The sequence below is a fragment of the Hippocampus guttulatus genome, chromosome 4, assembly GCF_054856545.1.
Source record: "Hippocampus guttulatus isolate MCC_2025c chromosome 4, RoL_Hgut_1.0, whole genome shotgun sequence".
In the NCBI taxonomy this organism is placed as follows: domain Eukaryota; kingdom Metazoa; phylum Chordata; class Actinopteri; order Syngnathiformes; family Syngnathidae; genus Hippocampus; species Hippocampus guttulatus.
In genome coordinates, this window is record NC_141264.1 from 5,510,196 (window position 1) to 5,582,284 (window position 72,089).

Consider the following 72,089-nt stretch of genomic DNA (forward strand, 5'->3'; position numbering starts at 1 on the left):
GAAAGCAACATGTATGAGTGCTGCAGCTAGCTTGCACAGTCACGGGCAAAGATGGGATGTTTTGGATCAGCATCTCTATTGAATATGATGCATTTTATTGAAAGTTTTTGTAATTTTGTCAGGTCATTAGATAAATATTGATTGTGAACTGCTATACTGTAGTGTGGAGGTTTGGGTTGTATGTTGGTGATGTATTGGAATATAAAGATCACTGTTTCTTTGGTAATACAGTAATGGTGGTCATCCTCAAATACATGAAATGCCTCTGTTTAATTTCATGCATAGTTACAGGCAGAGTATATTGCATTTTCTATTTTGCAGTGTGAAAGTGTCATAAAGAGGTGGATTAGGTCACTTAAATCCCGACTAAAGAACGCCTTTATTAGTCTCGCAATGGAGAAATTCCCAATTCACAGCAGCAAAGTTATGAAAGGAAGAAGTAGAACAACAAAATATAGGAGCTGCTGGAAAGGCAGCCACTCTCGCGGCACCATTTTGAAGTCAAAATAACAAAAATAAGGCCTAGTTTCTTTCATATTATTACATATTGATGTTTAAGCATGGTATTATAAAAAAGTACACTGCATATTGGAAAACAATATACTGTATACAGTATATGAAATATGTATAAATCTGAATTTTCTTAAATATTGTTGTATGTGTGTGTTGTATGTAAAAGGGAGAAATTCATTTACTATGTTTATGTAGATTATTCCTTTTTTTGCTGATATTTACATATTAATTGTGCTTATTTTAGTTCCACGGTTACTTTATCAGAATCAGAATCATCTTTATTGGCCAAGTATGTAGAACACACAAGGAATTTGTCTCCGGTATAACACGCTGCATTAGTATCATCGTAAACAACAAATCATTGAACCATTTTAGAGTAACCAGTAGCAGTATTTGTAGTACAAGAAGAGTGACTACGTCAGTGACTGTTTAAGGAGTTAATGGCTAGAGGGAAGAAGCTGTTTAAGTGTCTACTGGATTTGGTGCGCATGGATCTGTAGCGTCTGCCTGAGGGGAGTAGCTGGAAAAGGTGGTGGGCAGGGTGCGGGGGATCCAGGAGGATTTTCCGTGCCCTTGTCTTGATTCTTGCAGTGTGCAAGTCCTCAAGAGTGGGTAGGGCGGTGCCAATGATTTTTTCCGCCGTCCTAACTGTCCGTTGAAGTCGGATTTTGTCCTTTTTTGTGGCGGCCCCAAACCAAACCGTGATGGAAGAACACAGGATTGATTCGATGACTGCCGTGTAGAACTGTCGTAGCACCTCCTGTGGCAGGCCATGCTTCCTCAGCAGCCTCAGGAAGTACATCCTCTGCCGGGCCCTTTTCAGGATGGAGATGGTGTTGACTTCCCACTTCATGTCCTGGGAGACTGTGATTCCCAGGAACTTGAAGGTCTCGACGGTTGACACAGGGCAGGTGGATAGTGTGAGGGGCAACTGTGGAGAAGAATGTTTCCTGAAGTCCACGATCATCTCTACAGTCTTGAGCGTGTTCAGCCCGAGGTTGTGTCGGCTGCACCAGAGCTCCAGCTGCTCCACTTGTTGGCGGTACGCAGACTCGTCGCCGTCTTTGATGAGACCGATGACCGTGGTGTCGTCTGCGAACTTTATGAGTTTGACAGCTGGATCTGTTGAGGTGCAATCGTTTGTGTAGAGAGAGAAGAGCAGTGGAGAGAGGACACATCCCTGTGGGGCTCCAGTGCTGGTGGTGCGTATTGATGATGTTGTTGCTCCCAGTCTCACCTGTTGTGTCCGTCCCGTCAGGAAGCTGAGGATCCACTGGCAGATCGTAGGGGACACACCGAGGTGGAGAAGTTTGGGGGTGAGGAGTTCCGGGATGATGGTGTTGAACGCAGAGCTGAAATCCACAAACAGAATCCTTGCGTAGGTCCCTGTGCTGTCGAGGTGCTCGAGGATGTAGTGCAGACCTATGTTGACTGCGTCTTCCACAGACCTGTTTGCCCGGTAGGCAAACTGGAGAGGGTCCAGCAGGGGTCCGGTGACGTTCTTTAGGTGGTTCAGCACAAGGCGTTCAAAGGACTTCATGACCACAGACGTCAGGGCGACAGGCCTATAGTCGTTCAGTTCCGATGTTGCCGATTTCTTGGGAACTGGGATGATGGTAGACTGTTTGAAGCAGGATGGGACCTCACACAGCTCCAGGGATCTGTTGAAGATTTGTGTGAAGACCGGAGCCAGCTGGTCAGCGCAGACTTTCAGGCAGGAGGGGGACACTTTGTCGGGCCCCGCAGCTTTCTTGATCTTCTGCTGCTTGAAGAGCCGTCTCACGTCCTGTTCGTGGATCTGTAGTGGAGAAAAAGAGGGTGGGGGGGGGGTAGGTAGAGTGGTTTCTGGTAGAGGTGGGTGTGTGTGGGAAATGGGGGTGACCTTTTCAAATCGGCAGAAAAACATGTTTAGTTTATTAGCAAGACCCTTATTGTTCACTGTTTGGGGGGGGGGGGGGGTGGCATTCTATAGTTAGAGATTGCTTTCAGGCCATTCCATACAGATGCAGAGTCGTTAGCAGAGAACTGGTTTTTCAGCCTCTCTGCATAGCTTCTCTTAGCGATGTTAATTTCCTTTGTCAATTGGTTTCGGGCGTGTTTGTACAGTGCCCGATCTCCACTTCTAAATGCGGCCTCTTTCTCTTTCCTGCCGTCATCATCGGGCGCCGACAGGTATGGCAGCCTCGGTCACACGCTCCCTAGTATTATCCCTGTTTTTGTCATTTTTTATTATACGTTCCCAAATATTGCGTTTATTTGATTATTATTGATTTTTATAACTGCACTGTGTATTTGTAGATTTAGAGAAGGCTTATGACAGGGTGCCAAGAGAGGAATTGTGGTTCTGTATGAGGAAGTCAGGGGTTGCAGAGAAGTACGTTAGATTGGTGCAGGACATGTATGAGAATAGTACAACAGTGGTGATGTGTGCAGTTGGACAGACAGAAGACTTCAAGGTGGAGGGAGGTAGGACTGCATCAAGGATCGGCCCTGAGCCTTGTTTGCTTCGGTGATGGATAGACTGACAGATGAGGTCAGACAGGAGTCTCCCTGGACTATGATGTTTGCAGATGACATCGTGATCTGTAGTGAGAGTAGGCAGCAGCTACAAGAAAACCTAGAAAGGTGGAGGTTTGCACGAGAGAGAAGAGGAATGATGGTCAGTCATAGTAAGACAGAGTACATGTGCATACATGAAAGGGAGACCAGTGGAACCGTGAGGTTATAGGGAGCAGAGGTGGCGAAGGTACAGGAATTTAAGGACCTAGGATCAACAGTGCAGAGCAGCGGAGACTGTGGAAGAGAAGTGAAGAATAGAGTGCAGGCAGGATGGAACAGCTGGAGAAAAGTGTCAGGAGTGATTTGTGATAGAAGAGTGTCAGCTAAGGTGAAGGGAAAAGTTTACAGAACAGTTATGAGACCAGCCATGATGTATGGTCTAGAGCAGGGGTGCCCATTACGTCGATCCTGATCTACCGGTAGATTTAAGACAGGTCCCAGGTAGATCCGAGGAGTGTCGAGGAGAAAAAAAAAACAAATAACCATCTGTGTGTCTTTGAACATGTTAGTAATATATATTTTTTGTGTTAATGTACGCTGCACCCTAATCATCCTATCAGTCTCGTTTTCACAAAAAAAAAAAATCAAAAAATAAAATAAAATAAAGCAGGTAAATCTTTAATTTATGGTGGCGCGTGATTACGTCACCGGAAGTTGTTAGCGCTCAGCAGTTTGCAATTGCAACTTCTGATCAGAGCTGTTGCGCTCTGTATTTTATCATCATTATTCTCATTCAGATTTTGCTTCGGGTACAATTCACCGAGGGCACGGAAAAAGAATAGGAATCTAGGAGGGCACAGGGAAGCACTTTAAAACGGTACGTGTGAGCTACGATAGTTAACAGGCTGCAAACGTGCATCGCATGCCTCAGTTTCAGGCTGTTTCTTATCATGGCGTGCGTGTGTGTGCGCGTGTGTGTGTGTGTGTGTGTGTGCGCGCGCGCGTGCCGGTAAGGGTAGATCCCGGGAGGTTAGTTGATCAAAAAGTAGATCTTCGGTCCAAAATGTTTGGGCACCCCTGGTCTTCTAGAGACACTAGCAATAGGCAAAAGACAGGAGGCAGAGTTAGAGGTGGCTGAGTTAAAGATGCTGAGATTCTCCTTAGGAGTGACAAGGATGGACAGGATCAGAAATGAGGTCATCAGAGGGACAACTCAGACAGGAAAGTTTGGAGAAAAAGTTAGAGAGGCCAGACTGAGATGGTTTGGACATGCACAGAGGAGGGACAGTGGATACATTGGTAGGAGAATGTTAGAGATGGAGCTACCAGGTAGGAGACAGGGAGGAAGGCCAAAGAGGAGATTCATGGATGCCGTGAGGGAAGACATGCAGGTAGTTGGAGTCAGAGTAGAGGATGCAGAGAACAGGGAAAGATGGAAATAAATGACTCGCTGTGGCAACCCCTGAAAAGCCGAAAGGAGAAGAAGAAGATTGATTTTTATAACAAATTATATTGTGTGTAAAGAGCTCAGCCCCAGCACAAATGTGATGGAGCAACATTTCAATACAGTAGCCGAAAACTATTTTCCGAGCACCAACCTATCGTGGGCCAATTATAAAGGTCCTCAATTCAAAGTTACACTTTAGGGTGGGGTTTAGGTTCAAATTTGACCAATCAACGTTCGACTCTCGTGACATACAAGGATGCATGTCCCGAGCACCAGCATGAATAAAACAATCATTAGGATGAGCGAAATTTGTGTAAAGGTAGATGGATGTTCAGCGACACCTTATATCTACTTTGTATAATAGAATGCAAAAGATATATATGAGGATTTAATTTTAAAATATTTCAGACTCGCCCATTCTTTCTCCGCCCCTGGAGACGTTTCAAATTTGTTTTTAATAAAGTTGGGCTCAACTAACAGTGACATACCGGAAGTAGGGAATACATCAGCGTTAAATCATTCACATTCTCTTCCCCCCCAAAAAATTTGAGTGAAATACCGTGTATAATTTTATCATAAAAATAAATATACATGACACACGAAAGAACTTGGTTCACCAATAGGTGGTACAGTGTTTAATAATTACAGGGTTTATTTTTCACCGGATGTTGGATTTTGAATCCTGTGTGTACGTATGACTAGTCTATAAAGCTTGATCGAGGTGATTGCATTTTCACCTCCGTCTCACAATCCGGACATCTAGCATCTTCCTGTCTCCAAGACCCCCGAAACAGGTATTCAGTCAATAAAAAAGTAATTGCTGTCTCGTCCTCATTAACACGAATATTCGGCACATATATAGTGTGTTAGGCTACTGCGTTTCAGTTAAGAGGCCGATGTGCGTTGCCTTGATCGGCCTGTTTGTGTTGGCGCCGATGGTTAGCTCGCAGAGCAGCTAAAGGCGGCTACCGTCCGCTATGAACAAAAAACGTTTTCCATGGCAGCCCCCTGGTTGGCCTATCTCGTAACGCATATTTAGTGTTTTACTTATGTTGTTTATTAAATGTAAGTGTGTAGCGCTTGTTTTTTTTTTTCAGGGGGGATGTCTTCACCCCGAATGAAGGATGTAATGCGCTAGCTTGTCAGTGTTGCTGTTGATTGTATGACGTGACTCGCTTAAAAAAATCCCAACAAACACGTTGTTCAATTTTCCGACAACCGAAGTTGTTCCATTATGCAAAGGTAACAGTCTAGTATGACATGGATAGCTGAATCCAACCGAACGAAGTGATCTTATAGGTCAGCGTAAATTCATATTTTGCACGTACATGTGCGTGTGTGAGACTTGAACTGTTTAAAACGTATTGTACTGTTGTATTGATGGTGTTGATGTTTGCCATCACGCTCAGGAAATGGTGCCCTGTGTTTTGACATGGTATTTTGGTACAATTATGTAAAATTTCTTTATTTGCAGAACTATTACTTTTTTATTTATGTAAACAAAATTCTGGGTCCACTCCAGTCAAAACTCTATAGTTACCCGAGTGTTTCTGTCGCAGTGCTGTTGTCCAAATTGTTGGGTTAATTAACATAATAGTCAGTTGTGAGAGTCGTGGAGGCTGCAGATATACAGGCCACGTATATTTAAAGAAGTCAAGTCAACAATTGTCCTTTCATCAATATGTTTTATGTCCCACTGGTGTACTCTAAACCCGGTATTTTGATTAATATTGCAAATGTGGAACATTTGCAATATTGTTTCATGACAATGCTGTCAAATGCACATTAAAATGCAATTCATACAATGTATATCAGTAGTCCCCAACCTTGCATGCACTGAAGACCGGTTCAAGCAAGTACGTGATTTTCATGGACTGGCAATTATTCATGCGGGGAGGTTTTTGGAGGGGGTGGTTGCATGATCAAAAGATGACACAATAGTTTACTGCTTTTGGTCCAGTAGCATGTCTCTCAAGTAGCGGCTAATCTGGTAATATGACGGCAGCATGTGCAAACTCATCTCGCATTATCATGCTTTTCACATGTCACCTGTTTTAGAGGACTTCCCTATGGCACACTGACTTCATTTACTCCACGTCGCTGAATTTAACTTTGCTTAAAATTGTTTGTTTTCCAGTTGAGCACCTTTGGGGAAGCCTGCCGCTGCAAGTGGCAAAATGGGGGACGACAGTGAGTGGTTGAAGCTTCCCATCGACCAGAAATGCGAACATAAGGTGCTTGTAGTCCTTTGATGTTCTGTTTGCTAATATAGTTGTGAGACAATGCAGAAATAATTTATTCTGGCAAGAAATATAATTTTCATGGGGTGGGGGGGGGGGTTCATTGGCCACCCAAAATTCAGAACTGTACTTAAGCCAGAATCAATCATTTTGACAAAACCCAGTTTGTGCGTTTACGCCATTGTTGTGAACCTTTTCATTTCCAGGTGTGGAAAGCCCGTCTAAATGGTTATGAAGAAGCTCTGCAGTTGTTCAATAGGATAACTGATGAGAAGAGTCCAGAGTGGGGGAAGTACCTTGGACTGATCAAGAAGTTTGTCACAGAGTCAAATGCGGTGGCTCAGCTTAAAGGTCTCGAAGCAGCCTTGGCCTATGTTGAGAATGCCCACATCGCTGTGAAGTAAGTAAAGAAAAGTTAAATTATCCTTACATTAAGCCATTATCTGAACCGCTTATCCTCATGAGGGTCGCAATCAGCTCAGCTCTCATCGGGCTACAGGCGTGGTACTCCCTGAACTGGTTGCCAGCTATCACAAGGAACACAAATACAAACCAGTCTCGCACACAATCACACCTAGGGACAATTTTGAGCATTCAGCCAACCTACCATGGGTGTTGTTGGCATTTGAGAAGAAATCTGAGTACCCAGAGAAAATCCATGCAGGTACAGGGAGAACATGCATACCACACAGGAGGCCGGGGCCAGAATCGAACCCCTGACCTCTGCACTGTGAGGCGGATGTGCTAAAGTTCAATTAATAAATCCTTAAATAAAATGACAAGCAAAATGAATCAATAAATAAATTGCACGGAAGGAATTCATTGAGACGTGCCAACATTGACTATAGGAATGTTTTTGAGTGTCAAACACTAAAAGGGCTAGTTCCAACCAACCATCCATCCATCCAACCAACCATCCGACCATCCAACCATCCAACCAACCAACCAACCAACCAACCAACCAACCAACCAACCAACCAACCAACCAATCACCAGAGCTGTATGTTACACATACAGTGCATTTGACAATAAAGCTTATCCAATCCAATCCAATCTCGCTGCACCAACCAATAACCGGATCTCGCTGCACTATTCTTAGTCTTATATTTTTGTGCTTCGGCCATACACGTGCTGACATGTGACAATTTTCATTTTTGCAGGACAGCAGGTGACGTGGTGTCGGGGGTGGTGACCAAAGTGTTTAACCAGCCAAAAGCCCGTGCAAAGGAACTGGGCACAGACATTTGTCTGATGTACATCGAAATGGAAAAAGCCGAGGTGGTACAGGATGAGCTTCTGAAGGGTTTGGACAACAAGAACCCCAAGATAGTTGTGGCTTGTATTGAGACTCTCAGGAAGGCTCTCAGGTCAGTGCCCCCAGAGAGAAAGTCATGGAATGTAATTTATTACTCTCAATATTTGTGAAGAAGGTAAATTGAACAAGCTTTTATCTTCTCAGAATGTGACTGCCATAGCAATATCCATTTGAAACATACATGTACAATTCACACAATTTGCAAACATGGATTCTTTTCCAATGGTTTTCATTTTTTTTAGTGAGTTTGGATCCAAAATTGTGACTTTGAAGCCAGTAGTGAAGGTATTACCTAAGCAGTTTGAGTCCAGAGAGAAGGCCGTGAGAGACGAGGCAAAGATGCTTGCTGTAGAAATTTACAAATGGATCCGAGATGCTTTGAAACCTTCACTGCAGAATATCAACTCTGTCCTGGTAGGACATGCTCATCTCTGGAAACATATACTTGCTGAAAGAACGTCAACAAGTGCATCAAATAACACAATTATTGTGCCTTCTCTGCAGCTGAAGGAACTTGAAGAAGAATGGGTGAAGTTGCCGACAAGCCCACCTAAGCAAAGCAGGTTCCTGCGCTCCCAGCAAGACCTGAAGGCGAAGTTTCAACAGCAACAAGCACAAGGAGAAGAGTCTGGTATTAAAAGCAAAAACAAACAAACAAAAAAAATGTATAGTTAATGAACGCTCGGTGAATTGTATTCATTTTTATTTAATAATGGGGCTCAATTAACCCAGTATTGCTCAAAATTTCCATTCCTACAATAATTTTACTTTGTAGGTTTTTGCTATGGCCTAAATCAGGGGTGGCCAAACTTTTTTGACTGAAGATCGACTTTTGAAGCTACCAACCTCCTGTAATCGACCCGATCATGCACGTGCAAGCAGAAAGGCATGCACGCTGGCGCCCAACTATGCACATGCCCGCACAAACGCCACGATGAGCAACTGCCGGAACGGCCCTAATATGAAAGAAACCGAAACACACAGACAAATTTTATTATATTCACCCCATTTTCTCCTCCCACCCCTCGCGATCGACTTGGGACCAGTCCGCTGGCTCATGGTTGATCGCGATTGACATATTGGGCACCCCTGGCCTAAATCATCGTCACATTTCGATTGGCACTTGGGGATAGTGTTGGTTCTCAGAATGTATGGTCCAGTAGTGTGACATGGGAGCCCAAAAATATACTTGTTCAAAACCAGGTAAAAATGAAATACAGTGATCCCTCACTTATCAAGGTTAATGGGGACCAGAACCCCCCGCGAAAGACGAAAATCCGCAAAGTAGGGTTTCTGATAACATTGTGGACAGGGGGAACTCAATTAAACGGTATTATGTGTCATTGATATTCCGTTAGTTTATTGGTATCAACTATTTTTGAAACTTATTTGAACTCATTTTAAGGACTTAAAGGGCTCCTAATTACATGGCTGTGTTGGCATGTCATGGAGACTAAGTGGTCGCGATGGCTGTTTTTCACCGTAGAAAATAAGATAAGATCTCCTTTATTTGTCCCGCAATGGGGAAATTACAATCAGAATTCAGAAAGGAAAAACGCTGGGTAGGGAGAGGGAAAAAAACCCCCACGCTCGAACTATCCTCTTCCGAGGATAATTTAAGTCCAGGATAAAAAAGACCCTAGCACATGAATAAGCATTAGACAGTTACAACAAGTCACAAGACATAACGTGTATAAGGGAGGGGGGGGGGGTGAATGGGAAGGGGGGGTAGGGTAGGGTAACCGCGACGCGGCCGACGATGACCAGCCGCACGGTCACCGTTGCGCTCCGCATCATCGAACCACGTCACGGGGGGGAAAAAGAATCGGAGCGATGAAGACGGTGATAACAAGGATGTGTATGCGCGTGTGGTTAAAATACATTCCCACATAAAGAACAGAACATGTCTCTGCAATATTGTAAGCAATGAAATCTGGTGATTGATTGCAAAAGAAAGGGAAATTAACTTGAGGTCGGTCAGCATGTGGACATCCGGCTGGACCATACAGTCTGAGAAGCACCCGTAGGCATTTTTGCTACATCTGCATTGAACTATGCAGTCATTTTCACTAACTTTGGGAGGGGGGGTTAAGTTTTATTGTTAGTCTGCCAATGTACCAAAATGGAGGTGGAATTGTTAAAAATCAAATTAATTCAACTTTGATCAAATATTTACAGATGTTTAAAGTGCCATTCAATTAAGCCTCTCAGGAAACATGCTACAAAAATGCTGAATGTGGTACTGTGCTTTTTTTTTTTTTTTTTTTTTTTGCAAGGAATAAATCCAAAGGTGTGTTTTAACCACAACATTGTTTTACATAATGTTTTTTTAAAACATTTTTGGTCAGCCCATCTGATGGGGTTTTCCCACTCTAACCTACCTGCCTTCTGCAGGAGAGGAAGAAGAGGACACGGTGACGGCAGTGGATCCTTATGAGCTAATGGAAGCTGTGGATATTCTTTCCAAGTTGCCGAAAGACTTTTATGATAAAATTGTAAGTGTAATAAGCTCAAGTGTGAACAGTGGTCACATACTACCCAAGAGTTTGTCACATAAATTGTTGAACAAAATTTTAATTGGGAACCTCAATTTCTGTATTTGCAGGAAGCTAAAAAGTGGCAAGAGAGGAAAGAAGCTCTGGAAGCTGTTGAATCTCTGTCAAAGAACCCAAAACTGGAGAGCGGGGATTATGGAGATCTCGTTAGAGCGCTCAAGAAGGTACTTGGTCATCAAGTCAATTGCACAATGTGTTGCTGGGGCTGTGCAGTAAGCTACTAAGTCCATGGGTAACCCTGGTGAATACCAGTTACTTTAAATGTCCCCCTCTGCTCCTCCTCTACCAACTTTGGCTCACTGTAGAAACAGTGGCTCAGACCAATCACCTTTTGGTTGGAGGTAAAATGCATGCGCTCAATTTATAATTTATCTCAGGCAGTTATACACACCGGTGTGATCCCTTGTCATGAATAGATGTATGATAAAGAACTGGATTATTATTGTGTGGTTAGTCACAAAAAAAGTAGGAACTTCAATGGTACGCTTCAGCCTCACTGGTGGTTTTATGACACTGGAGTATGTATGATAGTTACAGTACTGTCTGATATGTCTTAGGTTGTGGGGAAAGATGCCAATGTCATGCTGGTTTCAATGGCAGCTAAATGTCTGGCCGGACTGGCCTCTGGTCTCAGGAAGAAGTTTGGAACATATGCAGGACAGGTAAGTTGTAAGAATAATTAATTTTTCAAGCAACTATTTTGGGAACCTCTCTCAGCACACGCAATTGTATACCTGCAATTGTCTGTTTATATCAAAAGACCACCATACATTTTTCTTTTCATCCCACGCAGTCATTTTCTTTTTTTCCTTTCTTTTTTGTTGCCTTTCTTTATTGTTAATGTCACTCTGCTAGAATGTGTATTTTCTTACCAGATTTATGTTCAACTATAGACCTATGATGACCTCACCATCCAAGTCAGAATTTTTATTTTAGTTTTTTACCCAAGTTCTCTGTATGACAATCATCCAACTAAATGAGAACTGCATCAGAATGTTTTCAATGGTGAACTCTACAATTTAAAAAAAAACAGCAAGAATCGGGTGCATTTTATTGAAATTGTTATTTATCCCCAAATAAGAGGTGCAATTCTCCCCGCCCCACATCCCCAGGTTGTTCCAACTATTCTGGAAAAGTTCAAAGAGAAGAAGCTTCAGGTTGTCCAAGCCCTGCAAGAAGCCATTGATGCCATTTTTCTTACTGTAAGTATCCACAAATTCTAAGCACAGAACAATGTCTAATTACCTGATTAAAAAAACAAACAAATTAGTTGTTCAAAAAAAAGTATTTCATACAAAACTTCGGCACCAAGTACAGTAGAAGGCACCAAAAACAGCACTTGTTGGCAATTCTGCTCCTTGTGACCCTTGTTAAATTTCTTTGGCAATCGAGTTTACTATGAGTAGAAGAGACTGTGTTTATGTTGAGTGATTAGTGATTCCGAATGGCTCATGAACTTGGGAGTTTTCAGAAGAATGGTTTGTTTAAAGTCTTCCCCAAAGGAATCCCCCGCCCCCTGTATTGCATGTATTGTATAGGTTCCTGTAGACCGTGAATTATTAAAAGGCATTTACAATTTTATTTTTATAAAGGGTTTCAAAATAAATTAATATTCTTCAACTAATTTCCTGAACTGATGTAATCAAGATAGCAGAACTAACAAAACACTAATGTGGTTTTAGTCGGGACTCTTAAGAGCTGATGTACATCATGTATGAAATGTAGCAACTTTGGACAACATGGGACGTTTGAAACTTTGTGAAGTTTCTCCCTAACTATCATTAAAAATTCAAATATAGTCTTAACCCTGCATATACCTGTAGTACTTTTGCATGTATTAGTGCTTACCAATTGTACTCAATTTAACCAAATAAGGCATGAAGAGTTATTCTGAAGTGGGGAAAGAAAACTTCGCTTGGAGGACTTGCGTTGATTTGACTCCACACTGCTGCTGTTGTAAATACTCACGTTCACAGCCAGTTTAAGTGTTAATGATAATTTGTGGAGCACTTAATCTCCCATGCGTCTTTATGGTGAAATGATATTTGGTTTTGATTTATTGTTGGCTTTTTCATTTTTATTTTTGCACACAACCTCATGTAATATGTAACTGTCTCCCCTAGACTACTCTGCAAAGTCTGTCGGATGACGTCCTGGCCGTGATGGATAATAAAAACCCTTCTATAAAGCAGCAAGCCTCTTTGTTTTTGGCCCGCTCCTTTAGACACTGCACTCAGGCTACACTGCCCAAGAGTGTACTCAAACCCTTCTGTGCTGCCCTCGTAAAGGTACACGCTTTCACATTATATAAGGGAAGAAAATAAGTCTGAATCTCTCCTCATCTGTACTTGTCTTTTTCTTCATCAGCAAGTGAATGACTCTGCTCCGGAAGTGCGTGATGCTGCCTTTGAAGCTTTGGGCACAGCCATGAAAGTGGTGGGCGAGAAAGCCGTGAACCCGTACCTAGCTGATTTGGATAAACTAAAACTTGACAAGGTAAAATATGATGACCAGTCTGACTAAAAGACAGCTCTCTGTTTCCGATATTTGACCCTGTAGCCTTGTCGCTTGCTGTTGTTGATGACAGATAAAAGAGTGCGCTGATAAAGTCGAACTTCCAGGAGGGAAGAAGGGTGCAGGAGGTGGAGGAGCTGTAGAAAAGAAGGCAGCCTCTAAAGCACCTCCTGCTGCTGAAGCCCAAACTAAATCCTCTGCCCCGCCCAAGAAGACTTCTGGTGCAGCCACGAGCAAGGTAACGTCTTCACTGTTTTAAAGTTAAATAATATTCTAGTTCAGGGGTGGCCTACCCGCGGCTTGCGAGCCGCATGCGGCTCTTTGGCTGGTTCAATGCGGCTCCCGGCCTCTCACACGACAAGCGTCGAAAACGCCTCGGCAGCGGCGATGCCATTCAAACAAGGCGCCAACTTCACAGAACGTACGCCATCAACCTATCATCAAGCCCGTTACTTGATTGACATAGAGAGCAACCAATCAGATGACTGCATCACCGCTCATGCTCAAAAAAAAACGGCGCTAAACAACTAGTCAGCATATCATCAATCCCGTTACTTGATTGACATAGAGGGCAACCAATCAGATGACTGCATCACCGCTCATGCGCAAACAACGGCGCTAAGCTAGTCGGCGAATTACCTCTGATTTTAAGGCAGCGGTGTCCAATACGTCGATCAGAATCGACCGGGAGCCAGCGAACTGGTCCCAACTCGACCGCAAGGGGTGGGAGGAGGAAATGCCTGGGGAAAAAAAATATTTATCTGGTGGTATCTTGAGCTTTCATTCATTTTCGGCCCGTTCCGACTGTTGCTCATCGTGGTGTGCGTGCATATTTGCGCGAGTGCACTGGTGGGCACCCGCGTGAGTGCGTAGCGCTCTTGTGTGCGCGTGTGTGTGTATGTATGCTTGCACGGGCGTGATCGTGAGAAGTTGGTCGCTTCAAAAGTCGACCTTTGGCCAAAAAAAGTGTGTGTGTGTGAGCGCGCAAGGAAGGTTATGATGTGTCTCGTTGCAGTAACTCGGTAAAAAAATTGGCTCTTTGTCTCTGACTGGTTGGCCACCTCTGTTCTAGTTCATGAAGTACAGAAATTAAATCACTTTTACCACAGTGAGAGATTATTGACAAATTATATTACATTTGCCCATGCTGTAAATTGTGCCTTGATCTTTTGTAAATGGAATGTGTCAGGTACAGGAAGTGCGAATGAAACAGAATTTTCTGGTTCATTAATCATGGGAGATCTTGGAATTGTCAAAAAAATTCACTTTTTGAGATGGTAGTACTCAATTATGAGTATTGCTTTTTGGGGGTTAAGCAGACCACACACACACACACACACACCACAATTTGTCATGCGCTACTGTTGGCTCATAATGATGGAATATTTTTTTAATTGTAAATATGACAATTTCTTTAAAGTTAGATACATGTATGATAACTGAATCAATCTAAATTATATTCCCCACTGAGCTGGAGGAAAAGTAGCTATGGATTCTGAATCTCTTTCTGTAACAGTCTGCTGGTCCACCAAAGAAAGGCAAACCAGTTTCTGCTTCCAGTGGGAAACCCAAAAAGCACATTGAAAGTAAAGACTTCACAGAAAGTGAACTGCCGGTGAGTCAGAACTCTTTCTGGGCTTTTTGGCATTGCATGTTCACAACAGCTTTGATGTTATCCAGGAACACCCCCATAGTTCACTTTTTCAAGCACTTGACTTAAACTTGATCTTATTTTCAGTCACCGGCGGTAAGGGATGCCTTTTTGGCTTCTAGGACTCCGGAGACCGATTAGGTATGAGGGTTATTCAATAAATAAGGTGATTTATTTTTCTTTTCTCCCGGTAGAAGGACTTCTATTACAGATGGAAGCTTACTTTTTCAACATAGTCTCCCAGCACTGTCACTGACTTTTCCCAACTGTGCACAAGCTTCCATATTCCCTCAGCGTAAAAATCTTTGGACTGATGTCTCAGCCAGTCGCTCACAGCACTTTTGACTTCATCATCACTTTCAAACTGTGCCAACTACTGTGAACTGCTGAGGCAGGTCAAGAAAGACATAAAGAACAAACGCAGGGGTCATCAGTCAGAAGGAGTCATCTTGCATCATGACAACGCAAGGCCTCACACAGCAGCAAAAAAACAGGGCAGACCATCAATGAGCTGGCCTGGGAACTGCTCCCTCCTTCTCCTTACAGCCCAGACTTTGCCCCTTCAGACTTTGACCTGTTTGGTCCCTTTGAAAGCATTTACGAGAGGGACGAAGTTTGAAAGTGACGATGAAAGCAAAAGTGTGTTGAGCGACTGGCTGAAACATCAGTCCAAAGACCTTTACGCTGGGGGAATATAGAAGTGTAACCCAGACTTGTTAAGACGGTCATTGTTACAGAAGCTTGTGCACAGATGGGAAAAGTGTGTGAAAAATTAAAAAAAAGTAAGCTTCTACATGTATTAGAAGTCCTCATACTGAAAATGTACCTTATTTATTGAATGACCCTCATATTATATGTTAAAATTAAGTTTCCTAAATTCAGCCTTTTTTGGGGGGCTGGGTGTAGTTACTTTCAATCGTAAAACAGAATAAGAAAAACAATTCAAAATCTGTTGGCCAATTCGAAAAGCTTCTATGGTGATATATGTTTATGGAGCAGCCAAAAAAAAGTAAACCAGCTGTCAGAGGCAGGTGGTGAATATTGAAAAGAAGCTTTCTGTCTTAAAATTCTATCAACACCCGGGGTAACGGCGAGGAAATTCTTTTTGCAATTTTTGAAGAAAGGTTTTATTTTTGCATGTTGTGATGACTTGTGCTATTTTGTTTTTGAGACACTGTTGCTCTTTGACCCTTGCAAGTGACATGTTGGTGTTCACATTTTCATGTCAGGTTGAGGTGTGTGAAGAGCGGGCAGCCGAAGTGCTTCCTGCATCCTGTCTTGAACAGCTGGATTCAGCTAATTGGAAGGAGAGACTCGCCAGTATGGAGGAATTTCAGAGGGTAGTCTTTGTTTTATTTCGGAAATCTGACCGTTTTTCTGCATAATCAAGCACATTTACCACATATTTACACACACAAATGACTTGACGTGATCATTGTCTGTGGTTAATCACTATTAGCTTTGAAGGTTTTTGTAGTCTGGAAGAAAAGATAAGTCCCCATGGAGGAAGCAATGTTAATTGATGGATTCATATTTCCTTTTAGGCTGTCGAGACTATGGATAAGATGGCCATGCCATGTCAGGCCTTAGTCAAGATGTTGGCCAAGAAACCAGGCTGGAAGGAGACAAACTTCCAGGTAACGTTTGTATTATGTTGACCAGAATTACTTTTGAATGTAAATGAAATGAATTTACCCTGTCAAAACGATGCAGTATTTCTATTGTCGAGTATTTGTGATTCTAATTCATTCCAATGTTTTGGGCTGCTCTTTCTTCAGGTCATGCAGATGAAGCTACACATTGTGGGCCTTATTGCTCAGAGGGGGCAGTTTTCAAAGACATCAGCCTCTATCGTTTTGGATGGCTTGGTGGATAAGGTTGGCGATATCAAATGTGGTGGAAATGCCAAGGAAGGAATGACTGCAATTGGGGAGGCCTGCTCGCTACCATGGACTGCCGAACAGGTTTTTACCTTAATTAATAAATATTTTCCAACATTGAAAGTAGGGTTGAGCAATATAAATACGTAGTATGGGAAAAATGCCTCTTTTGTCAAAACATTTGAATTGTTCAACAAATGAACACAGTAAAATGAATCGTTAAATTCCATATGGCAAGTGCATATGCAAAAGAGAGAAATTCTGCACACCCTCCACCTCTCATGAGGCAAGCGACCTCCTTTGGCAGTGTTCGATGTGATGGACTCTGTGGTTGCCTTTTACCAGTCAAACACAAAACAAACTGAAAATGATTCCGCTCTTGTCTACTTCATAGGAAGTAGCTCGCCAGATCTCCCCCCCACCCCCACCCCAATTTGGGCGAAATAGTCATTAGAGTATTAGAGTTGTTAGAAAACTTGCTCAATTTATTTGACCAAATTGCTAAGTCATCAAAAATGACCGGTGTTGCCGCAGTTAAGTTTGAAAGTTAACTTATTTGATTATTTGTTTTTAAAAGTAACTACCGTAAATTCCGGGCTACAGACCGCACCTGATTAAGAGCCGCATGCTCAGATTTATGAAGAGAAATCAATTTTGTAATTATATGCGCCGCACCGTACTATAAACCGCTGGCCAATGAGTAGGCGGGGGTTTGCTTCTGCGTCCCTGCCGCCGTGGAGCGCCTCCGGGTGAGGCGGCTGACACGGTCCCCTGCAGAAAAAACCCGCAAAATTTCTTAAGGTTAAAATAATCTCCATATTTTTATGAGCATGATAAATGCATTTGCACAACGAAAATTAGTTTGCAATCACAAAATAAATGTACACCGTTCAATTAAGTGCAATATAGATATATATCTATATTTTGGCATTTCCTTGAGCATAGCGCCAACAGAAAGATCAGATGTTAGTAAAATGTAGAAAACTGGACTGTCTCAGAAGTGTTTATTTATTCCGTCGTTGTGTACTGTGTTCACAAACGAGGAAATCACTAAATAAATTCTGTAGGGGGGCTAGAGAATTTATTTTGTGATTTCCTCGCTTGATTTTCTGTTTTGGTGCATTATTTCCAATTTTCGTAGTTTCAATGAAGGAATTGTTAATTTACGTTTTTCCGAGGTGGTCATGAACGCCTCTCGAGTCGAAGGAGGAAGAAGGCAGGAGATTGACAGACGTAACTGTAATTTGTTGAGACTGTGAAAGACATTCATAAAGTGTGCGTTTCAAAAAATTAACATCACAGCTCTCCTATTTTCGGAGCTGCAACAAAAACTTATTTAATAAAGCAGCGACACAGTTCGCTGAACCAACAGCAAGTTATAACATTGGAAGCATGTCTCCAGGAAGGAGCCATCTTGGAATCGATGTATGACCGTAATGACCATACACAAGACGCACCGGATTTTAAGGCGCTCGGTGAGCTTTTAAGAAAATGGAAGACTTTTTGGTGTGCCCTATAGTGCGGAAAATACGGTAGTCTTTTCTGGAATTCATGCGACAGTTCTTGTTAAATATGTACTTTTTAATGAAATAATTAAATGGTCTTTCTAGACTTCATCTCGCATAAATGTTTTGAAATGTTTTTTAGCTGCAATGGAGAAAAAGAACACTACATTCAAATATTTTCAATTAATCATCATTTAATCACCCAGCCCTCCCAGAAAATGATCCACAGGATGTTGTCGGTTTATGAAGGCTACACTGTATTTACATTGGTTATATATTTTTACAGGTTGTGTCTTTGGCGTTTGCGCAAAAGAACCCCAAGAACCAGGCAGAGACTCTCAACTGGCTGGCTAATGCCATGAAGGAATTTGGCTTTACTGGGTAATAAACCTTTTTGTATTTGTTTCAGTCATTTTCCACTTAAACAATTCCGACTACAAAATTGACTGGAGAGTAGAGTTAAAGGAAACAACTGACATTTAACCTCTCCTTCTCAGTATAAATGTGAAAGGTTTCATCAACAATGTGAAGACAGCCCTAGGCGCGACTAACCCAGCTGTTCGGACAGCGGCAATTACCCTGCTGGGTGTTATGTATCTTTACATGGGAGCTCCACTCCGCATGTTCTTTGAAGATGAGAAACCAGCCCTCCTGTCCCAAATAGATGCAGCATTTGAGAAGGTAATCGCTTTTGTAATGCTCATAATGGTAACCATCGTTTTCTGTTCCTGTGAACAAGAGAGCCATACAAACTACCTTCGTTTCTCTTTTGTATGTCTGCATCCTAGATGCAAGGCCAGTCAGCTCCAGCTCCAACAAGATTCACCAAGAAGACTGGCAATGAGGATGAATGTGACACTGCAGAGGAGCAAGACGAAGATGTAGGAGGGCAGGACATCATGGACCTACTGCCCAGAACAGAGATTAGGTGACTTACTGAAAATTTTAAGTTTGCCGTTTGGAAGTAGTGCAAAAAAGACACCTTGTATTTTTTTCGTCCTAAAACCATATGGAAACACTTATATTACTGATATTAATAGCAACAGTGTTGGCGCAAGCAAGTTGTGTTTACTTGTCTTTAAGTTGGGATTCAATAAAAGAGACAGCCATTCTGTGCATGCTTAATACCTTGCCAATACTTTTGAAATCAGTGCCTGTGAAAAGTAAACAAACATTCTTTTTGCCCCACCTTTTTAGCGACAAAATCACTTCTGATCTGGTTTCTAAAATCGAAGATAAGAACTGGAAGACTAGAAAGGAGGGCCTTGATGAAGTTGCAGCCATCATCTCAGAAGCAAAATTCATCACAGCCAACATCGGGGAGCTCCCTTTGGCCTTGAAAGGACGACTTAGTGATTCCAACAAGATCCTGGTGGGTGGAATATGAATTAGGGAGCAAAATCCCTGCTTTTATCTATCTTGAAGGGTGACAATTTATCCACTTGATGTTGACTGAAAATGACACCACAGTGCCGAAGGTCTCAACTTGTGAATGTCACATGACCAAACACAGAAAACAGGTGAGCCGTGACCGTCGTTACGTGAGCCCTTTGGCGCTCACTGTGATGTCATTTTCAGTCAACAGCAAATGACATAATGGCCGCCCCTGAGATAGGGGGGAAAAAAACAGGTGGATTTTTTTTAAATTCATTCATAGTCCACACTAAACGCAATATTAACTAGAATGCCATGTTTAGACTAGTGTCTGGATTTTGGAAATTTTGTATTCGACTTCTTGAAGTGTATTTCAGAGCACCCAAGTGTTAATTTTGTCAGCCATTTCCATTTTTAAGATAGTTTCAGTCACACTTGTTAGTTTTCATCACATTTAGTTAACCTCATCCTGTTTTTATTTAGCCAAATTCTTTTGGGCAGTAAGTCGAGCATTTTAGTCTTTATTTTTATCCAAGAAAACTATTTTATTCGTCTACTTTGTGAACATTTTGATGTACCCGGTAGTTTGTCTTTTTACCCTTTTCCTTTTTTTTGTCAGCACATGATAAAAAACATTTCCATTTGATTTCAAATTCTTTCGCTGAACATTTTCTCTTGTCTTTTTGAAGAAAAACTAAATTTTAATGAATACATCCAGACATGGAATGTTAAGATAAAATTAGCATTCTACATTCAACAATCCATTTTAAACTCGTACTAAAAACATATCCTAACTATCCCATTTTATGCAGAAATAATTTGCATGTGTTTGTTAATATTAATCTTGATGCTAATTGAAATCATTGGGTCTGTGAAGACAGGCATTTTATTTCACCAAATACATTGGAATGCAAACTCAGATAGCTGTGGTTCCCAACCTTTTTCAGCTTGGGACCCCATTTTGGTGTCACACAACTATGGCAACCCCAGACATTCAAAGCACAGACAAATGTACCTTCTTTACTTTTATACCACATTTCGGATATTTCATGTATGAAAATGTAGGTTAAAGTTGTTTCTGAATTATTTGTGGTTCATTTTATTTTATGAAGATGAATTGCTTCAGTTCGTTCATATGACTGTCCCAACTGAGGTGAGAGTGGAACTTGTTTTGGTGCCAAGTGCACATTTAAGGGGTGTTCACACCGCTCCGGCGCTGCACCGATGTATTTTGTTGCAATATATTTTACGCCGGAGCAAATTTTGTGGAGCGTTCACACGTACAAAGCCGCTGAGCGTGTCGGCACCGGCACAGCGTCGGTGCAGCTCCACTTGCGTTCACACGGCAGTTTCTGCAGCGGAGCAAAACGACAGAACCCCCCCCCCCCCATTCTAGTTGAGATGGTATAACCCAAGAGGTGCTTGCTACTGTTACCAGCCTTGTCTTGTGTCGTTATTAAACAAACACATGACGGAAGTCCGACAGAGCACGAAAGCAACGCATTCTCGCCGTACGTAATCAACTCTCCCTCATGCGTAGCGAGGCTACTCCCCCATCGCAAACGAGCATTTGCTCCGGAGCAAATTGTAGCGTTCACACGTGCAAATTTACATCGGTGCTGCCCCTCAAACGAGCATTTGCTCTGTAGCAAATTTTTAAACCAACTCCCTGAGGTGGATCAAATTTGATCCGGTGTAAGCTGTTTTCCGGGGCTACGCCGGAGCAAATATTGCCGTGTGAACACCCCTATAGACGCTCATGTGCGGGCAAGAGAAAACCTTTTCCAATAGGATCTTTTGAGCCGTGCTTTGTCTGGTCTGTCACCATGGGTCTCTTTGCCATGGGTGACCTGGCCAGGGGTATAAAGCTCCAGATAGCTTGGCTCCTAGGCTCATTGGGACACAAAAACACCTGCGCAAGAAGAAGGAGAGATACAGACGCTCGTACCTACCAACTGCTGTCAGGCTGCTGAATAAAAAATAGCAACAATAATATTTAATAATTGAATGATGTCGAAAACAACTGTAAATAGCACTGCGATTTATCCATTTTGTATTTATATTGCACTTAATTGGACGGTGTTTGTTTGTTTTTTCTTCCTCTTTCTGCCTACATTCTTGCTGCTGGAGGCTGTAAATTTCCCCAGTGTGGGACTAATAAAGGATATCTTGTCTTATAAGATGACAGCCCCCCCCCCCCCCCCCCCCCAAATTTTAAAATCAGTTTGAATATTCAGTACAACATCTCATGTTTGTAGTGTATCAATTGAATTTGGGTTGAACTGATTTTCAAATCATTGTATTCTGTTTTGATTTACATCTTACACAATGCCATGGCTTCATTGGAATTGGGGTTTTATCACTAGCCATGAGTAACATCATGGCTAGTGCAGTACAAATTTATGAATACTGTACATTCAAGGTGGCACGTGATGTAGTTTAAACAAGTGGCCTTTCAAATTTGAAATTAAGATATTTATTAAATGACATTGTGTATGTCCAGGTGCAACAGAGCCTGACTATCCTGCAGCAGCTTGCCTCAGCTATGGGACCTGGACTCAAACAGCATGTTAAAACACTAGGGTTCCCCATCATCACTGTGCTTGGAGACAGTAAGGTACATAAGATGAGTGCACAAGATATTCATGTGCATCATTTAATAATTTTCTGCATTAGTCATGTTTAAGATTGCATTGACTGTGCATGTATGTGCTCTTAGTAAACAATGTTTATCTGTAGCCCAATGTCAGGGCAGCTGCAATGGCCACTCTGCAAGCCTGGGTGGAGCAGACTGGGATGAAAGAATGGCTGGAAGGCGAGGAGCTATCAGAGGAGTTAAAGAAGGAAAATCCCTTCCTACGCCAGGAGGTACATAGAAAGTAACGTACATAATGGACAAGGGGAGAAAAACTAATCATCTCATTCCAAATATGTGTTCCCCTCTGTAATAATTCCTGATAGAAAATTAGGGCTATATGGTTCTTTAAAAGTTATTATTAGTTGTGTGTAATTATCTTCCAAAACATAACAATTTACTTTCTCTCAAAGTTGTTAGGCTGGTTAGCCGACAAGTTACCCACCCTGAGATCCGTGCCGGGGGATCTGATGGGTTGCATACCCAATCTATATGCATGCCTAGAAGACAGAAATGGTGACGTGAGGAAGAAAGCTCAGGATGCTCTCCCCACATTCATGATGCACCTTGGATATGACAAAATGAACAAGGCTACAGGCAAACTCAAGGTACAGGAAAAAAATGTCTTTGAATTGCAAAATTTTATGAAATAGTTTTAACAGTTTCCAAACGTTACATTACAGTGCTTCCTATCATACTCTGTGTTTATGCTTGCCTCCTATTAGACGTCTTCCAAAGACCAGGTCTTAGCCATGTTAGAAAAGGCCAGAGCAGTGATGCCAGCTAAACCTGCACCTCCTGCCAAAACTGGAGGAGCTAAAGGCCCATCAGAGACAAGTAGAGGAGGTTTGTCCCACTCCGTAACTATATCGCTGCGCATTATCTGGGGACGAAACAGTGTAAACATTTGAAATTTACTAGCTGCTGTAAATTCCGTGGATAGGTCATTCCAGAGCACTGGAGCCTGGATATAAAACACTCTAGAACCTGCGCAGGTCGGGTCAACCCTAGAAATAGGGCCAGTTATCGACAAATGTGTTCACTACAAATGCTAAGGCACTGGTTAAGTGAGAATAATATGCTAAACCTCTCATCATTGCCTCTCGCAAGCAAGGGGTCAGAAACAATTACTCGATGCTGACTCATCTTTCTGGCGAGATCACAAGTCCTAGCCATGTTTGTCTTTGTGGTCTCGAGTGTCATTGGAGCCAACGTGTATCATAATGTCCGAGTAGCTAGTGTTGTTAGCCTTTCGCTAAGGTTAGCTTCAATGTCAGGCGCTCTGGCACATTACGGTGGCTGGGTTTTTAAGCTTTATGTTACAGGTGATGGAGTCACCTGGAACTAAGGTTACATTTTTGTTCAAAGTTAAGATGTTTTTGAGGTGTTTGTCTTTCCGAAATGCGTTTCCATGTTCACACTTAAAAGTCAGATCGACATTTATGTTGGCATATGACAAAAATCCCACATGGTCTGCTCTGTAATTTACAAGTGTTTTCATATTTTCTGCAGCCTCCAGGTCTCAGGCAGTCAGTGAGGATACTACCGATAATAAACCTGAAGCTAAAAAGGTCAGAGGGGGAGTAGCTGCCAAGAAGGTACTGTATGTCTGTGTCACTACCCGTTTCAAACATAGTATCAGTTATCATTTTACTGCAATTTATGCGCATTTGGAATTTTTCTTTGTCGTAATCGTAGGGCTGTGCAATATGGTGGTATAAATATTTCTTATTGAGCAATCATTTATTTTAACTACCCAAAATAAGGACCTGGAGAGAGAAAAAAGTCAGAATTTTACATTTTTGTAATATTCACCTTTTAATGAATAAGAGGTCAATATCACTATGATAAAGTCAAATATTGTATTGTATAAATAATCTGATATATACAGTATATATTTATGAAAGATTAAATAAACGTCTTTTTAAAAATTACGTTTTTCGTGGTGCTGGGTGACGTGGCAGGAAAAAAATTCACAATGTATCATATCAGTAAATATGAATCATTATAATTTGCTATTTAAAATAAGAAAAACAGTTACATTGATTCAAGATAAAATTCAGAATATTTCAATCAAAGATTAAATAATGCAAAATTAAGCGGACAAATGCAATTTTAAAGATCTGGTGAAATTTTCGAGGACATAACACTGTATTTGCATACATTGTAAGGTAATGTGAAAGGTTGTGCATAGTAAATGCTCATTTGCGGAAGACGCTGCCCCAAAACAGTATCGTCGATTGTTACGTTAACCTTCATGCAATGTCGGTGGAGCGAACTAATATTCTCTTGGAGTGGACCAACCGTCTTAGGGCTACTTTGTTTTGTTTTTTTGCGGGCTCAGTCGTGCCAGGAGTGACAGTCCATTCATGTTTTACTTGCCTGATTGTGACTTGAGTGTGAAACTGAAGCTCCGAGCTGACTAACACCGGAGCCACAGTATGTCAAAGACAGTGAACTCTTTTACTTCTACACTACGTATCTATCCGGAGCTGTTTAATCGGGTTAGTGTGCACAGTATAATGTTATTGCACGAGTTGGACTCAGTTGACTGTTTTCTATTTGAATGAAGTTGAGCCATACTGCGTGCGTACGCCACATGCATGGCACACGCACACTTCTTTGTTGGTTCAGCTTCTTCGTGTCTGCAGTCAGCAGACGAGCAGCTTGACGATTCTGCTGCACTCAAAACTCGCATTTTATATTAATATTGATCACGTGTTTATCATTATACATATTGGTATTGAATTATCGCTAAATCCTAAATGGACATGTGTTTGCTGTTGAAATATGAGCATGAAGTACATCTGCTTTTGAGATGTACTCAACCACATCGTTTTTTTAAAATTCAATCTGTATTACGCCCCATTTGTGTGCAGTCAGGATTAAGAGCAAAGTTTTCAGTCTGAGAGTAAACTCAGTACTGCGTTTTTAATTTTAACATTGATCCTGTTTGTATATCAGTTGTCAAATCTGTTTTAACCAGGCACAACGGTATTGGAAACTGAGTGCTAGCGTATACACTACCAAGAATTTGGGTGTGGATTTAATGCGATGGGCTACCAATTTGATAAACACTTGAGGGGGGGAAAAAAGCTCTATTCTCATTGTCATTGTGCCCGCTTGCCTGTCACCATGAACTCTATGGTTTTGTCATGTGCTACAATGCTGACCTGAGTACTGTACTTGTTTTTTCCCCCCTCAAAGACTGTCCATTCCAAATCTGCACCAAATCCAAGTGTTCTTTCGACAAAAAAGATAGTAATAAAAACAGCTCACTGGTAAATTGCTCTATTTTTATTGTATTTTTTTACAATAGCTACACTCCCAAAAAAATTTGAACCATCTCCTTGGTAAGCTATTTTTAGAACTCTCTGGCAGACTGCTCGTGTGGTCCTTGAGGGGCTACCTGTCCACAGGCCCCATGTTGATGACCCCTGTTTTAGACATTTGGTAGTGTTATATGTCTGTGTAAATCATTTGTCAACATTATTTGGTTTTTCTGTCCGTTCAGCAACCTTCTCCCCCTGAGGAACCCGACCCTACCCCTCCCTCAAAGGACAAGGACAGTAATGCTAATAAAAAGCCCCTCAACAAAGGGAAGACTGCTGCTGGCAGTCAACAGGTAGATGTGGAACAGATGTGCTCCTGATGAGACAATTGTTGCACAACTACCACTAATCAAATGTTTCTGTGAGCTCTTGTTGTCAACGAGCAATGGTCCAGCAAACCTAGAAAGGTTTAGATCGACTAATAAGTGTGCACTAAGCTTTAACGTTCGTCATGACCCTTGCCCTGGTGTTTACACTGTCCAATCCTGAGATTGTAGTCACTAATGGTGGCGTTACTATTTAAATGTATGATCGAACTAATACAGTCTTCTCTCTGATGTAAAAGCTTACTAACTCATCCACACAGCACTTTTAAAGAAATAAATCCTTCTGACAGAGTATGATTCAAATTGCAGTACCTGCATGCTTCAAAAATCGAAACACAAATGAGCGACGGATGTTTTCATATCACTCCACTGCATGCATGAAGTTGTTGCATGTTTCGGAACTAATCATAGTCATTTTCCACTTGTTTTGACTGTCACATACGTATTTCTTTTCAGTGTGATGTACATGTTTTGTCATAGAATAAATGTTTTGTAATGTTAAACTCATAGTGTTAAAAATGTCTGACATTTTGACCTCGCCTCACTGTTATTTCAGAGTGCAACTACCAAGAAGCCTGCAGCCAAAGGAATGAAAGACGATGAGGACAGGTCTGGGCCCCTCTTCATCCTTGTCCCCAATTCTAAGGAGCAGAGGATCAAAGAGGAGAAGCAACTGAAGGTGCCTGACTGTCTGCTGTGATCTCTAAACAAGAGAGCAGAGAACATTTAGCTGTTAGTCATGCACTCATTATTGAGGGAGTATACAATTGAGTGAATGGCAAAGCACACACAACGTAATACTCTTACTTGCTGTACAGAGTGTTGTGAAATATAATGGTACGCCGTATCACTGAAGCAGGGAGAAGTAAAATATCACACCTGCATTCAGCTTTGAACTTGGTTGTTCTCTCCAAATAGATTTTGAAGTGGAACTTCATCACTCCTCGCGATGAATATTTGGAGCAGCTTAAAACTCAGATGTCTACCTGCTTTACCAAGTGGCTCCAGGACGAACTCTTCCATCTTGACTTCCAGAGACACGTCAAGGCCATTAGTGTCATGATTGAGGTGAAGACGCATGTGTTGACTTTTCCTTTTTCCGAAGAAATTTCAGGCATATGCACAGCTCCTTGTCTGTTTGGATCCATAGATTGTGCTGTGAATTATCTCAAGCAGTCACTGCACTTGTCTTATTTGGCAGAGGTTGGAGAGTGAGAGTGATGCAACCATAAGCTGTCTGGACTTAATTCTGAAGTGGTTCACTCTGCGCTTTTTTGACACCAACACCACGGTCCTTATGAAAGTGATGGAGTATTTGAAGCTGCTTTTTACCATGCTGGACAGGGAGAACTATCATCTCACCGAGTATGAGGCCAACTCATTTGTCCCCTACCTTCTACTCAAGGTAAGCACACGCTACACCTGGCGAGACAAGCCATTTTTCAGTGTATAAACTAAGCCTTGGTTCTTCTTTCTTTGTTTTCAAAGGTTGGGGAATCTAAGGATGTGGTTCGCAAAGATGTCCGGGCAATACTGGCCATGCTATGTAAGGTTTACCCTGCTTCAAAGGTCTTTCCTTACCTCATGGATGGTACCAAGTCCAAAAACTCCAAACAAAGAGCTGGTGAGTCATGATAATAAATCAAGCTGTCATTGCTTTACATTATTGAAATATTATTGCTCGCTGTGATTGCAAGCATTCTTACAATGTGTCTTTGGATTGATGTCTACAGAATGTCTTGAGGAGTTGGGTTGTTTGATAGAAGGCTATGGAATGAATGTATGCCAACCAGCTCCAGCCAAGTCTCTGAAAGAGATCGCAGTTCACATTGGTGACAGAGACACTTCTGTCCGAAATGCTGCTCTAAACACGGTAGTGGCCGTCTACAACGTCTGTGGAGACCAAGTCTATAAACTAATTGGGAATGTAAGTTTGACGATTGCAGTCGTCCAGGCTTTCAAATTTATCCCCAAAATTGACATTGCGCTACCCGCTTCACTCATTTCCAGTTGTCAGACAAAGATATGAGCATGTTGGAAGAGAGGATCAAACGTTCGTCAGCGAGGAAGACAGCTGCCGCTCCAGCCAAGCAGAGTGCAAATGAGCGGTCTCCAAGAGATCATTCAGCAAACCCCAATGGCACTTTCCTTCGCAAGTCTGCACAGGAAGAACCCAACAAACTCAAGTAGGTTACCCTAAGGAACATTTGCACCACCAATGTTAGTTAAATGAAACCATGTTTGGCATTTGAGTGCAAATTTATGAAGGATCATATACGTATCGCTGGTGTCAGGCGGAATCCTCGTATCTCCAAAGTCTTCAGGAGACCCAAAAAATGTCATATTTGTTCAGCCGTTAACGTTGCATCGTCAAAGAGACGAACTAATTTGCAGCATATGATCAGTAATTTGTAAAAATAACACATTCATGTGAACTGACCAACTGTAAGTTTTGATTTTAACACTAAAATAGTAAGTTATGGAGCTAATACATTAGGGTAGAAGGCCTTAGTAAAAAATGTGATAAAGGTTAATGTCCTACCTTGCTAACATAAAGAGAAGTTTAAAATTAAAAAAAAAAGATTAAACGTGTAGAATGTATTGTAACAAAAAGTTGAAACTGAACAGTGATTGGCGTACCACCAGATGGATGCCACCATCCACTAGTGATACTAGTTCCACACTGCACTAATCTATTTCATCTCAGGATATGTTTCAAGATGACTCTTTTCCTCTTTTACCCTCCTCCCCCCCTCACAGTCTTGCATGCTGGGTTGCTCTTAAAAGATGTACTATAGACAGATGCATTAATTAACAAGAGTAAACATCGGGGCCCGAGCATGACCCATTACTTACCATATTTTCACGACCATTCGGCGCACCGTATTGTTGGGTGCAGTCTCATTAACGGGTGCTATTTCTGTATTTGACACATAGACAAAACACACTGTATTATTGGGCGCAGTTCTACAGTGGTAAAACATACGCCAGCTTAAACATACGGCATGCATGCGCGCACGCTAAAAACACGTTAGCTTGAAGCATACGGTAGCATGCCAAGATATACGGATACATGCTAAAAACACGTTTTTAAAAAGGCAACGGAAGCAAAACTGAGTTCGGTTGTATTTTATTTAGCCATCGTACAATGTACTCACGTTTTTTGATCAATCATCACCCAGAAATCCATCAAAGTCCTCATCTTCTGTATCAGAACTGAACAATTGTGCAAGTACCGGTAATCCATCAAAAACGCCGGGTTCCCTCTCGTTGTCAGAGTCACTCTCATTGCCATGTGGCTCCACAGAAATGATGCCGGCTTTGCCAAAAGCTCAAACAACAGTGCAAGCAGACACGTTCGTCCAAGCAGCCACAATCCATTCGCAAATTGTGGCGATCATCCATTGTTCCCATGCCGCTCGCAACTTTACTTTGAACGCCCGGTTGATGCCGATGTCCAGCGGTTGGAGTTATTTAGTCAAGCCTCCGGGAATGACGGCAAGCTCAGAGTTCATTTGCTTGACTTGGTTTTTCACCGCTGCTGTGAGATGGGCACGCATGCCAAAAGCATAACCGATGGCTTGAAGTTTGAACTGAGCTTCGTAGGCGTGTCTCTTTGTAGAATTTATTTTCGGGGGTTCTTAGAAACCAAAACAAAGTTGTTTTGCAATAATGCACATAGCCACACTTTATACAGGTGTTGGTACCTGCTAGGGGCGTCCCTTTAGCGTCCACTTACACGCCCATCCTTCACTGATTGGCCGACTTCTTTGCCGCATGCCTGTCCACACTCACTTCCGCCTTTTCTCTATATAAACAGCGTGTCGGCTGTCAGTCAGGTTTTGGAACTCGGTGCATACACAAGACGCTCTGCATTATAAGGCGTCCTGTCCATTTTGGAGAAAATTTAAGACTTTTAATGGCGCCTTATAGTCGTGAAAATACGGTATTTGAATTTTCTATCTTACGACAATTTTGAATGGTCCCATTGCTCAGTGAAATATCCTTCAAGGTGTTGTTAAGTGAAATGAGAATTGACTCAACCGTCCTGAATTTAAACATGTCAAACACTTTTCAGATGAATAAGAATGGAAGTTGTGAGCCAGTGTGACTTGACAAATGCACTTCTGAATCAATGGGCAAAGATTCTCCCGACACATTCTAAACTCCTGTAGGAATGAAATGGGAGACAAATTCCTAATTTTCTCTTTGCGTTCCCATAGCTGTCATGGCCCAGTACAGTACTTTCTTTCCCCATGTATGGCACTTACTTGACAGGATCTGACAGTGAAAGCAAATGTGTGTCTTTTGGCTGGAAGGTGGGCCTGCTGCCTGCATGTCTCTTAACTCCTCATCTTTTCTCCTGTGATTTCCTCCTATTCTGTACTCTTCTTGCCTTCCTTTCCGGAGCAGACTTATGTATCGCACTTATAGGATGTGAGTACATCTTCCTCCTCGTCCTCCTCCTCCTGTGTCTGTGTCCCTTGCTAAGAACGTAAAATCAAATTTTATCATCTTAATAGAAATGGACACCATCTTTTGGATTAGCCTCATTCACAAGAGAGTGCGGTACGAATGATCATCCAATGTTCCTTTTGGAATTCTTTTCTTCAATACTCATCCATTTTTTTAATTGCACTGCATAACATCAAAAGGTCAAAATTGTTTCAAACAGAAGTTCATTTTAGCTATTCATGCTTAAACATGTGTAACATTTGTTTTATCTCGATCTCCTAGTAAGTGGAACCTAAAATCTAGGAGTTGATGATGTGGCTGATTTCTTAAATTATGTGCAACTAGGGGCTATGTTTATGTTGACATAAAAGCAAGGGTTCAGGAACTTCATGTAGGTGAGTCACTTATTGGCAGCATTGAACATGTTGGCCCTCTGATGGCCCTTTTCGACCGCGCGAGTGCTGAATCCGGGCCATTGTCCAAGTTAGTAGAAGTTCTTTCTTTTTCCACCACTGAAATGAGCTCTAGCTCTGGTGCTTAAACTGGCCCCAATTATTTGATCGGCCAGACTCTGGCACCAACTACATCGGGGGCGGGGTTATCATGACGATTGCAGATGTAGAGGAATGACTCTCTGGACAACCTCCCGCGATCAACCCGTTATTGCACATGCACGCATACACAGTCACTTACACCCACTCGCATGCCACAGTGAGCAACAGCCACAACGGGCCCAAAAATGAACGAATTAGAAAAATAAAGTAGACATAAGATTTTGTGAAAATCACTGCCTACTTTCGTCGAGACCTGATGCGGAGGGATGGGACGTACTTTTGTGGCGCGTTAACTATCGTAGCTCACATGTAACATCTTAAAATATTTCTCTCGGCCCTTCAGATACACATACTTTGCCAGTACCCTCGGTGAATTGTACATGAAACGCTGTTTCTTTTACAAAGGTCACCTGCCCGGTATCCTGCCCTGCTAGTAGAAAAGTTTGTGGAAAACGGTTATGAGAATATGGTAACGTCTTTGTCAAATTTAAGTCATTTTAAGTGTTGGCTAGTTGAAGATTAGCAACATGTGAATTTGACAAAATGAATTTGACACCTGGGCTCATTTTTGAACAGACTTTACAAACCATTCTATATCTAGAACAAATTTAGCTTTGTTTTTCTCCCCCCTTCTAGAATTTGCTACATTTCTCCTACTCCAAAAAGCCACCCCCCATTAACTCCCCCCAACTTGCCTCCACCTCCACAGAAATATTAGGCATAATAAACCAGCACTAATATGAAAGTGCTCTTATCCCGTTATAGGACGGTGGTGTGCACACTTTATCAACTTGAATTGTATTTTATTTTTTGAGTTGTATAGGTTATAAGCAGGGGTGCACATAATAATTTTGGTGTCAAATGAGCACCAGATGTTTGGTGCTTATTTTTTTTCTCCCTTCCGACCACCTGACCTAATTGATGAGCTTAAAGGTGTCATCACGTATTCTGGAACTTCTCCAATCAGGCTGATGAATTGCGCCAACTGTGGTCCTCATGTTAGCAGTACACTACTCTTAAAGTATTTTCTGCACAAAAAAGTTGGGGCAATGAAGGCATGATTTATTTTTTGGGGTAATTGTTGATGCATTCAACATTCACTATTTAAATCATTTTAATGTAACAACTTTTTTGCTGTAGAGGACCCTGTGATCAGCTAAGCTAATTCAGGAGCGTTCTCTGGGGCAGCGGTCCAGTGGCCAATCTTTTTGCACTACGGACAGAGATGATAGTCTCATCGGCGGCAGTCCCGCCAGTCCTTTACGAGGAGCCAGCTTTCTCAAGCCAGCCACTATAACGGTTGTTAATAAGCTGCTATGCAACGCGCCGTGAGGGGCGTCATCAAAATAAAAGCTTAACAACAGGGATGGCAATTTTCCGCGGATACGCGGAAGTCCGCCGTTTTATTTCTTAAATTGATCATTTTTGTGAACAGACTAAATCCGTTGAGAACATTTTAGGGGGGGTCAGGTACCTTATCGTCGAGTTTTCACGAGCTCTCCTGATCAGTCTTTCCATCTTCCGATTGTAAACAGCCCCGTGATTGGACGTGTATGATGTCTTACCTGTTTTGATTGGTCGCTATATCGGCAAATGCAAATCACAACCATTCCGTGTTCGCCTTCCTAAAACCCTTTCTCGCGAATGCCGAATGTTATCGAGACTTGCGATGAAGCTAAAGTGCGTCAGATAGATGCGGATCTGAAAAACACGTTTCGATGGGACTGGTTGGATAGAAAGCTGACGGTGTCCCCAGTAGAAACAGTAAAGAGGAACCGTTGTGCTTGTGTCGGATTTCGTGAAAAAGCTCGTTGTCGCCGGTAAAGCTTTGTGTACATTGCGTGATGATGTCATTCTATACGGATCGAGAGGATGGAAAGCTTTACAGAGTCACGCAACCTCCGTGAAACACCGAAAACAGACATTTCTACTGAAAAGTAACTACTCGATCTCAAGCGCTTTTCGACAGCCTGGAGCATGTGTAAAAACAAGAGGAGTTGGCTAAAAAGAGTGGAAAAAGACGGAGAGGATCAAAAAGCTTTTAGCCCTTGCTAAAAAGCTTAAAATGAAGAGAAAATAAAGTATTCTACTTCATGAAACTGTATATTGTTGTATATACTGTAAATAGACATCCACTTTATATAATAAAATACATTCATAACCCATATATAGTAAACAGTGTGGGACTATCACTATATGAGGTAAGAATCAACAGCTTTTTATCACATTTACACAACACTTTATGAATACAAGTAATGATCAAATCTTAAATATGGCAGGGAATGTGTTTCCTTTTTTAGTTTTTGATTTTGAGCAGCAAATTTGAAGTTACATATTGGTGCTCACAGGAATGCATAAGCAAAATTGCACAAATTTTCACTTGAAAGAATAGTGAACAATCTTGGGATTTTTTTTCTGTTAAAGTTTCAAATAGTGTGTAAATTGAATACACTTCATCTTCAGCATGTTTAGTGCCACTTTTGTAAGTGGCCACGCCAACCGCGACGGCCCGTCCAGGCCACGCCCCTTTCCGTTTTTTTTTTCCATCACTAGCCATTGCCATCCCTGTAACAAGTAATACAGTGCATGGATAACAATGCCTTACTTGGCTTTTAAGTTTACTCTTGGAAGTAATCATGGCGGCTCACTTGAATTTGACTTGAGCCAACCTTGAGCTGACGGAGACGCAATCAAGCTTACCGTGCAAAAGCGCTCTGACATTCTGGTGTGCACATTATTTTCTGTACTCTTGCGTACCAGCACCCCACTTATGTGCACCCCTGGATATATAAGACATATTGGTGGGAAAAAGGTCTTTTATCTTTGACCTTTTTTTTTTTTTTTTTTTTACATCACAATAACCTGGAATGTCAACAGGGGTGTGGACCGTTTAAAGCCACTCTATGTAGGCATGATCTGTAACATTTACATGTTCAATGATTTAACATCCTAAAGCTGATAAAACTGCATTGTGAGCTAGTCCATTTTTGCTGTGAAAGAGTGACACGTCACCTCCAGCTCTCTCACTGGCTTCAACCAAACTCTAGAATTGTGAGGTCAACTTTGGCATAATATTTAGACGTGTATGCCTTGGGTCAAAAGTTTCAAACCTCGACACATCCCTGATTTATTTTTATTTATTACTATTATTATTTTTGGAATGTATTAATAGGCATTACGTCTTTGGTAATGTTCAGGGCAATTGATTCAGTCAATCTATAAAATATCATTTAAAAGTCCTGCTCAATATACTCATATAAAAAAAGAAATCACCGTGCCCAGCTTATTAGTTTACACTTAACTTGACATACGTTTGTCTTCCCCAGTCAAGCCCGTCAAAATGCCCATCACAGTGAGTCCTCTCACATGCCAATCCCCAAGGAGTTCCAATTAGACCTGGACATGATTGAGATGGACCAGAGCAGAGTAAACGAGCTGCCGGATCTTGTCCAGCACAAGCTTGATGAGCTGCTGGAACCCATTGTGATCCCTGAGCCCAAGTATGTCTAACCCAGGCGCATAAGAGATACCTTGAACCGATCTTGCACGTGGAAGTTAATGTTCATATTAATGCTGCTGTTGTGTGTGTGTCACTCTCTCTCGCTCTCTTTAGGATGCGTACCATTTCTCCACACTTGGATGACCTCCACAACAGTACTGCGTCCACCATAAACTTTGTCATCTCTCAGGTGGCCAGTGGAGACATTAACACCAGCATACAGGCACTTGCACAGGTAAAGATCACCGCTTGGCCTTTACTGTGTTGATTATCTCGACAGCTCTAAGGCTTCTATTTAATATGCAGATTTCTTTTTATGAATCACTCGTCACGTCACCTGCGGCAAGTGTTTGGTCCTGTATGGATCACTGATTTTTTTTTAATCAAAATGGATTCTCTGAACAGCAACTCCATGCAGAAGAGGTTCAGTAACCAGAACACAGTCGGGTCTCTCCTTTTCTACTAGTCACATTTTAGCAAACATTGGACATTTGAGCCTTGTAATTTATCAAAATGTTGTATATCACCAGATGTATTACTTGTTAACTTGGTGCAAGTAGACCACCATCCAAGTTTTTTATTTATTTATTAATTTTTTCATGCACACCTTGTTCGAAGTAATGTTAACAATTTGCATGTTTGATTACAAATGTGTGTAGAAGACAATGTTTGCCCTCTTGCGCAATTTATTTTTTTTTTCCTCTTGCATGCTTGGAATAAAATTTAAAAAAGAATACACTTGCTGTTTCACCACATTTACTACAGTAGTATTGAAAATCTTGCCCCAGCAAGCATTATTAATTGTCATCGCAAGTGCAAAATGAAGCAGAAATAACCAAATGGCTTAAAAAATACGAAGAAAGCGACATATCTGTTGTGACCCTTACTTTTGACTTTTTGGTGAAAAGCCCTATAGCCTATAGCTTTTGCTTGTCTTCTCTGAAAGGCAAACGGATGCAGTTCTTCCTGATAACCAGTGTCTTCAAAAACTAAGATGCAAAAACCTGAGAAAATTGCCAAGTATTACATCAGTATGTGTGATATATCTATATTCATGGGGAAAAAATGCTTTGTCCTCATAGATTGATGAAGTATTGTGGCAGGAGAACAAGGCAGAGGTCATGTCAGGACACATTGACCAGTTCCTCATTGCCACCATCATGCAGCTGAGGCTCATCAATAATACCCACATGGCAGATGACAGGCTGGACAAGAAGGTTATATTTAAACTATATAGCTGCATCCTTGGCAACATGCTGTCTGTAAGTATCTTCCACAAATGAATGTTATTGGATGAGCCCGAGGTGGAAAGACAGGTGGATTCCTTATTCTTGTCCTCAGTTATTTTCTTTGGAGTCTTTGGCGAGAGAGGCATCCATGGGTGTGTTGAAGGACTTGATTCATGGCCTGATAACATTGATCCTGGACAGCAGAGTGGAGGACACAGAGGAGGGGCAGCAGGTCATCAGATCTGTAAACATTCTCGTCGTCAAAGTGCTGGAGAAGTCTGACCAGACCAACATAATTAGGTAAATGAGCCCTCGGTAACAAACAGGACACATGAAAATATCAGGTTGAACTTCAGTCTTGATTGAATTATTGAGAAATCATTTATGGGGTTGCATCTGTCTTCAATATGAAGAGGAACAAAACCAAGACTAACTACAGCAACAATAATTGCAAAACATTGAAAAACAATTACAGTCAAATAGGGGACATTGTGCCGGTTTTGAAATGTATTATGGAATGCGAGTTGTGAAAAGTGGGAGTTATCAAGCAGTCCATTTGAATTTTTTGTAGGGCTGGACGATAATTCAGTATGTATCTTGATAGACGCACAATCAATATCAGTTGAAATTGCACTTGATATAATATAGATTTTAAAAATGTGTTTGTGTATTTTTATTTTTTTCATGTAATGGCAATCTTTCAATCTGTTGAATCTGTGCAGTGCCCTATTGGTGATGCTTCAAGACACTATGGGCCCAACAGCCGGGTCCCCCATGTTCTCTGAACTGGTGATGAAGGCAAGTCTCTCAGCTAAGAACACAAAACTGCAAGTGTGTAGACGGTGTGTTTAAACAGAAATCAAAGTTCATGTGACGTGTGTTTGTTTACTCAGTGCCTCTGGAGGCTCATCCGCCACCTCCCGGAGACCATCAACAGCATCAACCTAGATCGGATTTTATTCGATGTTCACAACATCATGAAGGCTTTCCCCAAAGAGAAACTAAAGCAGCCAAACGTTACACACAGAACCCTCAAGACTCTACTACACACACTTTGCAAGCTTACTGGGGCTAAGGTAACAAATCTTAATGTTCTGTAACAGGCAATGTTTTGTTTTCCTTCTTCCCGACTCATTTGCCATTGAAGTAAAATCTCATTTTAGGAACATGCACTAAATACTAATATCAGTGAACATGAACCATGATAGCGGAGGTACATTGAATCGTAAATGCCACTCTAAGTACACGAGAGTGAACAAACATTTTAAAACGTCAAAATTGGATGTTTTTTTTGCTTTTGTTATACTGTATTGTAAAAATGTAGTTACTCAGCTCTTTCTTGATCAACAGATCCTGGACCACTTTTCAATGATTGAGAATCGAAATGAATCTGAATTGGAGACCTATTTAAGGCGGGCTGTCAAACACTCTGGTAACCTGTTTGGTAGCAAGAGTGACCGAGGTAACGAAAAGGGTGGTCTGCACATGGTGAGTAACACGATTAATGTAAATTAATGTGTATCTAATCAGTGTTATATTGCATTTAAGTAATAAATGTATGCAAATGGTATTACCATTTGAGGTTAGTTAAATAGAGTAGACTTCGACAGTATACAGTATTATGATTGCATGAATCTCCAATATATTCTAGTTTTAGATATTCATCCATCCATTAATCTATTTTGTAATCTGTTTATCATCACGAGGGTCGCGGGTGTGCGAGAGCCTATCCCTCTCTTCGGGCTGTAGGCGGGGGACATTGTAAACTGGTTGCCAGCCAATCCCAGGGCACACAGAGAGGAACAACCATTCGTGCTCACACTCACACCAAGGGACAATTTAGAGTGTTCAATCAGCCTGCCATGCATGTTTTTGGAATGTGGGAGGAAACCGGAGAAAACCCACGTGGACACAGGGGGAACTTGCGAACTCCACAGAGGAAGGCTAGAGCAACTTGAGTGGCGTCACCACAACAGTAATACCCTCGCCTCGCATTCTCATGGCCTCGCCATATCTCAGAGATTTCGAAATTTCGGCGAGAACGTAAGCCACAAAGGGTACACGTGTGCACACAAAAGGAAGATTAATCATTGAATGTCGAGTATTTGAATAGCGTTTTGTGTAAACTAATTATGCGTGATCGGCCAGGTGTGTGTGTGTGTGTGTGTGTGTGGGCATTTATTTTTTTCTCCAGAATTTTCAGAAAAGTCCACTTTCATCTCTGATTAGTGTTAAGCAGCATTGTGCAATGTTTCAAGCAGTGCTCCAATACCTCAGTCGCCACAGCAAAAATGTGTTTTATTGTTTTGGAAAGATTAGTTTTTTCATTCCACAAGACGTACTTGTACGTCTTTTTAAAATTGGGCCCTGCCTACCAAGGACGTACTTGTACATCTAAGTCTTTTTTTTTTATTTTTTTTTTTTTTTTGAGTCATAGTGAGGAGGAGGGTCTGATGCAATCTGTGAATGAGAATAAGCCGTTTGCATTGTAAATCATGTAAAAAAGCGACCAGTAGGTGTCAGTGGTGCCTCACGTGATTGAAATGCATGCTTTTACAAAAAGCTCTTTTTCTCAGTTTTTTGCCCAGGAATCGCCATTTTCATGAAACTTAGCGATTTTGTAATGCCGATTGCTGTAGAATGGAAAAAGAGTCCAAATTTTATTTTGGTAGGCTCCATGTTTATATAGCATTAGAACGAGAGCTGTCAAACGATTAAAATATTTAATCGCGATTAAAACACAACTGTCATAATTAACTCAAAATTAATCGTGATTACGCACACATTTATCGTTTCTGAATTTCCTTTGATATTTTTTGTCCTATTTTTTTCCCGTTTTAATGCTCTCATCAACATGGAATCATGGATCAGTTTTCTATGTGCAAAATGCAAATATTTACTGAAACAGCAATTTCACTTGGAGCAGTTATTCACACATAATCTCTCACACAATATTACTGTCAATCAACTAATAGTTCCAAACAAGTAACAATCGTGTCAGTGGCATACATCGCACTCTCCTCTTTCATCTAAAACTACTTCAGACAGCAAGGCATATTAGGGTCCATGTTTTATATTATGTTCAGTTCTATTATTTAATGTTACAGGGTTCTTGGGTTCTCCAGGGTTGAAAATAGATTAAAAAAAATACCACAGCATTGTTGGAGGTAAAATAAAGTTAAAGGTGACATTCAAGTTTGAAAATTGAACTGAAAAAAAATTTGTCCCCAGGAGGATGGCATGCCAAAGGCAAAGGTCCATGACATTCTGAGTGAAATCTTCAAGAAGATCGGCTCCAAGGAGAACACTAAAGAGGTCCGTTTGAGCGTTCTTCGGCTTTGTTTTGTAAAATATTCAGATCTTGGGGCATCGTTCGAAGAATTTCATTAAATATTTGTACCTGAATATCCCCAGGGTTTGACAGAGCTGTACGAGTACAAACAAAAGTGTACCGATGTGGACCTTGAGCCCTTCCTCAAAAGCACAAGCCCATTCTTCCAGAGTTACGTGGAGCGAGGGCTTCGGATGATCGAGTCCGAGCGAGAGGGCAAACCTCGCATTCAGAACCCAGCAGGTAAGGGAATGGACAAAAACTGCTATTGAGCTTTGTCGACAAATAGCAAAGTCAAGTGTCATTCTGCAGTGATTGCACAGCATGCTGCTGACAACAGTCTGAGCAGTAATGATGAAGATCTAAAGCCAGCGGTCTACTACGAGAGACTCAAGATCTTACGCCAGAGGCAAGGCCTAGAAAACACCAGGGTGAGTTGTTTATTTTTATTTTTTTTTCATGCACTGTCACCCGTTCAAACCTTGATTTTGTAACACTGTTACATGACCATGGAGTTATTAATCATCACCATTGTTTTCCCTCTTGGCTGAAGGAAACACTCTAATTTATTATGGAGTTGCTCCAAAATTTCTTGTGCAGTTGTTTTGATTGTGGGTTACAGAAATTCAAGTCTTTTGCATTGTCATTCTGTATTTTTATGCATTACCCTAATATCTTAATTATTTTATCATATATTATTGTCTTGGGACTTACTGGGCTAACCTGGGATCTCAGGGATTGTATTTTGTGCCATGTCATGTGGAAATATGTGTTGGTATGAGCTCCTTGGATTTGGGCGAAAGAAAAATTCCTTGAATCCTTAAACCCATCTTGAAGCAATTTTTAAAGGACAAGAAAATAAATATGTAAGAAAGTAAAATATGAATAAACCAAATCAATAGCAATTTAAAAAATAAACAAATACTGATATGTGTTATGTTCACCCTGTGTTTTGCCCTCCTAGGGGCAGCTCGAAACCTGAAAGGTTTTTAAGTTGGGGCACTTGTAAGCCCAGGTACCACTTTATTTTGTGCATGATGTGTTTTCAATGCAGGAAGCACCCTTCTGGAACCCCGGCCTGTAATTTAGTATTTGGACTGATATACAGTAAATATTCTCGAGTACGGACTCGTGTTTGTGCTGTCCAATTTGTCCTGTGTCAGAGATTTTCTCGGACAAAGTTAAAGAAATGACTCGGCACACAGGAAAATTGTCTTCAATATCGGCGGGAGCGGATCTCTGAGAGCGAACGACGGTTAGTTGCTCCGATGATACACACTCTGCTCCCTCTCCGCCGGTTCGAACTTTTATTGCAAAGTACAAGAAAGACACTGCCCCAGAGATTTGCATACCGCGCCCCCCGGTCCGGCCCCTCTGTAGTGATCTGATCTACCCGAATACACAAGTCACAGACTTTGCTGATGACTAATGTCCACCTGGGCGCGTCAGCTGTTCCCAAACTGTCTTTTGGTATTCAACAACTCTTTGTTCCCAATTTGTTTATTCCCACTCTGTGATTGAATCTAGCCTTCGCCCCCCTTGCTTTGACGTGATTACTCAAGAAAAGGCCCTCCGCCCAAACGGCCGACACCTCTGCGCTGAGCATGTCCAGACATGCCCAAATTAACCGAAACTTTAAACATGATACAATTTTGTTCATAGATTTCTCTATCATCCTCATAACAGAAATTCCTCATTTGGGAAATGAGCATGGTACATGTCCTTTATGAACCTGCAAGTATGTTGACAAAATGCACGTGTAACAACACAATCAATAAAATACAAAAATATACTGTCCAAAAACTGCAATACAGGTGTATCCCAAAAAAATCACAACAGTAAAATACGTACAGTATTTTAATGTTTATTTTTTTCTGTCTTGGGGAAAAAAATGTGTATTTTGGATTGTTTTGTTGGATGCATTCTTTGGTTTATGACAATGTTTGCCTGCGTGTCATACAGTTTTCTTGCTAGTTGCAAGTAACTGTCCCGTTGATCACCGATGTCTGGTAATTCTTGTGCATACTGAAGGATTTTTGTTGCCATTTGCATTGCTTCCTTGCTGGATGGTGGCTTGTCATCAGGGGTTGAATCGATGCCTTGTTTTTTAAAGTTTCGTAGATTTGCGTCTTTCCGACTCCAAGTGTCTGCTGGATCTTTTTAACTTTGTGTCTAGCCTCGCTCAAACGCATGCATTTCACTCGCTCCGCTCCAGTCGTTACAGTTCTTCTACGTTTCGATGCGATGATCTACACGACGTAAGTGAATAAAGTTAAAATCTTTCGCAATTACAGCAAAACGCACGCCAATAAAAAGTCGCTTACACGTCTTCGTTTCGAATCTGATGAATGAAAACGGCGAAGCGAACACGTTTCTTCGGTCATGTCGAGTGGGTGCTGCTTTTAAGATAGTGCCGCGTTCTACAGGACGTAAGTGAATAAAGTTAAAATCATTCACAATTACAGTAAAACGCACGGCAATAAAAACTCGTCATTTAGAATCTGATGATCGAAAAACGCGAAGTGAAAACTTGTTTCAGCGTTGTCTTTTCCGTCGCATCGGGTGGGCGTTGCGTGTATTTAAGCTCCCGCGGCATTACACCTCCATCCGGGTTACGGATAGTGGAATTTCCGCTTACGCAAGTTCCGGTAACACGTAATATCGTAGTCAAAATGTTAATGCATAGGTTTTTATTCCGGGTGAAGTATATTCCTTTCCATAGAATTCCGGGGATGGGAATATTTACTGTACTTGTCTTTGCCCGTGTGTTGCAGAGCATCGGTGGAGGTGATGATGAGCCCCAACAGCGAGCCCCCGTCTCCTCGCTACTGTCATCCAAGCCATCGGTGGCCTCCTCCACAGACATGCTCCACAGCAAGTTGTCACAGCTCAAAGAGTCCAGAGAGCTCTATCAGCAGGAACACAACACTCAGCCACGCTCGCCGTCCAATGCGCACACCCGCTCGGCCTCGCCCGCGGCTAACCTGGGGGACCTCAAAAAGCGTCTGGAACGTATAAAGAACAATCGGGAGTAGGAACTCCGCAGTCGTACCACCTGTTGGTCGTAACCGGCATCCACGTTTTATGGCACGTTCTGTTTCTCTTCCTGCGCTCATAATGGACATTTGGAACCTAAACGCCACTCTTCCTGTGTATATAAAAAAAAAAAAAAAATCCAATAGATAATTCAGCTCAAGCGTTTTTTTTTTGTTTGTTTTTTTAGATGCTCATCTGTGCTAGAGCTGCGTTGATTGAGATTGTATGCAAACTAATGCATTGCGGAATTTATGGCAGACTCAACTGAGGGGGGCAGTTCTTGTGTTTATCCTTTGATTAAAAAGTTGCCAGTCTTTACCTCACAACAGATTTCTGGTGTTTTAAGGCTGAATAACCACTGCTTTTTACTGTGGATTGACATCCACAGTAAACCCTAGTCTTGTATTGTTGCCATTCTTAATTGCGCAGAGCCATATCGGGATGTGTTGAAGTCGATTGTGCTGTGCGTGGACTAGAGATGGAACCATGTAAAAATTTCACAACGCCATTGTCGGTATTACGATATCCATCCATTTTCTCTGCCACTTGTCCTCACTAGGGTCGCTAGGGTAGGCTGTAGCCTTTTCCAGCTTATTTTGGGTGAAAGACAAAAATCTCAGATGCACGCTCCAGAAACCTTAAAAAAAAAGTTTTATTTTGAATACAAAAAACATGAAATTGGTAAACCCTGTGTACTTTCTAGCATTATAACTTGTCAACCGCTGTAACCAAAGGGAATTTTCGCACACATCCCAAAATACTTAACAATGGCTATGATGACAAATTGAATGGTGGTGGGACTCCACAATTTATTTGGAGGCTACGTTAGTTCTCTCTCTTTCAAATAGAAATATTTGATCAATGTATTACTGAACATAAACACCAAATTTATGCACACTGGCTACTCGGTACAGATTAGTCATGCCGATTTTAACAAAAGTACAATCTGAATTTCAAGCAGACAATAGTTACAAACCTATGACTCATGAATTCAAGTTGGCTCTACTTGATTGACTCTTTTAAAGGACTTTTGGTCACCTCGCGCAATTTATCCATCTGATAACTGTTTGTACTTGAGACTCCAAGACAAAGCGTTGTCTGCAACCCGAGGGCTGACTTGCATTTCAGCGATAACTCACCGTTCCCCAAACACCACCACAGGAATGAATGAATGAATGGACAGACAATGATTGTGTTTTCTCTTTTGACCCACCTTTTTATGTAAAATGTGTAGCCCGCTCTTTGTCACTCCCTTGTTCTTTCTGCCCATAGCAAGGGCCGCGCACAGATCAGCTCAGCACGTTAACGAGAACGATGAAGATAATTTAGAGTTGCAATTTTAGCCATCCACCGTAAACAGTTTCATCCCTAGCATGGGCACTGTGAGTCCCTGTAAATACTGTTTGTATGTTATGTACTAATGTAATGTCCGCGTTTAACGCAGACATTTCTTTGGAACATGTTTTCAGAGCTAATATGAGTGTAACGAAAAAGCGCTTCAAACCGACTCTTGCGTTCAGCTCTTCATCCCACTGAAGGAAAACCTTGCTGCCGAGGGTTGAAAGAGCATGGCATTACGTCTGTGATTTTTTTGTTGTTGTTTTTGTTTTTATTTTTGTCATGTAAATAAAGTTTACATTGCATAACATTGTGCTTAATTTGTTTTTCCCTCCTAGGGCTTTTTTTTTAACTACAAACGTTTGTATTGCATCTAGCTGAACATGTTTCAATGTGTGATATTTATATTATTTGAAGCTAGGCTATACATATGTGCATAGATAAATGCAAGAGCCTTAATACGCAATTCCTAACGACGCTATACTTTTAAATTGCTGTGTGGCACAATATTTAGTTTGCCACTTTAAACTTAAGATTTCATTCATCCATCTGCTTATCGAGAGTCAGGTCACAGAGCCAACAGCTTTGGCAAGGAAGCCTGCAGGCTCTCCCCAGCCTCTTCCAGTTCCTCCGTCCATTGACATAGCGTCCATTGATGAAAAAAAAAAAAGATTGGCTTAGTTCACTTTTCTTGTCCCATGTAAATCCGCTTCAATTCTGAGCGACGACTCTCAGTTCCAAACACGCATCTGCGCTATGCGCCGACGCTCCTCACTCCTCATCCTCTGCTCCAGCAGCCATCCATCAAACCTCACCAAGGCAGTGTGTCCAACATCTCCACTGAGCAAAACGGGGTTGTGAAAAACATAAGCGCCAGTGGCAACAGTCAAATAGCGCCGACATTCCTCCCCATTAAAATCCAAACCAGTGCTTGTACACGGGTGCATCCATCAAGCACGGATTCTTCTCCTTCGACGAATGTCGTGGCCAAAACGCTGAAAAACAGTTCACATCGGGTCCACGCAAAGGACAACAAACGCCATATGACAAAACAAAAGACTCAAACAACAAAAAGCAAAGCTCTCGCCGACTGCACTATTTTGAACAACTATTACAGAGCAAATGTATTTATACCGAGGCGGATTACACACAAGTGGACTCTGTTTATCATCATCGGTCGTTTCGGTCACCATGTCTGAAATGTTGGTGACTGAATTGATGGTGCCCTAAAGTCAGCCCTATAAAACCTGATGCATGAAATAGTTGACAGAGAATTCAGATTCTTTGAACATGAAGCTAATTTTATTGATCCTTTTGATCAAAGTTGAACAAATCCCTGCCACCAATGACTTTTGATTTGCATCATATTTGATACATTTACCAACATGCTTCAAATTCTTCAATAGAAGAAGAGGCAATAGAAGAGGACCATTTTATTTCTTTTTTTTAAAATTAATTTTGTGGGGCACAAACATTCTATTCATGTTGGGAGGCCTGAAATCTCCTAATAATCTCGTGTGTTGGGCATTTATACTAGCCTCTGCAATTCCAGGTCGCATTTCCTTGGTTACAAAGTCATTAAAATACATATGTGGTGTCCAATCAAGCCTTTCCCCTGAGTCCTTATTTTTCCATTGACACCAATTTACCCTTTACTTTTCGTTTGGCCCCCTGCCGGCTGCTTCTACATTAATTTTGATTCTGTTTTGTCCTCTTCTGGGTCTTTCTCATCATCACTATTATCTTTAGTTTCGTCAGTATTTACAGTAAGAGTCGATTCCTCCTCTTTATTGTCATCTTCCCAGAGCTGCTCAACATCACTTGGATTCTCTTACATCATAATTTTTGAAGGGTGTCATTTTGTTTGCTATTCAAAAAACACAGACACACACACAAAACAGGTTATTGTGTATTTTGTTCTGTAATTTGTGATCTTTATTTGTGAAAATCAGAAAGCAAAAGTAATTAATGTACTAGCAGATACACCATAGCAACACCTAACTTATAATACACAAAGTTATGCAACTTGTCTTTATTTATTTTTTGCTCTTATCGGACCTAATTATATAATTTAAACATATCATAAATTGAAAAATCAAAGATTTTATAACATTTTCATCCCCCCCAAAAAATATAAAAATAACAGTGACCTTTCTGATGCAGAGTTTCATGACTTTACGCACCTGATGTTCCAAAATTTATACACTTTTAATACGGTTTCACTTTCACACTTATTAAAAAATATTGAGTAATTTCACATTGTATCCACCCACTAACTGTATGTGATGTTGTCTCAGTAAGATCTTTCAACTTTTACTTAGCTTAAACTCTGAATAAGTAATTCTTCAAAATCAAGTGTCTCTCTTTTCTCAATTATGGCCATCTTGCAAGGTGACTAGAAAGCCATCATACATCAGGTTTTTGAGGAAAAAACAACAAACACGCGGCTAAAAATGTATTGTCGTATATGTGATACGTTTGGTGTTATAGTGTGAATATTTAGTTGCATACCCTTTGGAGTAAATCTCTGCAGTCACCCCATTTCTAGAACGGTCGATGAAGAATTCTGCAGCTGTCGAAGGGTATTATGGCTCAGTCTTCGTGAGCAAACTGCTCCAGTGGTCTCAGTGCCTTCTCTGCCTCTGTGCACATGCTCTTGGAGCTGAAATTTGGCTGTGTTCCGAATTAGCCATCCACATTCAAATTCATGGTTCAATGGGAGCCATCACACAACTGCCAGCCATCAAAGTATTTCTGAGTAAGCCTGGAAAAGTTCAGATGTTCTAATAGGGTTTTCCTGAGTTTTTTTATGCTCTTTAAGAGGCAGAGGAGTTTTTGTGCTAACACTGACTACTGTTTGAATCTGTTAATAATCCCATTGATCCTGTCCAATGTCTGCTTAGTCTGTTCTATTACACTGAAGGGGAGCTACTGCACGTCAAAGTTTGAAGGAATGTCTCTTGGGGTCAATATTTTTGCACCCTTTGCAGATCGAGATAACATCTGTATAAAACCAATGTATTACACATGACGATTTGAGTGTCCCAACCCCCTCACTTTTCACATAAATAACAAGACTGGCCAGATCGGAAATTATTGTCCTTATTCGCACTCTGATACAATGTCCACCTGTCTGATGCCCCCATAGTTTGGATTCCCGGGTTTACTGACCTCTTTACCCCCTCGGCCATCCCACATCACACCACTGACTGGAAGTCAGACGAGGTGAGTAACCACTGGGTTCATACTGTAGAGCTGCACCTATGTCAGTTGCAATTATATACAGTAGATCTCCACAAGGTGGAAGTACAGACCCAAACATCTGTGAGTTCTCTCGGGGGCTGCCCGGTGGTAGTCCAGTGATTAGCATGCCGACCTCACAGTGCAGAGGTACCAGATTCAATTCCAGCTCCAGCCTCCTTGTTTCCTCCCACATTCCAAAAACATGCATGGCAGGCTGATTGAACGCTCTAAATCGGGGGCGGGGGACAAACATACGACCCGCGGGCCGGAACCAGCCCCCAAGAAGGTTCGATCAGGTCCGCAGTATCATTTTTAAGTGGAAAAAATGCATAAAAGACTCGGAATTAATATTTTTAATAAGGTGCAATTCATGGAGTATCTGCTAGGGACGCACTGTTTTGATCAGAGTAGAAGATAACATTGTTTTGATCAGAGAAGGAGACAACCGCGGTCTCAGTCTGTCACTGAGACAGACCTAACACAGCAGACACAATCAAGGACATGTGAATACTTTAGTCTTTACACATTTAATAGCACTCTCCTTATAGTGTAAAGTGTAGGCAGGGATTAAATTGAGTCAAGTCAAGTCAAGTCAACTGTATTTATAGAGCACTTTCAAACAGCCATCGCTGCATACAAAGTGGTGGTCATGGAGCAATTTAACATATACAATAAACAGTAAAACAAATCAGTAATAAAGATAGTATAAAGCACAAACAGTAAAACCAAGAACAAGTCATGCTGAGTCGAATGCCAAAGAATACAAGTGAGTTTTGAGGAGGGTTTTGAAGATGGGCAGCGAGGAGGCTTGCCAAATGTTCCGGGAGGTCATTCCAGAGAGAGGGACCAGCAACAGAAAAGGCTCGATCCCCTCTGAGCCTTAGTTTAGTTCTTGGTACTTCTAATAATGTCTGGTCCGCAGACCTGAGGTGCCGGGCAGGTGTGTAGGGGCGGATGAGCTCAAAGAGGTAAGGTGGCGCGAGATTATTTAGAGATTTGAAAACAAATAAGAGGATCTTGAAAAGAACTCTAAAATGTATGGGGAGCCAGTGAAGGGATGCCAGAGTAGGAGTTATGTGCTCCCTCTTACGAGTACCAGTCAAGAGGCGAGCAGCGGCATTCTGGACCAGCTGAAGGCGCTTAATGGAGGACTGGCTGACTCCAAAGTAAAGGGCATTGCAGTAATCGAGCCGGGATGTGACAAAGGCATGAATTACTGTCTCAAAGTGTTCATGAGAGAGGAGAGGTTTTATTTTGGCCAGCTTTCTAAGGTGAAAGAAGCTGGATTTAACAACGACACCAATTTGCCGATCAAGTTTGAAATCACTGTCCAGTTTAAGGCCCAAGTTTGAGACTGTTGACTTAAGATAAGGAGACAGGGGGCCCAAGTCTACAGGATGGGATGTACAAGGGCCACTGGGACCAAACAGTATCACCTCTGTCTTCTTTTCATTGAATTTCAAGAAATTTTGTGCCATCCAGGTTTTGATTTCTTCCAGGCAGGATAGGAGTGGCCTTAATGAGAAGGCGTCTTTTTTGCTCAGTGGGACATAGATCTGGCAGTCATCTGCATAGCAGTCGAAGGGAATACCATGTTTCCTTAAGATGGAACGCAATGGGAGCAGATACAGTGAGAACAGCAGAGGCCCCAGAATTGAGCCCTGTAGAACACCACATGACAGGGGAGCAGTGCGTGACTCAGAGCAGCCAAGGCTGACACAAAAGGTTCTGTCAGCTAAATAGGACCTAAACCACTCAAGAGCACTACCGCCAATGCCCACCAAGTGCTGCAAATGAGTCAGCAGAATACTGTGATCCACTATATCAAATGCTGCAGTTAAGTCCAATAAAACTAGACACACGTCGTCTCCAGTGTCATTTGCCAGGAGGGTGTCATTAGAAACGCGTAACAGGGCTGACTGTGCTATGCATCGTCTTGAAACCTGACTGGAAGACCTCCAAGATGTTATGTTCATCCAAGAAACATTTCAACTGCATGTACACCACTTTTTCCAGAATTTTTGAAATGAAAGGCAGTTTGGAAATGGGTCTGAAACTTGACAGCACATCTGGATCAAGACCAGGTTTCTTGGTCAAGGGTTGGACCACAGCATGTTTAAACTGTTGGGGAACTATACCAGAAGAGAGGCTGCTGTTGATGATATCCAAGACCGATGCACCAACACTCGGGAGAACCTCCTGAAAGAAATGCGAGGGAAGAGAGTCGCAGAGGGAGCCAGATGGCTTCGTCTGGCGAACTACATCCTCCAAAAGCGTCAAGGACACAGTTTCAAAAGAATTTAGCACAGCTGAACATGGAACATGGACAGAGGGGTCAGATGCGGTATTTGAGACCGGAGTCCTAGCTGTAGAGACCTTATCAATGAAAAACTGAAGGAATCTGTTGCACATCTCGGGTAAAGAATCCGAGCAAGTAGGCAGAGGGGGCTTGAGTACAGAATCTATCATTTTAAATAGTGCGCGTGGGTTTTGACGGTTAGCTTGAATAAGGTCCGACAGATATTCTCTCTTGGCCTCTTTTACTGTGAGCTGGTAGTTACGCCAGCAGTCTTTCCAAATTTGATAAGAGACATGCAATTTGTCTTTTTTCCACTTGCGTTCGGCTTTGCGACACCCCTTCCAAGCTGCGCGATTTTTGTCATTAAACCAAGGCTCGGTTTTAGGTTTTGGGAGCACAGTTTTTGAAGGAGCCACCAAATCCAGGATGGCACGGCATGATGAGTTGAACCAAGAGGTGAGTTCCTCTGTGTGAGATTTTATATGCACATGTGTAAATGGTTTAAAAATTCCTCTCTTAATAAAGCTTGTTTAATCTTAAAATGCATTACTATATTTTTCAATACCAATTACTTGTTAAAGTTTTGTGCCTTTGTACACTCAGTGGGATCAGTTGCAATGCAAATATGTGAATGATGAAAGTAAATTGCACATTTGTCAAAGGAAATCCAAGGTGCTTCATGAAATCTTTTGTAAAAGATATGTTCATTAAATCTCAACATTAAGAAAATGTTCTTGTGCTTCTTTAGACCAAAACAAAGTAAAGACATATTATTTGGGTTATTTATAGCAGAGTATGGTAGAATTTTCATGGTCCGGCCCACTTGACATCTACTGAGGCCGTAGGTGGCCCACAATGTGAAATGAGTTTGACACCGCTGCTCTAAATTGTCCCGAGGTGTGGGTGTGAGCGTGGATGGTTGTTCGTCTGTGTGTGCCCTGCGATTGGCTGGCAACCGGTTCAGGGTGTCCCCCGCCTACTGCCTGAAGGCGGCTGGGATAGGGTCCACAGCACACCCCGCGACCCTTGTGAGGATTAAGCAGATCAGAAAATGGATGGATGGATGGATGGAGTTCTCTAGTGCCCAAGCAAGCTCGAAAATGACAGCTTGCATTTTTTCATGATGTACAGAGGACAAGGGCGATAAAATGAAATAGTAATAGTGAAACACATAAACAACAAAATAATTAAATGCAAATCGAAATAATACATAAATATTCAAACCAATAACTTTGATGTAAATAAATATGGACATGATTCAATACTTCAGGACGCATTTAATTATTGTGTTAATTTTTTTTCATTTTTCAGCCAGCCTTGCCTCAGCTTGTGCGTCTCACGAAAAGCAGGAATGAGAGAGCAATAGCGCTATCTATTGTTAAAATTACTGCACTGCTGCATAGGAGGCTATTGGCAAGTGCCCGTTCTTGCGTCACTGCTCCAATACAGTGGTGCTTTTGAAACGTGCCAAATTCGTCCCATGACCACACCCACAAATCAAAATACTCGGATTTCAAACCATCTTTCCCCACTGAAATGAATGGAAATGCATTCATCTATTCCAGACGGCCCGGCACACACAAAAGAGGAACAATAACACTCAATATCACGAGGAAAATGACATTATTGGAGTTTTTAAAGATTTATTTACGAAAGTAAAGATAACAAATATAGTCTGCTGAAAGAATTGTACTGTATCTTTAGGAGTTAAAAAAATAGAGTCTAATACACATAGTCAATCTAAAGTTGCTCAGTAAATATTTTACAATGTGTACACAAAATATTGAACTAAATATAAAAAGTCATATACAAAACACTGTACAGAAATAGAGATTAGACGCTGATACAATGCAGGCAATTCACAAAAACACCAAAAGTACTTGCGGTTTTCACCTTTCATCATCCCGCCAAACTGACACTCGAAGGCAACTGTAGTGCAAAGAATGCGTCTTTTTCAATCGTGTTCTTATGAAACAGTGATTTCTTCACTCTCTGACTCTGATTGTTTACTGGACTCTGACGGAGAGGAGTGATGGTGGTGATGATGATGACGATGATGATGATGACGATGGGGCAGATGTGACTCCTGGCTCTCCAACTGTGCCTGACTAGTAGCCGCAGTCCTCTCCAGCCCGCTATGGCAGTAGGTGCTGCCCACATCTGTGAGGTCTGGGTGAGGGTTGGTTTTGGTGGGAAGGGTCTGCTGACGGCAACCCCCTGTCGACAGGAGCTCCCTTTCTTTTGAGTTCCTCCATTTCATCCTCCGGTTCTGAAACCAGATCTTCACCTATGGGGACAAACAAGCAAAAAGCCCGGATTGTTGTTGAATCTGGCAGGCGCCATCGGTGGCCAAGGCAACGTCAACTAGTGCTGTTTTTGGTGGCCTGTTTAAGTTTTAGTCTACTCTTTGTGTCAAGCTGTCATTTTAGGTTTCATTACTTTTAATCATATTCATACTCTTTTTAGCAAAGTCAAATTTTAGTCGACTAAAAAATCTGAGCATTTTAATTTTATTCTTAACCTACCGTATTTTCCGCGCTAAAGGGCGCACCTAAAAGCCTTCCATTTTCTTAAAAGCTCACAGCGCGCCTTAAAATCCGATGTGCCTTGTGTCTGGTTATTACAGTAATATGTCGACCCCAAAATGGCTCCCTGCTAGAGACATGCTTACAACGCAGAGTTCAAACTTAAGGCGATCGGGTTCCGCAGTTGAATACAGAAAGAGAGCAGCGGCAAGAGAGTTCAGTGTTAACGAGTCAATGTTATAACTTGCTGTTGGTTCAGTGAACTGTGTCTCTGCTTTATTAAATCAGTTTTACTGACATCTGATCATTCTGTAGCAAAGCCACTCAACACTGTTGCCGTTTGTTCAAAGCTTCTTTGATCTGTGACGTGATTGCTGATTGCGTCAGCGCTGATTGGTTGAACCACGTGCATACATGCTCGCGCTCACGCGCACAGCAAAGAACAGCGCACTATGGACTGCTGAGGCACGCTTCACTCGAGTGGCATTGCTACAGTTTTGTTCGCATTTCCTTGAGCGTAGCTCTATCTAGTGGATGCATTGTAGATTGTGTCTAATAGTGCGGTGCGTCCAACATATGAAAAAAATTACAAAATTGGCCATTCATTGAAGGTGCGCCTCATAATCCAGTGCGCCTTTTAGTGTGGAAAATACGGTACTCAAAAATTCTAGTCCAAATTGTCCATGACTGTTTTAGTTAAGCTTTAGTCAAATTTGTGTATTTTTAGCAACGCAATTACATTTAACCCTGTCAATATTGTGGAAGTCCCTAATAATATTGATGAAAGCAACATTGTCCTTTCGCCAAATCCTATTATTACCTGACAGACTCAAGAATACGTCCATTTCAGACACAGAAGGCCCTCTGATTTGAATTATTGATTTCTAGAACGTATTTATTTTACAAACCAAGTATAGTATGTGAGACGTAAACGCACATCGATGTATCAACTATCTGAAACGCTTCTCCTCACAAGGGTTGCGGACGTGCTAAAGCCTATCCAAGCTGTGTTTGGGCAGTAAGAGGGGGACACCCTGAACTGGTTGCCAGCCAATCACAGGGCACACAGAGACGAACAACCATTTGCGCTCACACTCACATTTTGGAACAATTTACAGTGGTCAATTAACCTACTGTGCATGTTAATGGAATGTGGGAGGAAAACCGCAGTACCACACAGGAAGGCCGGCGCCGGAATTGAACCCTGCACTTCTCTGCGCTATCAGGCCGACGTGCTAACCAACGTGCCGCCCAACACATCCATTTAAATAAAATAGCATCACAATGCCACACACACAAAAAAAAATCCACTATTCTATTTTTTTCCCTTGCTTCCTTCTGCCTGAAAGTTACGAGTCAAGCGTTGATGTAAACTTGAGGTTTACGTTACCAACTATGGCTCCTCGCCCAATGAAACAACATCCAATTTTGTTTAATTGCAGATCCAGGCACAATTAATAAACAGATGGTGGAAAAAAATCTTCATCTGAAGTGAGAAATTACCTTATTTTATCGCCTGTTCGCATACCCAATAAAGAAAAAAAACTAGGTGAGTTCATTTTGGAATGTGTTCATCAGTGGAGCAATCTGCACGTACGCGGATGTGTAAACAAGAAATATTACTATCATAAGCACAGAGTAGCCTTTGCCACTATATGCACCTGTGAGTCTTTGAGTCCCAGTTTACTGGCCAATTTCTTCCTGTCTGGTTTGCTGATGTATTTCTGCTTCTGGAAAGTTCTCTCCAGGGCCTTTCTCTGGAGGTCTGAGAAGACGGCTCGTCGCAGCATGCCCCTTCGAGGCTTCCCTCTGGGGACCAGGGGCCAAGAAAAGGTTCCTGGGACGGGGACCACAGAGGAGGAGGAAGCTGAAGCCACAAAAATGCAACGTGTGGTAAGAATTTGAGGTAAAGCACAGCAACGATGGTAAATTCACGGGACATATGTTCATGTAAAGAGGCGTATGCCCAGAGTTATGATTTAACACTCTGTGAAAGCTCATAAAACATCCCCCCAAATTTTAAGACTATTTCGACTGATCCAAATGAATTCAACTCACAACGACTTTCATGATGACTAATTCTGCTGATCATTTTTCTATTTGCCCAAGAAGTTATGCGTTTGCCTTGGTTGATTGTTTGCTTCTGTGCAAGTGCAACATTGTCAATCCAACGCAGACAACTTTTGAAAAATAATAACATTATATATTTTAGAAACCATTTGAAACTCAACTCAGAAGCCATGAGGTCATCATTTGGATCCAGTCCAGAGTGATCATTTTGGAGCCATTTCAGAGGAAAATATTGTCTCTCCATAAATGTTCCGTACTGAGTTATTATGACTCGTGAGCAGTGACTCTTAGTGTGTTATTCAGAGGAGAAACAGTGAAGGACTGAGAAGTAGGAAATTGACAAGAGGTGATTGCAATATAACAAGATGTAGAACAAAATTCGGTCAAATGGGTACCTCTGTAAGAGGAACGTAATCCTGGAATAAGTTGCTGTGATAACTTTCCACTTTTCAAAAAAAACATGCAGCCATTAAACATCATTTCCAGACTTTCCGGTGGGCTTCTGGTCAGCAAATTTGTAGCTGTCAGTGATTTGTCTGTCCTGGTCTTTTGTCTTGTAATTGAGTACTGCAACTGTTTGTATAGTCTCTTTTATGATGTTTTCCCTATTTGGTTCTTATTTCTGTCATTGTGGTCTTAAAGTTTGATGTGTCTCACGGTGCTATTTTTGAAACCTGCCGTGGGACTACGGCTGAAAAACGGCATTTATGCTGAGTCCGGCGCATTTACGCTGTTTATTCTTGTGTTGATTAATGTGCACCGTCCCTATGAAATAACTAACTAAATAAATAAATACAATGAGGACCTCTACTGCACATGGGCTCTCGCAGATAGCATGTGAAGGAATAACTTTAAAAAAAACATGACTTACAATAAAACATTAAACTGAAGCATGTAGCTATGCATATGCCTGTTTCAAACCTTTTTTCAATCCAGTACAGTTTTTTTTTTTAAGCTTTTCAAGCTCAGTAAATGTTTCAGTCCAGTCCAGTTGTACTTTACTTTCAGGTACATTCATACATTTGCATTTACTCTTCTGTTCTAGAGGTGCCATGATTCTGTTTGTGACCAACAGGTGGCACTGTAGGGCTCCCCCGCTGCAGCTGCACACCTGTTGGTCATTATGTTGTTATTAGTTGTATAAAAGGACTTCCGCCCGACTACTCATTGTCGGGTCATTGTTTTTTGCTTCTGTCAGGTTTGTTTCAGTCATGTTTTGGTCAATGGTCACTGTTATGTTTTAGATTCAGTCATGATTTTTGTTTGATACTTTGGACTTTGTTTGTTTTGGATTTAGTTTTCTCTATGTTTTAATACAGTTGGTCAAGTACACCCTGCTCCTCCCTCCTGCCTGCTTTTTGGGGTCCACCACCACCTAGCAACGTGACAAGAGGTTACATCATAGCCCCATTAACATACAGTAAAACCGTTTATCTTGGATCGAACTACTGACGTACAAAACACAATGTTTTCCATCAAAATCCCTTTTCAAACTACAGTATTAGCGTTTTGGTTTTTTCCTTGGTTGCCTCGGCGGTTGTTGGAGCAGTCGTCCCGCTGTCAGTAGTTAGGAGCAAGTCGGGACTTTCATCGTCTTGACTCTGACTCGAATAGAATTGCCCTCCCTGAAATGTGATGTTTAAAAGTCCAATTTGTCAAGTGGCGCAAACAGAGCCAATGCTAATGAGATCGGCTCTCCAAAGCTCGGCTCACACTACCTCTAATGAAGCATGAAGGGGGATTGTATGGGCTGCAAATGCATAGAGAAAGCTGATTGTGTTTCAAAGAATTGAGTGGAGAAGGCTGTCGACATGCCAGTATATTACAGGCCCATTAAAGGCAGGTCAGTATAATGTGCTACTGTTAAAAGGCTTGAGCTGTTGGGATCTTCGAGATGTTGCCAGTTATGTACTCGCCTTGGTGAGCTAATGCAGATGTCAAATGCTTCGTGTCTCGGCGGGGCCCTCTAATAAATTGGAACATTTCTTTTGAGGGGAAACGAGGATCCGTACAGTGATGCCGAAACACACAGCATATCTGTAGAAGTAGCGGTGTGACACATACTGTAGCCATAGAATAAAATCTACAAAGTGGATGTGTGTGCGGGTGGGTGGGTGGAATGTCGTGGCTCCTATTGGTCACGGTATTGGAAGTGTTGTGAGCAGGCAGAAGAGCATGGTGGGAAAACGACAGCGCGTGAAGAGGCACTGAGTTCCCGAGCTGGGAAGATACCCGCCTCACATTTAAACCATGACAAACGGCGCTAATATATATGGAGCGTGACAAACCAGACTAATTTGTAGATAACAACAACTGGTGCTAATGTCAGCAGTCAGTTTGTCCCCTAAATAGGTCTTCAAATTGGCGGAGCTGATTCCATGCTGTCCGGGTGTATTCCCATGCGAAAAGGGCTGACAAGGTCTTGGTAAATGAGAACTTGTAATTGACACTACTTTGTAAAATGTGTATATATATATATTTTTTTATCTTCTCAAAATATGAGTTGTAACTCACAAAGTTCAGAAAATTGAATGAGAATTGCACGTTAATTTATTAAGCAAGTTCATTCATTAATCTGCTGCAGTGCAAGATTCCGCGAAAGACAATAATACTAATTTGACTCTTTTAGAGTTGCATGAATAAAAATGTTTGATTTTAGTAGCTGTAGTTTGGTTTAACACCGCCTCGCATCATGCAAAGCGTTATTTCTAATATTTGGTTACCTCATGTAGCAAGCTACAGTACATGAGAGGGCAAGAATATTAGCCACACCTCATGAGGATACGGTGGAATCCACCGCTAAAGAGGGATAAAATAATACGCATACAGTATATTGTTGTTTTCGGAGCTCTGGAGCTTAACACCTCTTCAAGTGCTGTCGTTTAGATTGTCAATCGCGTATAACAATTCACTTCCATAAAATCCCGGTCGCTATTCGTGAGGAAGTGTTTACAGTGATGGCTTCATTTAAAATGTCGATGGTTTTCTGAAGTTCCGGTTTCTGGCACAGCTACTCATTGCCCAAGTTCTATTTCATACAATGTATTGTCATGTGAGAACTGGGACATTGGATGAATCGAGCTTTAAAAAAAAATCAATGTAATGATACAAAGTACAGCAATAAAGTAATGTCATGATCATTCGGTTCTTGTCTACTTGTGTCAATTTGTAAGCCTGGGAAAGGACTCTCTCACCTGTGAAATACGAAGCCCTGATGAAAGGATGAAGACTTGTATCCAAGAATGGTAGCGGGAAGGATTTTGTCTGCAAACTGTGGACCGGAGGAGAAGAGCAACCTGGAAAACATAACAGAGACGTCTGAGTTATGCTGTCTTATGGTTTGCCTCTGAGGGTCGGTTATGATTGTGAAGCCAATATAAAGCCTTGGAAAAAAAATATTAGGAGAGAAAATTATGTTTTCTTCAATTTCTTGTTCATTTTAATATCTGGTGCCTCTAAAAGTTCATCAAGTGATGAAGTGACACAAAAGAAAACACGGAATGCCCAAACGCAATTTTTGGCAGGACAATGCCATCACTATTGATGTAGGAATTTGTAAAGTGATTTTGTTGTCATTCAGAAATCCTTTGGAAAATCTCGATCAGCTCTTAAATTCAACTCTTATGAGCTGTTTTCGTTGTCATTAATATACGGTCCATTCAAATGTACCTTTAGTTTGTACGAGTCATTTAAAACGAAGTAGAAACTGAAGGGACAAGGGTGGTTTCATTGCCCCCTCATATAGATCCCATAATAATTTTCTTACCGGTTTTCATTAAAATCACTCTTCATCATACAATTACATAATAGCCCTGAAATTGTGTTCATTTTTCCAAATAAATAGATGGATACGCATATGTTGATATTGCTCAAAATAAACCTCTGTCAACATTAATTTGAGGATGAGCTGCATTCATATATTTTTTGGGGAGGTTAAAAAAAAGTTTTGCGTTTGACACTAGTAGCATGAATAGAAATGATCACGACACGCTGTTAATTTCATGTAATATTATTAGGAGGACTTCTGACCCCTAATTATGAATTGGTGTTAATGAAACCGAATGATGTATTTTTACTTGAACGCAACATGCTCGGGTAGTCGAATTGGATTTTGAATCTGGTAATAAATATCTAATCTTATAAATAAATATATCCAACTGTGGTAGTATTAAAACATTTTAAATATACAGTATGTTGACACACTGTACTATAAATAAATGTTTTATTCCATCCCACAAAATATATACAGTATAATCATGAATAGATCCAGTCCGATACGACAATTCAATATTCGTCAGTCGAGTTGCTCACCACTCCTGGTTGACGGTGCCAGTATGGCACTGACGCCGAACTTGAGACAGTTCGAAGTCGGACACGCGGACGGTGCGGGGCCGCCGCTGTGGTTCGGCTGCCCGGTGCATTGAAAGACAGAGCGGGCGGTGCTCGGTCCCAACGCCCGGGGTGAGGCACCCTGTCCCGGACTCAGCGAGAGGACGTCCCCGGGGTTTGCGGCCGAGAACGTCCGCTGGATGTAGCTATACGCCGGTTGGCTGATTCGGAGGAGATCTTCCACGCGGTAGCCCGAGGGCGGTGACCGAGGCAAAGGGGAGGTCAGGGCGGCGGAGGGACGCAGCAGGTCCGGGTACAGAGGATGTGGCACAGCGCTGCACGGAAACATCATGGCTGGCCCCTGCTGGCAACAAGCTTGTTCACTCTTGTCTCGAATGCGGCCCAAATCACAGTCGTCGTCACCTGGGTTCCTACTTGCGGCAACGTATTGGGTGGCGAATTGGGAGCAACTTTTATACAAGCCACTTTGGATGGCAAATTGATCGCCCAGCCCGTCATCTGAATGGATGAGGCCGCGAGAAAGTCCATCACCGGGGATTGGTCAACGCGCCGCTGCTCATGGCCTGATTGGACTTGAGACGAGCTAGTAGGGGATGCCCCCCACTCTTTTTTTGCCCCTTCTCCTTCAAACTTTATGGACTCCAACAATAGTTAACCCAGGATTGTGAATGTGTGCGTGTGTGCGTGTGTTTGTGCGAGTGCGTATTCGTGTGTTTGTGCGTGTGTGCGTATTTGTGTGTGTGTGTGTGTGTGTGTGCGTGTTTGTGCGTGTGCGTATTTGTGTGTGTGTGTGTGTGTGTGTGTGCGTGTGTTTGTGCGTGTCTGTGTGTGGGCTATTCGTATTGTACAGTCACTCCACATATAGAGGGCAATTTTGGCATATATATATATACACACACACACACGCACACACACACACATCCACATATACTGAGCATAATTACCACAATTGAAATATTGTTTTATCTGTTATATTTGAAGATGGTGAAGAGGGAGGGACAAGAGAAGACAATCATTTTACGCAGTGCCCAACAGCTATCTGGGATTTTAAATAATAATAAGGAGTCATGTTTACTCCAGGTACAGTTACATTTTGACTCAGGACAACTATAATTTGCACAAGTCCTCCCTCCGCCTGTCAGTGCCCCCTGCCCGACTGAGCACCATGGGAGCTAGAGCCTTCAGTCACGCTGCTCCAAAGCTTTGGAACAACCTACCTCCGGACCTCCAAAACTGCACACCTCTTTCCACTTTCAAATCCCGTCTAAAAACACACCTGTTCAGGATTGCCTACAACACATAGCTCTTCCATTTCCTATGTTTTTATGATTTTATGTCCTGTTTTTATATAATATCTCGTTTACTAATTTTTACATTGTATTTTCTTATTGTCTGTACAGTGTCCGTGGGTGGCATGAAAGGCGCTTTTAAATAAAATGCATTATTATTATAATTATTATTAAGTGCAATGATAATTTTAATGATGGAATGGGCCAGATTGATAGATAGGAAGTCAATTTAAATCTAATTTTTTCATGAGTATATGATTACCAACACGTTTGAGGCGTAAGAGGTAATAGGTGAACAAAAGAACTCTTCCAAAGAGTTGATGTGGCACCCGAGGCATGAGTCCCAGGGGGCCTGTGACAAGATGCGTGACTAATGTCATTTCACTCCGTCTATCATCCTTAAATGTTACCATTTAAGAAAAGGGAACTCTCAATCAGTGCAAATTCTTCATTTATGCTTTTGACTGATTTATACTATTCGTGCATCCATCTATTTCCCGATCTGGTTTGTCCTCACAAGGGTCGCGGGGGGCACCAGAGCCTATCCCAGCTGTCTCCGGGCAGGAGTACACCCTGAACCGGTTGCCAGCCAATCGCAGGACACACAACAACAGGAGACAAACAACCATTCACACTCACAATCACATCGCGGGACAATTTTGAGTGTTCCATTAACTCGCCATGCATGCTTTTGGAATGTGGGAGGAAACTGGAGTACCCGGAGAAAACTCCACACAGGAAGGCCGGAATCGAACCCCGCACCTCTACTCTGTGAGGTGGACGTGCTAATTAGTCATCCACCGTGCCGCCTTCTGTTCATGCATGCCTCCCAAAATGTATTTATCTTCTATTTCTACAAAAACATCCTGCATGTTATTTCTGCAATGGCTATTACTAATTGTATTTTAATTTACGATATCAAACTACACATTGATTTACAGTATGTTCATTAAACATGTACCCAGGGTATGGGTGTTACTGGCGTAACAATAATAAATATGCATTTTAAAAATAAAATGTATACAAATGTCATACTTAATCATTACAGTGCACATCGTTCCTGTGGGCCTTTAATTTCTTTAGACAGATCAATTCATGATGTATTATAATTCTTCCTTTCATAACTTTGCTGCTGCGAATTGGGAATTTCTCCATTGCGGGACTAATAAAGGTTTTCTTATCTTTTCTTATCTTATTATGCAGTGAAAAGCATGTGCAGCACTGTACTGTATTTGCAAATTTGTGAGTTTTTTTTAAAAATTCAGTTTATTTAAAAAAATGGAACCATTAAACAATACATCATTTGTTGTTTATAGAATAAAACATTTGGTCACATATTTTTCACTGGACATTGATGACACCTTTCCACATTTACATGTATTGATCATGCGGTAGGCTATTTAGATATTCCATTTTTACGATGTATATACAGTAGGATCACTTTTTAAAGGGATATGGGGATTTGTACTGGTAATATTTCTTAAAATATTTTTTAAAAAGCATCCTTGTTCAAGTCAAATTGTCTGTTTTAATATTGAAGTCTGAGACACAAGAAAGGGAACTAATGGACAGTGATCATGTGCACTGCATTCTTTAATTATGAAAAGGTGTTTATTTTTCCAAAAATATTTCAATTATTATATTTAAATTATGGGCAGCACAGAGGTCCACTGGTTAGTCTGTCCGCCTCACAGTGCCCGAGGTTGCGGGATCGATTCCGGGTCTGGCCTTCCTGTGTGGAGTTGGCACGTTCTCCCCGGGCCTGCGCGAGTTTTCTCCGGGTACTCCGGTTCCCTCTCACATTCCAAAAACATGTTTTCTAAATTGTCCTTGGGTATGATTGTGTGCACGGATGGTTGTTTGTCTTTGCATGCCCTGCGATTGGCTTGCAACCAGTTCAGGGTGTACCCCGCCTATTTCTCGAAGACAGCTGGGATAGGCTCCGGCACCACCCGCGACCGCCCTTGTGAGGATAAAGCGGATCAGAAAATGGATGGATGAATATTTAAAAGACAGTCAAAAAGATAATTTATCATGAAAATAGCTCATAGTGAAATAAATAGAAGCAACAAAAACACTTTATGATATACAGTATAACCTTGACAATAAAAGCACATTATTGCACAGGTTTTGGACACGTTCAAAAAAAAAAAAAGATGTAGTGTAAGTTCTACACACGACTTATTATGAGGGCATTATGATGAAAGGATCCGCTCTTCAACAAAAGAACATTAAATGTGCAGCCGACTCGCTGAGCACCTGACCTGCTGCGAAATGCGACACTTTAACCAAAACTTCTTTCAAAGGGAGAGAACAAGAAATTGTTATGTTCAAAGCATTTTATTCCTTCACAAAATCCCTCTTTTGTATTGAAGTAGAGCAGATGGTTCTCCGGGAGGGAAAATGGACATCAGCAGAACTAATTTCTCCTCCTGGTTCGAAAAACAGAACAGTCTGCTCCTAGATTCTTAACAAACGTAGCAGCTGTTAGTGAATTAAACACCAGTCAACTCATTTTAAAGCTCTTTGCCCGGAGAAGTCCTCCAACATTAACCCTCCCCTATAACTGCCTCAATTGACAACACATGCAAAGAAGGTCACGCAACGGAGGCTGTTTCTGCCAGGATGTAATCGCTGTTTCATACTCATGCCAACGCATTAACTCTTGATGAACAAATGGATGGAGTGCTAGCTTAACTTGAAGGCGAAATATTTCAGGAGGCAACAAAGTGTTGTCGTATACGTTTATTCCAATTATACATGTAAATGTTTCCTCAATTAACACCTCCACCAAGCAACATTCGTGAATGAGACGGGTGTTTTTCACCACGTGGCATTTCCTACGGCATCGCTCTCAGACAGTGACCACAGTTTGTTTTGTTTGACTTCATACAATGCCAATGCGACCGCCTATCAAACCGTTGCAACAGCAAAAACTATAAGTAGATAAATAAACAACAAAATAAATAAATAACTTGGCTGGATAGAATGATCTCGAAACAAAGTAATGTGGATGGAGAAACGGGTACGGCATGCAATAAATCTCTTGAATTGATCCCACACTGTATTATTATTTATCATTGACTATTACTCTGTACATTCATTGCTCACGACTAGTCTCGAGAATTTGCAAAATCTCTGATCGGGGTTTTCTTAGAAGAGCAAAAATGACAATGTGTGTGGTTGTGTATGTGAGTGCGTGCGTGTGTGTGTGCGAGCGTGTATATATATATATATATATATACAGTATATATATATACATATACACACACACACACCAATGATCTTAATCAGTTAAAAAAAAGATCAAAGATATGTTTCCCTTTGCATACTTTTTCTTTATTCTCTCTCTCTCTCTCTCTCTCTCCCCACCAGAGCATCTGTTTTCAGGCCGTGTGGAACAGAGTGGATTAGTGGGGCCCTGGGTGTCGAAGAGCAGCGACAAGCATTAAAACCATATTAACTTTCCATTAAACATCACCTCGCTGTGTAGTGGGTGAGAGAGACAAGCCTGTGAACAAAGCTGCTTAGCGAGTGTGAGAGAGAGGCAGACAGAGATGGAATCCTCCTCAGCGCACCTGTTCTCTCAATGTAATACGCACTGAAAAAGAAAACCAAGTAAAGTCAATGTCTTTGTCAGACATTATGATTGGACATATCGAGTTGATTTAGTTCAAAAGACTTGTTTTATTGATTTTCAGGATATGCGTTTTTCGGGGTTTAAGTGTTACTTGTCATCAAACCCAAAATTTCACCACTGAGTAATTGAAGAACTTGGTGGAAGAGTGAATGGCGGTCTCCAAGTACCAATTTCACAGATCTGTGATTTTCTCTAGCCAACTTTGCGGGCTTCAACTTGCCACAGGACTCAAGCAAATCAGTGTCTTCTTCAGCATGCCTCTCGCATGGGGCATTTAAAGGGAGTGAGAGGAGCTGCTTTGAGTGGTGGTGAAACAAGTTGGCTGTGTTCACACACACACGACGGCTCAAAACACCCTTTGTAAAATTCGGCACGCTGCAGTGGCAGGTCTGTAAAAATACCAAAACTTAGTTTAACGTGCCACTGTGGAGAATTACACCACGCCTTGCGCCAGACTTACACTGGGCATGACAATTAAGTCAAGTCAAATACAACTTTATTGTCAAATGCGCTGTATGTGCAACATACAAATTAAGCCACAAAACTTTAGATTCGTTGATCTAAAGTTTGACCTGGTACGATCTAAAGCACACTCAAGCATGGCACGCTTCCTTGGATTCAGCATAGTTTGGAACATTGGACATGAACAGGCCCCTCTATTTAATAACGAGGTGAGCAATGTGCTCTTCGAAAGTAGCCAGATGCACCCAAACATAGACGCGAACCGCTGAATGCAAAAGAAGCACCGCACCCTGTTGCTAGCAATCAATTGTGGAGAGAACAAAAGTGTGGAGACGTTTTTGGATGATCGTTTTGATGAAACCAGGAAAAAGATGATAGCAACATGATAGGATTGAGATACGAGACGCAACATGTTTCCTTTCATCTGTCTGACAAATGTAAAATAACTTTGCGAACTGAAGCTGGCTAGGTTAGCTCGTCAGTTAGCTTACAAATAGCTGGTCTAATACTTCATGTCGGTTCTGCATTTGACTGAAAAGCCAATAAAGCGATAGATTAGACACCACAAAAACTGTAATCTTGAAACTGTAATGTACCGTACCATGAAAACAGCGAACGGTATTCAATGGTATTCATGCAGAGATATGTAGAGTCAAGTCAAGTCAAATCAAGTCAACAGTATTTATAGAGCACTTTCAAACAGCCATCGCTGCATACAAAGTGCTGTACATGGAGCAATATAACATGCGCAATAAACAGTAAGACTGATCGGTAATAAAGACGGTAGAAAGCACCAAACAGTAAAACCAAGAACAAATCTAACTAAGTCATGCTGAGTCGAATGCGAAAGAATACAAGTGAGTTTTGAGGAGGGTTTTGAAGATGGGCAGCGAGGAGGCTTGCCGAATGTTCAGTGGGAGGTCATTCCAGAGAGAGGGACCAGCAACAGAAAAGGCTCGATCCCCTCTGAGCCTCAGTTTAGTTCTTGGTACTTCTAATAAAGTCTGGTCCACAGACCTGAGGTGTGTAGGGGCGGATGAGCTCAGAGAGGTAAGGTGGCGCGAGATTATTTAGAGATTTGAAAACAAATAAGAGGATCTTGAAAATAACTCTAAAATGTTTTGGGAGCCAGTGAAGGGATGCCAGAGTAGGAGTTATGTGCTCCCTCTTACGAGTACCAGTCAAGAGGCGAGCAGCGGCAGCGCCCCAATAAATTAATACGCCAACTTCTCTCAACTACAAAAAGTGACAACCTACAAAATGCAGAAAGTTATTGTCTTTCATTCGCCCATTTACACACATTAATTAAATTTGGGTCACAGAGTGGCACCAAAAACCTGCATAATGTTTAAGCCTGATGATTATACGTGTTTACTCCCACCTTCAGCAAATTTAAACATTAACAGTGTACCCCTCATATAAACGTTACAATGGAAATAATATGCATTCTTCAAAATAATTTATCTGTTGACATTCATTTAATAAGTTGTTTTGCATAAAACCTGTAGCGATAATGAACATTTTGTTGTATGATCAGTGGAAAAAAAGATTTTTAGGACATGACTTTTGACTTGGTTAAACTAAGCCATGGCTTGACTTGCTTGAAATTGTTTCCACATTGACTTGGGACTTGCTTGAGATTTGAAGGTTACGACTTCACACTTACTTGCGACTTGCACGTATGTAACACATCTGTCAACAACAGCCATAAATGTCGCTGACTTCTCTGGGCTTGAGCTCATTTGAAATGGACTGACGTAAAGCTGAAAAGTACGCTGTGGTCTGATGAGTCCACATGTCAGATTGCTTTTGGAAATTATGAGTATCATGTCCAAGGAGGAAAAAGACCATCCAGATTTGTGATGATATGGTGGTGTGTTAGTGCCCATAGCGTGGGTAACTTGCACATCTATGAAGTCAATGCTGAAATGTACAGACAGGTTTTGGAGCGACATACGCTGCTTTCCAAGCAACATCTTCTTCAGGGATGGCCCTGCTTAATTCAGCAAGAAAATGCTGAATTCTTTTGAATTGAATTGAATTGAATTTGTCACATTCTGCTCGTGTTACAACAGTGTAGCTTCGTACTCTAAAAGAGTGTAAGCACTAAATTGAGTTTGATGTATTAGGATGCACAAAATATGGCAAGAGACTCCAGACTGTTGAGCAACTCAATTTGTACAAGAAGAATGGAAGATGCAAGAAAGAGAAAGAATTCCACCGACAAAGCTTCAGCAATTAGTATCCTCGGCTCTCAAACGTTTAATGAATGTTGTTAAAAGAAAAGGCGATGATGTAACACAGTGGTAAACATTCCGCTGTCACAGTTTTTTTTGTGTTTCGTGTTGCAGGCATCACAGTCAAAACGAGTGACGATTTGCAAAAAAAAAAAAAAAACGCTTATCAGTTTGAAGATTTGCCATTATAATGTATTCCATTTCATGTAGGTTGAAAACCATTAATAAATGATTGTATTCAGTTTTTTCCAGCTTTGTCGGAATCAAGGTTTGTAATTACCGTATAAGATAAGCGAACAGTTCGCCAGTGGTGGTCCAACAAGAGACATCTGGTTTGTTGGTGCAGACATTGCACATTAGAAGAGCAATAAGAACATACACAAGTCGATGCTGACTAAGAACAAAATGAACTTGGGTGCCACCATAGCAGCAGTTTTCTCAGAACTGCGCAACATGTCAACCTTAAAATAACTGAGCAACAGCACACAAAAACATGAGAGGCACAACGAATCATGGACAAAACAACAACAACAAAAAACGCACATGTTTTTTTTCTGTAGGAGTATTCACAGAGAACCCTAGTACGGTAAGCAACTGGCTTTCATACTCAGTGCTCAATAATTCAGTCCTTTGATGTCTCAGACTGTTCACTGTGAAATGTTCATTGGCCAACCCCATGAATTTTCAGCAGTGTTAGAGTGTGAGAACGTCCCTCGCCGGAATTCATGCGTGCGACAAAAGTGAAAGAGCACCAAAGCAATTAGATTGCGTTGGAGACAAATATGAGAAGTAACATGCCTCTCAGTCCCCAACATTGGGGGTACTTGTGACACATAGCATGCTCATTAGTTGCAGATTGGTCATGGGAGCTAAAAGCATCACATCGCTGTTCCACAATCTTTGCCGTTGTAAAGAGCAGCCATTCTTCAATTCAAAGGCTATTCTGCTCTAATCTCATTGGGGTCTCATAATGTTCTACGGCCTTTTATTGATGGTCTTAAAAGCACCTGGCAGGTTGTTTAGAGGGGAGCTTGTAAATGTCTGTGGTTAAAATGGGCCCTGGGGTTCAAACACAAGCCATCCACTGCACGCAGGCAGAAGGAGGGGCACCGATTTGCTTGTCAAGTTCGGTTTGTGTTTTGCTTTTTCAACAGAATGGGGATAGTGACACACTTCTCGCACCAACCTGTTGCTTGAGGTCTCTCACTCACATTGTCTTCTTGCTTTGGGAAAACCACACTCCATGCTTTGCACAACTGGTCAGCACACTTGCTGAAATATGCTAAAGGTTGTTTTTTTTAACATTTTTATTTTAGAAAGCATTTTTCTCTCTACCATTCTACAGTGGCATCATTATAAAGATGAAGCAAATAACACGTGTGAGGCTCTATATTCATGTCCAGTCTAATGTGAAGTGTAGCCCTGAGTGAGTTTTGATATTTTCGCAAATGTATGCAGTTAATAACAGGCATTTTGCGCCATTGTGGGTGTGAACAAAGCTGACTTGATTCACTGCCAATTGTAGGGCCTTCTCTCGTTCCCTTTAAAATGGTTGCATGAGAGGCGCAGTCCTTGACATAGTGGAAGAAGGAAATGATTTGCTGGAGTCAACGCAGGCGGTTGAAGCGTACAAGTACGCTTAGAAGGTAATGCAAGCAGACCTCCACAGGGGGATGATGTAAACTTGGCCAAGAAGACCACGCATCTGTGAAGTGGGCACTTGGAGACCGCTGTCCCACCCCGTTGTTCTTGTCCGCATCCATGACTGTCGTGGGTAGATGGCTGGTTTTTAAAAATAAAATAAAGATGATGATCCATCCATCCATCCATCCATCCATTTTCCGAACCGCTTGATCCTCACTAGGGTCGCGGGGGGTGCTGGAGCCTATCCCAGCTGTCCTCGGGCAGTAGGCGGGGGACACCCTGAATCGGTTGCCAGCCAATCGCAGGGCACACAGAGACGAACAACCATCCACGCTCACATTCACACCTAGGGACAATCTAGAGCGTTCAATCAGCCTGCCATGCATGTTTTTGGAATGTGGGAGGAAACCGGAGTACCCGGAGAAAACCCACGCAGGCCCGGGGAGAACATGCAAACTCCACACAGGGAGGCCGGAGCTGGAATTGAACCCGGTACCTCTGCACTGTGAAGTCGACGTGCTAACCACTGGACTACCGGGCCGCCCTAAGATGATGATGATGATCATAATAATAAGAATAATAATGCATTCAATGAATACATTTCTTCAGTGATTCTGAGGTTTTGATGCACGTCATTGTCATATTTATGAAAGAAATGCAATCACATCCAATGCGCATGTCGGCGGAGTGCAGAATATGTCAGCCTGCACCTCAATCAAATTTAGCAAACTCATCTTACATTAGGGGGTGTCACGGTGTGGACCACTGGTTTGCACGTCCACCTCACAGTGTGGAGGTCATGGGTTCAATTCTGGCCCAAGGCCTTCCTGTGTGGAGTTTGCATGTTCTCCCCGGGCCTGCGTGGGTTTTCTCCGGGTAGTCTGGTTTCCTTCCACATTCCAAAAACATGTGTGGCAGGTTAATAGAACACTCAAAATTGTCCCTAGGTGTGAGTATGAGCGCGGATGGTTGTATGAATCTGTGTGCCCTGCGATTGGCTAGCAACTGGTTCAGGGTGTCCCCCGCTGACTGCCCGAAGACAGCTTGGATCGGCTCCAGCGACCGTCGTGAAAAGAAGTGGATTCGAAAATGGATCGATGGGTGTTACATTACAACTACCTAGACATGGTTCCAGCAGGAGAAAAGTTTAGTTTATTTTCAGTTCCCAAATTGTCAAGTGCGCCGGACGCATGTCAAAGGACACACCTTCGGAATGCTTAAATGCCCACCATGGTGCATTGGTCTGCCAAATTCCCAAACAAGCAAAAGGAGGCTTGCGTCGGCATGAAAAATAGTGGGGTCATTTGACATCTTGCAGGAGAACCGTTTAAAATATTTTGGCCTCCAATGGCCAACGACCAGTCAAATGTTCTTAAAAATGCATGGATGATAGATAACATTGATATTGTACCTCGAAGAAATGTTGAATTGAACAACTTAATTTTTTTTTTTATCAGTACCAAAGTTCAAAAGTATATTGTAAGATAGGATAAGATAAGAAGACCTTTATTTGTCTCACAATGGAGAAATTCCCATTTTATATTTGCTGTACTGTATAAATAAAGGTTCATCCTAAGTGTGATAACTTAATTTATTTCTGTAGTTCAATACAAAAAGGAAATTTATAATATAGATTTATTAACCATGTAGGGATTTACCTTTCAGAATATTTCCTAGCATATTTCTGCATTAAAAATCATTTTTATTGTTTCTTATTTAGTCTTCAAATTTCTTGAGATGGTGAATTTGGGTGTCTTTTATTCATCCATCTTCCGAACCGCTTTATCCTCACAAGGGCCGCGGGGGGTGCTGGAGCCTATCCCAGCCATCTCCGGGCAGTAGGCGGGGGACACCCTGAATCGGTTGCCAGCCAATCGCAGGGCACACAGAGACGAACAACCACGCCCACACTCACAGCGAGGGACAATTTAGAGTGATCAATCAGCCTGCCATGCATGTTTTTGCAATGTGGGAGGAAACCGGAGCACCCGGAGAAAGTCCACGCAGGCCCGGGAGAACATGCAAACTCCACACAGGGAGGCCGGAGCTGGAATTGAACCTCTGCACTGTGAAGTCGATGTGCTAACCACTGGACTGCCGGGCCGCCTGTCATTTATTGTTCCAAGATTATCATATATATGAAATAATTCTGTCTGCAGTGAGTGTCCCTTTTCGAATGAACTACTGAAACGATATTCTCCACCCACATATGATGAAACAGCCCCGGCAGTGATAGAACCAACATTTATGTTCTCTAATGAGCAGCCATATTTTGGCCATATATCCACGTACAAAGCCCGGGAGCACTCAGGGCCACACAACACAGAACAGATTTTGGTCTCAGAATGTAAATGGATTTCTAAACACAGACGATTCTTTTCTCCTTCCTTTTTTTTTTTTTTGTATATATATTTATATCAGTGGCCATTCATTTTGACGGCAGCATAGTCCTTTTGATTACTTGAGAGGGAACTTTCTTTCACTGTTAGAGTTTGAGTGAGCCAGGGGAAGCAAATAGTCCCGTCCCCAAAAGGCCTTTATTCGGCTGAGTTGAGCTTAGAGTGGAGGGCAGAGACTCCGAGCTAGCCGAGGTGAAGAGACAGAAAGGTTAGCAAGAGGCTTGACGCTGAATGGAAAACGCAGTCTAATTTCTGAGGCTGAATACAAGGACGCCAGTGCAACTCTGCATGACTACCAGGTATTGAAGCGGACCACGCCACATAATTGGATTGAACGCTGGCTACGGTATTTATGTCACTTCTTGTCTTGTCAATCCCATAACAGGCATGGCAACAGCGTGGGGATCTCCCATGGTGACGGAGCTTTGCCTTATTCAAACAGAATGGGGAGAAAAGAGCCAAGCCTCATTTAATTCACGTTTAATTCTCACTCAAAACATTTTAAGGGCTGACGTTATTTGCATAACAGGGAGAAGGGACTCTGCCTTTTCAGTGTCCCTGCGTGTGTGTGCGTGCGTGTGTGTGCGTGTGTGTGTGTGCGTGCGTGCGTGTGTGTGGGAGAGAACAGGAACAGTGTTGTAACTGAAAGTGTATAGCAGGCTTATATATGCATATGCCGAGGAACACGCTTTCTCACACGGATCAGCAAACAGAGAGATTCTGTTGCAATACGCTCATGCGTGCTGCTGTTTCGTGACTGATTCACATCTTTGTTGGGAAGGCATTTCAAGAAAGTATTTCCCATTTCCCACACAAAAGGTTTTGTGAAACATATGATAGCAAATTAAACACACACAATAGTGGCATTCCTCAACGATTCTGTTTCACAAATCTGTTCACATGAGAAAGACGCGCAGGAAAAATCATTCCTTATTTTTGTGCCAACCAACAAACACAGACTTCAATGATCATAGTTTGATGTTTGAAGGCAACATTCGTCACACAATGAGGGAAAAAAAAAGTAGTTAAATTCCAAGAATAATGACTAGCACAAACCTGAATGCAACCATAGCATCAGCAGATGGAACAGCATCTTGTTCAAGTGACCTGCCATATCAATATTTTTTTGAAAATACCTCTGGTTTATAGATAAACCCAATAAAAAAATCATTTTTTTTCCCTTTCCTGGCTCTAATTCTAAGAATAAATACCAAAAGATGATGTTCAGCTGTAGACTACAGTCACCTTGTGTGCTGCTGTATCTGAGCTGTATAGTGAGACAAACATGATCAAGAATAGGAAGCTATTATATGATATACGCTTCAGACAACAACTTGACACATACGCAAACCTGATGGCTGGAAGATCAGTCAGATTGGCTCAGGCAGATGTTAGGCGTCCCCCTCACCAGCAGGGCGGTATCAAAGCCATCCATCCATTTCAACACCGCTTATCCTGAACAGGATCACGGGGGGTTGCTGGAGCCTATCCCAGCTGACTATGGCAACGAAAGGCTCACTACGCCCCGAAGTGGTCGGCAGTCAGTCACAGGGCACATATAGAGACAAATGACCATTCACACTCACATCCACACCGTCACCGAGTGGGAACCGATCCCGCGCTGCCCGCACACAAGTCAGGCGAGTGGCCTACGACGCCATCAGGGACGCTGGCTGTATCAAAGCCTCATCACCTAAGTTGAACCTTGTCTCATCAAATCTTGTCAGTCTCACAGCATTTTTTTTAGAGTGAGTGCCAAACACTGACTGACTGCAGCTCTATTTTAAGTATGTAAATGATATTTTCCATCTGTAATGGGAATTTGACATAACAGCGCTAAATGGAAGTAACTGTTCGTACTATTGAATGCTAACCAGTTATTTTGCGGATAAGCAAAGTTGCCTGCAGATGCACTCGTCTGTACTCTGTGTAGCTGCTCAAAATGCTCATTGCGCTGACCTTCACCACCTCCCAGCATGAAGAAATGAGAGCGCAAGACGCGGAGGGGGAGAAGGCTCCCTTGACAGATCTGTGAACGGTGTCCCTCCATGTTTTTTTCTTTTTTTAAATAATTCTCATCATTTTTTATAAATAATTTCGTTGTCTTGGTTTCCCTGGACAAGACACATCAAACAATACTTAGCAAATGGCTGACTAAGACGAGAACACCCAATACGAATTAAATATAACAACAAGGGGAATTTGGAGCCTAATCGCGTTGCCTGTTTCCTAACCCTTTTTAGGGAGTTTGTTTTGCCTCTAAATATCCGCAACTAACCCTTTCAGGGACAGCGGTTACTACCGTGGACAGCTTATGATGTTATCAGGTTACAGGGTGCATGAAAGGGTAAATTTGACATCTAAGTGTCAAAGTCCCCACGTTGTGGTTGGCCCATGTTGCACAGAACCTGTCTTTATATGTGCCCCGTGAGTGAGTGGCGACCAGTCCAGTGTGCCCTGCTGCTGCCCCAGGTCAGCTGGAATCGGCTCCAGATGACACTAATGAGGAGCACAAAATGGATGGATGCATGTTACCAGTCATCATTTGCTCAGAAGACAATCTCAAGTAGTCAATTCAAAAGGCAATCATTTAGTTGTATGTTCCATAAGCCCTTATCTCACTGAAATGCGAACAATTGCGAGTGTTTTTGAAGGTTCGCCATCAGTTTTTGTAGGGTTTTTATCAAATTCCCTTGCGACAAG

General features: G+C 41.8%; 2 protein-coding genes across 4 annotated transcripts; one reads left to right on the forward strand and one right to left on the reverse strand.

The window, feature by feature from the left end:
• The first annotated feature begins 5,157 nt into the window (after positions 1–5,157).
• Positions 5,158–43,536, forward strand: ckap5 (cytoskeleton associated protein 5). 3 transcript variants are annotated; one of them, XM_086108213.1, is made up of 45 exons: positions 5,158–5,253; positions 6,597–6,693; positions 6,906–7,099; positions 7,860–8,066; positions 8,257–8,428; positions 8,519–8,645; positions 10,409–10,509; positions 10,620–10,733; positions 11,127–11,231; positions 11,682–11,771; positions 12,693–12,857; positions 12,937–13,065; positions 13,157–13,321; positions 14,600–14,698; positions 15,964–16,074; positions 16,279–16,371; positions 16,513–16,698; positions 18,406–18,500; positions 18,617–18,800; positions 18,908–19,047; positions 19,317–19,491; positions 21,997–22,110; positions 22,233–22,361; positions 22,542–22,736; positions 22,854–22,974; positions 23,641–23,726; positions 25,643–25,753; positions 26,343–26,465; positions 26,705–26,854; positions 26,988–27,191; positions 27,275–27,410; positions 27,520–27,713; positions 27,797–27,972; positions 30,200–30,223; positions 34,122–34,295; positions 34,409–34,529; positions 35,377–35,556; positions 35,636–35,823; positions 36,246–36,321; positions 36,417–36,599; positions 36,874–37,011; positions 38,755–38,838; positions 38,938–39,097; positions 39,167–39,285; positions 41,629–43,536. In XM_086108213.1, the coding sequence occupies exons 2-45, from the start codon at positions 6,637–6,639 to the stop codon at positions 41,887–41,889; spliced, it is 6,156 nt and encodes a 2,051-aa protein (XP_085964339.1). In that variant the 5' UTR covers positions 5,158–5,253; positions 6,597–6,636; the 3' UTR covers positions 41,890–43,536. The 3 variants fall into 3 exon arrangements, with proteins under 3 accessions (XP_085964339.1, XP_085964341.1, XP_085964342.1); XM_086108215.1 differs by lacking the exon at positions 30,200–30,223; XM_086108216.1 differs by lacking the exon at positions 25,643–25,753.
• Positions 43,537–50,449: 6,913 nt separating this feature from the next.
• LOC147205741 (homeobox protein DBX1-B-like) lies at positions 50,450–58,123 on the reverse strand. The gene is made up of 4 exons (XM_086109466.1): positions 57,677–58,123; positions 56,560–56,661; positions 52,957–53,162; positions 50,450–51,057 (listed from the first exon to the last, which is right to left on the reverse strand). The coding sequence occupies exons 1-4, from the start codon at positions 58,044–58,046 to the stop codon at positions 50,737–50,739; spliced, it is 999 nt and encodes a 332-aa protein (XP_085965592.1). The 5' UTR covers positions 58,047–58,123; the 3' UTR covers positions 50,450–50,736.
• Between the last annotated feature and the right edge of the window lie 13,966 nt (positions 58,124–72,089).

What these genes read in the sequence shown, in the direction of transcription:
- ckap5 (XM_086108213.1), top strand. Translation starts at nt 6,637, where the DNA reads ATGGGGGACGACAGTGAGTGGTTGAAGCTTCCCATCGACCAGAAATGC. An exon ending in CCAAGGAGAACACTAAAGAG is followed by an intron (nt 38,839 to 38,937) that starts GTCCGTTTGAGC and finishes GAATATCCCCAG; the next exon opens with GGTTTGACAGAGCTGTACGA. An exon ending in AAGGCCTAGAAAACACCAGG is followed by an intron (nt 39,286 to 41,628) that starts GTGAGTTGTTTA and finishes CGTGTGTTGCAG; the next exon opens with AGCATCGGTGGAGGTGATGA.
- LOC147205741 (XM_086109466.1), bottom strand. Translation starts at nt 58,046, where the DNA reads ATGATGTTTCCGTGCAGCGCTGTGCCACATCCTCTGTACCCGGACCTG. An exon ending in GGCACCGTCAACCAGGAGTG is followed by an intron (nt 56,662 to 57,676) that starts GTGAGCAACTCG and finishes TATGTTTTCCAG; the next exon opens with GTTGCTCTTCTCCTCCGGTC. An exon ending in CAGGGCTTCGTATTTCACAG is followed by an intron (nt 53,163 to 56,559) that starts GTGAGAGAGTCC and finishes TTGTGGCTTCAG; the next exon opens with CTTCCTCCTCCTCTGTGGTC.